Below are 72,089 nucleotides of genomic sequence, written 5' to 3'. Positions count from 1 at the left end.
TTTTCGGATTTCTGTGTGTTTCGTGAAAGATGACTTCAATAAACATTACGGAACTGGTGAAGATGGAAGTGGAAGCGGGTTCAGCTACTAAGGCACCAAAGATGCTGAAAGGAACCGATTTTGTAGCTTGGAAGGATCGGTTTGAACAGTATGTCAAATACCAAGATGCTAAGATGTGGGTGTGCATACAAGATGGTTACATTCCACCGACTGCTTTGTATGAGGGTCGTGAACAGATAAAGAAATACAACAAGATGGAAGAGGAAGAGAAGAAAATGTATGAGGCTGAAAGTAAAGCTCATGCAGCGATAACAATGGCTCTTCCACAAGAGATTCTTCACACCTTCAGGAAGTATAAAACTGTCAGAGAGCTTTGGGAAGCGCTTGAAAACCGGTTTGAGGGTAATGTGGGGATACGTGCATCGAAGATTAAACTACTCAAAACCCAATTCTCGGTCTTCAAGTATTTAAAGAATGAATCACTTGATGATATCATCACAAGATATTATCACCTGGTGACTGAACTTAGCAATTATTCCATTGCTTACAAAGAAGATGAGATCGTTGAAAAGCTTTTTGATGCTCTTCCACCGAAATAGGAGATGTACACTGTGTTGATGAGAGAAGACAAAGAGTTTGCCGACTATGACTTGGAAACAGCAGTCAACAAACTAAGAACTTTTGAACTTAACATGGTTCGTAAAGAGACACCAACTGATCAGGTTCAGGATCCAGGAATGTATGGTGCAAAAGTTAACTCAAGTTCAAGTTCGAAGTCTAAATCATTTGCTTACTACTCAAAGGGAGAGTCGGGCGCTAACTCAACACATGAAGGTCATGTATCTCTCAACATGAATGGTGATGTGTGCTTTGTAGCTGGTGGAACTAATGCTTCTAAACCTCAAGCAACCAAGAGTAGTTTCTCTTCAAGTGTTCCTAACAACAACTACTCTAAGATGCCCATGAGTGTTAAATCTGCTGAACAGCAGTTTGATCTCTATGCATCTTTCATTGCTTCGTATGAAAATTACATTCAAGGCAAGATTGTTGATCCTGCAACGTTAGACAAAGACTATGATCAGATCGATGCTGATGATCTGGAAGAGATGGATCTGCAGTGGCAGATGGCGATGATTGTGAGAAGAGTTAAACGGTTTATGAAGAAGACTGGTAGGAAGTTTGTTGGTGAAAGACCAGGGTTTGATAAGTCGAAGGTTAGGTGTTACAACTGTCAACAGAATGGCCATTTTGCGAAGGAGTGCACAAATGAACGTGTAGAACGCAGTCAAAACAGGTCTACACAACAGAGTGGGGGTGGTAATGATAATAGAGCCATGATATCCAGACAGAACGGGGAGTACAACTGGAACCTGCATGTTGAGGAAGTATTCGAACAGGCCAATTTGGCGAACATCGAAACTGCAGGAAGTGAGAAAGTGACTGGAGAAAATGAAGCTTATATGGCAGAAGTGACAGACCAGCTCTCCGAGGTAAGTACTAAACTCCCTTGTACTAAATGTGAAAATCTGTCTGAACAATTGACAACTATAACTGATCAGTTTGTTAGTTTGGATGCTCAATTTAAAACATTAAAAGAAGATCATCATTTCACTAAAGCTAGAGAAAACAGTTATAAGGTAAAAATAAAAGCTAGTGAGAAAGATATTAGAAGTCTTAAAGCAAGTCTAGCTGAAAAAATACAAGTAATTGATCTTAGCTATGAAGTGTTAGAAGAGAAAACCAAACTAATAGCTGAAAGGGATAAACAGATAGCTGATCACCAGGTGAAAGTGGTGGAACTTAACAGAAAACTTGAGCAATTCAGAAATTCCTCTGCTATACTTGATCACCTCGTTAGTGATCAAAGTTCCCCAGTTAAAAGGGGAGGAATTGGATATCATGAAGTTCCACCACCTTACAATCATAATTACACTTATGATCCTAGTAATCAGAAATCTGTTGATGTTGATTTTGGTCAGACAGTTCCGGTTAAGGTTACTATTAAAGATCCAGAAGTTAGTAAAGGCGAAACGAGTAAGCCTGTTTCTAATGTGAAGATTTCTGTTCCTAGTCCTGTCTCATCAAACTCGGACAAGTCATCCGAGTCGAGTGAGACAAAACAAGAGGCAGTGTTACCAAAGTGTGGAGAGAAAAATAAAACAACTGAAAAGAATTCTCCACTAAACCCGTATGTCCCACCATATGTGAGACAAACGGGCAGTAATGCAGCCTCAACATCTAAAACAACTATTGAAAAGAAAGTTGAACACAGGAGTTGTTTCAGATGTAATCAATTAGGACACCTGATTGCTGATTGCCCTCTGAAGCAGAGATTCAGAGGTGTGAGGACTTCAAAATCTGAGAAAAGAACTAACAGTAATCAATATAAATGGTAAAAATGAAAACCCATCAAAATTCAGAAATTGGACTAATCCAGGTTTTCAAAGAAATCGATCTCAGTTTTTCACTGCTAAAAACCAAACCATAAGTAATAATTCATTTAATTCACGAAGGTTTGGATGGCCCCATAGTCAATCTACAAGAAGGTATCCTTTTAGGATTTACAGAAATTATTCTGATACTAACTTTGGACAGCCAAAGTACTGGATGTATCGACCCAAGACCAATAGGTCTTGGGTCCCCAGATTTTAATCCTCTGCTTTAATCGTGCAGGAACAGTTGAACAGGGCTGCAAACAATCTATGGGTTGTGGATAGCGGCTGTTCCCGGCACATGACGGGTAACAAGAATTTGTTACACGAATGGAAACCTGTTCAGGGAGGAAGAGTGAGTTTTGTGGAGAGAGTGGTGGAAGAATTACAGGAATTGGGACGGTGACGAATGGAAAAGTAACTTTAGAGAAAGTGAATTTTGTTGAAGAACTGAAGCATAATCTGCTGAGTGTATCGCAGATCTGTGACAAAGAGTACACCGTGCACTTTACCAAGAATGAGGCGATCGTGCTGTATCCTGGTTTTAAGATGCCAGAGGATTGGATTGTTATGAAGGCTCCAAGAGAAAAGAATACGTATATTATGGACATGAGGTCGACTGAGATGGCCACAGAAGAATCGTGTCTTTTGTCAAAAGCAACTGAATCGGAGTCCGAGTTATGGCATAGAAGAATGGGGCATATTCATCTTCGGAAAATGAACTACATTGTCAAGAATGGGCTGGTGTTGGGTGTTCCCTTGAAGAATTTCAACTTTGAAGACCAATGCTTATCGTGCAAAAAGGGAAAGCAACACAAGAAATCCCATCACACCAAGAAGGTTAATTCTATAGTCAGTACCCTAGACCTACTTCACATGGATCTCTTCGGTCCCGTGAATGTAAAAAGCCTAGGAGGAACATCATACTGCTTGGTGATAACTGATGATTTCTCTCGATATTCTTGGGTATATTTCCTGAAGTCAAAGGATGAAACGGTTCAGATGGTAAAGAATTTGATTACCAAGGTTGAGAATATCATGGGGAAAAGGGTTAAATACATCAGGAGTGACAATGGGACAGAGTTCAAAAACTATGAGATGGAGATCTTCTGCTTACAGAAAGGGATAGAACACCAGTACAGCGCTCCGTATACTCCGCAACAAAATGGAGCGGCTGAGAGGAAGAACAGAACGTCAATTGAAGGAGCCAGAACCATGCTGGCTGTAGGTTCCCTGGACGGATCACACGAGATATCTCGGTCTACTCAGGTGCGGAATCCCTGCGTAGATCGTTACGAGCGTAGAAAGCAAACCAAACAAACACACACGAATAACCGAAACACGTTATATATTAATAACTGAAATCACGTGATATGAATCACTGATACAGACTCTCGTCCTCACGTTACAATGAACTCGATTAACCAAAACGACTTACTCTAAACCAAGCCGTAAGCTTGTATATAAATACACGACAACTTCGCCTGATATGTTCAGGCGAAGTTGTCCATAACTTCGCTTGTTCAACAAGTTCGCCTAGGCGAACTTGTTAACAACTTCGCTTAAACAAAAACATAAATAACATTACAGACTCGATTACAGACACTAGACTATGAACTACTGACATTTATGCACCAACAGACTCCCCCTTGGCAGTAGCTTCATATCTTGATCTTTAAGCACTTGTCTTGTAATCTTCACGCATGCACTCCTTCTCTAACACATACCGTGACTACTCGCTGATACTTCCTCGCTTCGTCTTTCCAAGCAGGAATATAGAATATCTTCTTTTCATTCAACACTTGCAGATCAGCTTTCGATAAGTTAACAAGATGCATCGGATCATACACCCTCAGCACTTCTTGTTCGTCTTCGTCTTCCATCACGGCTTCAGCAGTCTGGCAATCAACATACCACCATTTAAGATTCTTCAACACATCTTGAGGCATAATCTTCATTGGAACCTCCTTAATGCATCGAATCGGTTTGTACTTCATTACCATCCATGGCTTGCCGTCTGCTCTCATTCCCCTTTCTTTATCTTCCACTAGCTTTCCCTTCTGTGGCTTTAATAACTCAAACTTCTTCTCTTTTATGCTTTCTTTCCACACGATCTTCCCAATAACCCTTGCCATGTTGTCGTCGCTTCTATTGATCAGCCCCAATCTAGCCAAATCCTTCACCTCACATTCAGGCAATGTATTGAGAGATCTCAACGTTCTCTTAAAATACTGAATCCCATCAAAACGTTTCACCACAAACAACTTTATCTGTTCATCATATAGCCAACAAATAATTCCTTTCTTCGACTCAGCATAGCCTTTGATATTATAACTCTTTTTGAACATGGTTGGAACAGCAGGCTTCTTAGTTTAAATAAACCAATGAGCACAGCCTTCCTTCCACCTAGGCTGCTCCTCCCACTCAGTCTCATTATTTTCCATCTCAGTACCCATATCGGCTTTCTCAACATCTGGGATCTCGTGTTCAACATTTTCTTCAATTATTTCACCTTCTTCAATCTCATCTTCAATCACAATCTGTGCTCCAATCTTCTCAATCTCCTCAATTGGCAGCACATCATCATCAAACATCACATCATCCTCTAGCATATCATCATCCAATTCTTTCAACGCATCGATCACATCATCATCATCTTCAACCATCACCACCTCATCACCACCAACTGCACCTGCAGACTCCCCCTGAGCTGTGGAAGTCCCAAGAGCTTGAGTAGTTCTTGGCAACTCACCACCTGCACCTTTCGGTGCATTGGGATCATCGTCTCTGTCATTTCTCTTCTTCGTCCTTAACTCGTCGCCTCTACAGCCTGTCTCCCCCTGAGAGGCCAAGAACTCCTTCATAGCATCTATAATTCTCCCATGTTCAACCAGGAGGGACGACTGTAGTTGATTCTCTGCTACAATGCGCTGAATAGCCTGGGTCTGGATAAAGTTTATCCTCGATTGCTCAGCCACGACCCGTTCAAGTGCAGCTATTCTCTCCGAGTCTGACAGGGTTGCATCGAAATCAAACCTCATGTTAGATGTGTCTTGAGTATACTCAGCAGGGATCTCGAATGTAACCGGGACATCAAAAGCAGTTGTGGACGTAACCACAGGTGGTATCGTGACCGAAAACCCTGCAGTTGCAACGACGGTAGACTCTACAAATTGTGCCACCACCTCTGAAGGAGTAAGCGTTGGAGGTGGTAACGACACAATCTCCGGAGTCGTCGTCTGTAGTGTGATGGATGGGATGCCGACAGCTGATGTAGCCACCACGGGAACATCCGCGGCGCTTGTAACCTGTACAGAAGTAGAAACAATCGACATACCTGACAGTGCGGATGGAGCAAAACGTACAACTCTGGAAGTCTCTCCAGCTCCCATACCTGCACCTGTCCTTTCACGTCTTGAACGTCTAATCAACTTGTGGATATCTTCTTCTTCTTCTTCTGACTCACTATCATCCACCGTCCTCTTTCTCTTCCCTAACGTTCTCTCTCGTGTCACCAACATCCTTCTCGCCTCATCCATAACATCGTCAAGATCTGAGTCAGCCACCGTCGTAGCTGCTCTAGTAACACGCACTTCCCGAACCTGTGCAACAGAGACCTGCACCTCTTCTTGTGGATCAAAACGGTCCATGTCGAAGAATCCTTGGCCGCCAAATGCGGCATCAAGGTCTACATCCTCCTCAGCCGCCACCACAGGCACAGTAGGTACATCTTGAGTTGCTCCTGCCTGTTGTGGTTGAGGGTCTCTGAAATCATCTCCCCGAGCTGGCACATACCCCGGGTTTATTAAGAACCCAAAGAGTGGAGTATGCCTTGGACGAAGTTCAGGCTTGCTCCTCACACTCGAAATACGGCATTGAGCAAAGATACGTTTGCTCACACTCTCGACGTATCGTATTGGGCGTCGTTGAGGCAAATTTGGAGCCACATGGTTCAAGATCATCTGGATGAATCTTGGATACATTATGAACCGCTCATGAGCCATCGCCCTCCTCTGTCTGTCGATCTCATAAAAGACCATCTGACTAAAGCTATAACGTTTGTTATAAGTCAGAGCAGTCATTGCTGACTGCATGGTCGCACCCATTCCGTCAGTACCCGCCTTCCTCCCAGACATACAAACAATCATTACGAGCATGAGGAAGCGCCACTGATCTAGAAGGAAACCCTTCCTCCTCTGGGTATCACCTAATGGACCAGAGTAGCCCATTCGGAGAAACGCTCCATCACGGAACGGAGCCACAAACTCTGTAGAGTCATCCCTAGTCTCTTCACCGAATTGTAAAGCCACCCGTATCTGTTCAGATGAGAACTGAACCTCCTGATTGTTGACGGTTGCTCGCATAACCGGGGGCTCAACGCGGCAATCATACTCCACAGTCTGCCAGAAGTCCTCGATATTGGGTAAGGATATCGGCAGTGTCGTCGTGATAGCGTGGAATATCCTCGAGCGAATGAGGAATGTGATTATCTCGCGGTAGTCTTCAACTCCGCTCGCTTCCGGATCTAAGGTAATGTACATATTGTGACCCGGAAAAAATTGCCTCTGGTTATCTCCGTCATCGCCTCCAGCACCTCCAGCACCTGCTACTGCAGCCATATCTGCAACAAACGAACCAAGTTAGATGCATGTTAAGGTTTAACACAAGTTCGCTTATCACCATGAGCGAAGTTGTGATAACTTCTGTATAGGCGAAGTTAAAGTTGAGGCGAAGTTGGAAACAACTTTGCTTCATCTTTAAGTTCGTCTAATAATTTAAAAATTTAAAAGGTCCAGGCGAAGTTAATGACAACTTCGCCTCACCACAACATCGCCTCAGGCGAAGTTGAGCATCAGGCGAAGTTACGGATAACTTCGCCTAAACCTTAAGTTCGCCTGAATCTGAATCGGCGACAGTGAGATCGATTCAAACATCGAAAATCTGGTGTTTCGGCCAATTTAGACGATTAAGGACACTAAAACACATGATAGTAAAGTAATCCAGACGATCAGTTTGCTCATGAACACGTAAAACAAGTTTTGAAATCGGGTATAGGTTTCGAACGTCCGAGGTCGCTAACCGGGTGTCGAAACAACCTAGGATTAACAACATTGAACATTGAGTATAAGATATAGAACCCAAACACACCTTGAATACTGATTGAAATCGGAAACAGATAATCGGATGAAAAACGGATTAAGTTCGCTGTGATAATCGAGGATAAGTTCGCTGTGAAAATCGAGGATAAGTTCGCTGATATTTCAAATAATGAACTGATGACCTTTGATAATCCTTATATAGGGGCGAAGTTATACAGGCGAAGTTACGGTTAACTTCGCCTAGGCGAAGTTATTCACAAGTTCGCCCGTTTAACAACATCGCCTATATTTACAAAATCAACCCTTATAATTTGAACATTTTGCAATTAACTTTTAAAACTTCCCTTTAAGAATTAAATAACACGATCAAGTCCAAGTAACCAGTTATAAAATCATAAACTACCTAAGTACGAAAAACTTTTATTAAAAAACTAAAATACAAGGGATCAAATTTCAGTCTCGATAGGGACTGCTACGTTTTAGAAAAGATCCGAACAGGAATCATACTAATTACGTGACTGTCACATAGATCCGTGTTTAGCTGTATTATGACATATAGAGACAGGTTGTAAGCAGGAAAATAACTTAAGATGGTTTTCATCGTTTCTGTGACACGAGTTAGGTTCAATTAAGCCTCAAAATTTAAGTGGGCAGCAACTCAGAGATTATGATGCCTCATATCTATTCTCAAAGCGTATTTGGCTTTCCCCAAGTCACCCCGAATTGACTTCGACCCTTAGTGTCTGATTCAGTTTGTAATTACTCTTCTTCTGCTTCCCGTTCTCTTTCTTACTCCATGATTAAGAAGTCTTGATATTTTGAACTCTAGAATGTTTCAATAACTCAAAAGTTTTTTTTTTTTTTTTTTTTTTTTCAAACATTCATATCGACTTCAGAGTAGTAAACAACTGCAAGTCCCGAATCTGGATCACTGCAGTTTCTTGAAACGCTATCTTCACGGGAATCAGAACACTTACGGGCTCGTGTATGACTGGGTAATCGCTTTTCTGCCTATCATTCGGAAAGATATATATGAAGACATGCAAAACTCGTAAGGAGTTTCCACGTAAAATCAAGTAGATTTAGTTTGTATCACATCTACTTTTACGCACCATAAAAAGTTACCATGACATACAATGACTGTCCTAAAGCCTTTTAAGCCTAATAACTTCACTAGTTAAGCACACAGAATCAGTATATCTATCATTTTCCAAGGTTGGATCAATTTTCTGTTAAACATAGCTAACGAACTTCTTACGAAGTAGTAGACTTGAAAAATAATTTCATTTCCCTCAAAAAAAATTTAACATTAATCGCCCCGACCAAAACAAAGTCTTCAGGTAAACGGCTATCCCGAAGATCCAATGGATCAGCTGGACCGACCACATACTAGTATGTGTCCTTCTAACTAATTAATATGATTGACTAATTTTAAGCGAAAGAATGAAAACTCATCATAAACCGCCCCGGTCAATTTCAGTCATCTGGTTAATGGCTATCCTCAAAATCTACAAGTAGGAAATGAGGACCAAAACAAATCCGAAGACAAGTCCTTCAAACTGAGGTAACCGACATATTTTAAGCGATGGTGACGTTTTTTTTTTTTTTTTTTTTAAATATAATATGAAAAGCATGGTTACTCGGGATTGATCATCCCATTCAGCTCGATAAGGTATTGAAATCTTGTTTTGTCAAACGCTTTAGTATACAGATCAGCGAAATTATCAAGCGTATCCACCTTTTCAAGCACAATCAGTTTCTTCTCAGCACAATCCCGTATAAAATGATGACGTATGTCAATATGTTTAGTTTTACTATGCTTCACGGGATTGTTAGTTACTGAGATAGCAGCTGTGTTATCAATGCAAATAGGAGTAAGTAAGAAATTCAGACCATAGTCGCGCAACTGTTGTTGAATCCAAAGAACCTGGGAGCAGCAGTTGGATGCTGCCATGTATTCTGCTTCACAGGTTGAAATTGCGACTGAAGTCTGCTTCTTGCATTGCCACGACACCAATCTGCCACCAAGAAACTGACATCCTCCAGTTGTTGACTTCCGACTCTGATTGCATCCTCCATAATCAGAATCTGTGTAAGCGACTAGCTTCAAGTCTCCTCCTCTCGGGTACCACAACCCCAGCTTCGGTTTGCCCTTGAGATACCGCAAGATCCTCTTCACACCCTTCATGTGAGATTCCTTTGGGTTTGCCTGAAAACGAGCACAAAGACAAACAGCAAACATTATATCAGGCCTAGAAGCAGTTAAGTACATTAAAGAACCTATAATAGCCCGATACTGAGTTGGGTCCACATCTGCATCACCGTCTGACTCAGCACCCAATTTGTGATTGACGCAGATTGGAGCGTCGAATGGAGTGATGTCCTCCATCTTGAAGCGTTTGAGCACATCATGGACATACTTGGTCTGATGAATGAACATCCCATCCTTCTTCTGATCAACTTGCAATCCTAAAAAGAAAGTTAGTTCACCCATAGCACTCATTTCAAACCTTTTCTTCATGACGGCCTCAAACTCCTGACACATGGAGACTTTAGATGCAGCAAAGATAATGTCATCCACGTAGACTTGCACCAGCAGGAAGTCGCTACCTTCTCTCTTAACGAACAACGTGCTATCAATCTTCCCTCTTTCAAACCCATTTTCAAGCAAGTAATCTGATAAAGTTGAATACCAGGCACAAGGTGCCTGATGTAGTCCATACAATGCCTTGCTTAACTTGTACACGTGATCAGGAAAGTCTAGGTCAGGAAAACCCGGAGGTTGCTCAACATACACTACCTCATCAACTTTCCCATTCAGAAACGCACTCTTCACATCCAACTGAAATACCTTCATCTTCTTATAAGCAGCGAACGCCCAAAACAATCTAATGGCTTCCAACCTTGCGACAGGAGCGAACACTTCATTATAATCAAACCCCTCTTGTTGATTAAAACCTTTAACGACTAGCCTCGCCTTGTTTCTTATGATAATCCCTTTCTCATCTCTCTTGCACTTAAACACCCATTTTGTGCCTATCGCATGCACATTTTTCGGTTTTTCAACCAAATCCCATACTTCCATTTTCTTGAACTGAGCCAACTCTTCTTGCATGACTTCGACCCACGAGCTGTCCTTTAAAGCCATTTGATAATTCTTCGGCTCAATCTGGCTAATAAAGCAGGTGTACAAGCATTCGTTGATTATCCCTGTCTCCTTGATGCTTGTGTAAACACAGGTGTGCTCATTCAAGCTACGTCTTGTTTGTACACCGGAGGACACATCACCAATCACATTCTCCAAAGGGTGATCTTTATGAATTCTCGTGGTCGGAACAGAACCGACATGCAAATTGTCTTCCAAGTTAGAAGAGAGCTCGTCAATGGTTGTTTCATGCTGAGAGTGAAATGGATTGAAAAATTCTTCTTCAGTCGAGGTAGCAGGGGTATTGACGGCATTTGATGAGGAAGGTTGACATTTATAGATCAGCTGTCTTTGCAATAGGTTTTCTTCCTCATCAAGGATCATCTTCGTAGCAACTCTCTCTTCTTCTTCAGCAATATCCAAATACAGTATGTTAAAAGACTTAAAAAGTTTAACATAGTCGAAAAACTCAGCAGGTCCGTTGCTAGGTTTTGGCGGTTGGTAACTTGTGATATCGGTGTTACACACCACCTCAACCTTGCTGGTCGATGTATTGAAGACACGTCTGTTGGGAGTCCCAACAACATAACCGACTAAGATTCCTTCATCGGCTACTTCACCAAATTTAGAATTTGTCTTCAAAATCGAACAAGGGGACCCGAATGGTTCAAGACCACTCAAGTTGGGCTTTCTCCCATGCATAAGCTCATAACACGTTTTACCAAGTCTTTTAACAGTTAAGACTCTATTCAGTACATAACAGGCTGTAGCAACAGCTTCAGCCCAAAACACCACAGGAAGCTTTGAATCAGCCAGCATAGTTCTGGCTCCTTCAATTAATGTTCTATTCTTCCTTTCAGCCACTCCATTCTGTTGCGGTGTATACGGAGCGCTGTATTGGTGTTCAATCCCTCTCTGAAGGCAGAAGATCTCCATCTCAAAATTCTTGAACTCCGTTCCATTGTCACTCCTGATGAACTTAACCCTTTTATCCATAACGTTCTCAACTTTGGTAATCAAATTCTTCACCATCTGAGCCGTTTCGTCTTTTGATTTCAGGAAATACACCCACGAATATCGTGAGTAGTCATCAGTGATCACCAAGCAATAAGAAGTTCCTCCTAGACTTTTTGCATTCATGGGACCGAAGAGATCCATGTGAAGCAACTCCAGAGTACTGGCAATTGAATTGACTTTCTTGGTGAGATGGGATTTCTTGTGCTGCTTTCCCTTCTTGCACGCTATACATTTATCTTCAAAATTGAAATTTTTCAAGGGAACGCCCAGCACAAGTCCATTCCTGACAATGTGGTTCATCTTCCAAAGATGAATGTGCCCCATTCTCCTATGCCACAATTCGGACTCTGTTTCACTCGCTTTTGTCATAAGGCATGATTCTGTCGTGGCCATTTCAGTTGATCTCATATCCATAATATATGTATTTCTTTCACGTGGAGCCTTCATCACAATCCACTCCTCTGGTATCTGAAAACCAGGTTTCAACACAATCGCCTCATTCTTAGTAAAATGAACGGTATACTCCTTATCACAGATCTGCGACACACTCAGCAGATTGTGCTTCAATTCTTCTACAAAGTTAACCTTCTCCAAAGTCATCTTTCCGTTTGACACCGTTCCCATTCCAGTAATTTTGCCACCACTTTCACCGGCAAAGCTCACTCTCCCTCCTTGAACAGGTTTCAAATCGTGTAACAAGTATTTGTTACCCGTCATGTGCCGGGAACAGCCGCTATCTACAACCCAAAGATTGTTGGCAGCCCTGTTCAACTGTTCCTGCACAATAAAGCAAAAGATTAGAATTTAGGGACCCAAGACCAATTGGTCTTGGATCTATACATCCCAAACTTTGGCTTTCCAAAGTTAGTATCTCGAAAATTCCTGTAAGTCCTATTAGGAAACCTCCTTGAAGATTGATTGTGAGGCCTACCAAACCTTTGTGAATTGAAAGAATTATAACTTGTGGTTTGGTTATTAGCAGTGTAAAACTGAGATTTGTTTCTATGAAAACCTGAATTAGTCACATTTTTGAATTTTAAGTGGTTTTCATTTTTAGCAGCATGATAATTACTATTAGGTTTATTCTCAGCTTTAGTAGGCCTTACACCTCTGAATCGCTGTTTCAGAGGGCAATCTGCAACTAGGTGCCCTATTTGATTACACCTAAAACAACACCTATGTTCAACCTTTTTATCAACAGGTGTTTTAGATGTCGAGGCTATATAACCACCCGTTCGTCTCACATATGGTGGGACGTACGGGTTTAGTGGAGTACTCCTTTTATTTGTTTTACCTTTTTCTCCACTCTTGGGTAACACAACCTCCTCTTTTGCCTTACCAGACTCGGATGACTTATCCGAATCTGACGAGACTGGACTTTGATCAGAAATTTTAACACTTGAAACAGGCGAACTTGTTTCGCCTCTACTAACATTTGGTACTTTAACATTTACTTTAATTGGCACTGTCTGAGCAACCTCAAAGTCAACAGATTTCTGAACACTAGGGTTAAAAGTGTAATTGTGATTGTACGGTGGTGGAACCTCATGATAACCGATTCCTCCCCTCTTGACAGAGGAACCTTGATCACTAACAAGGTGATCAAGAATAGCAGAGGAATTTCTGAACTGCTCCAGTTTTCGATTCAGTTCCACCACTTTCACCTGGTGGTCAGCAATCTGTTTTTCTCTCTCAGCAATTAGTTTGGTCTTTTCTTCCAAAACTTCATAACTTAAATCAATCACTTCAATTTTTTCAGCAAGTTTTGTTTTTAAACTTTTAACATCTTTTTCACAAGCTTTTATTTTAATTTTATAATTATTTTCTCTTGATTTAATAAAGTGATGATCTTCTTTTAAAGTTTTAAATTCAGCATCCAACCTAACATACTGATCGGTTATAGTTGCTAATTGCTCAGACAAGTTTTCACATTTAGAGCATGTAAGTTTAGAACATACCTCGGAGAGCTGGTCATTAACGTCTGCCATAAGAGCTTTTTCCTCTCCGGTAACCTTCTCACTTTCTTCAGTTTCTACCTTTGCCAAATTTGCCTGCTCAAAAGTTTCTTTAGACAGCAGGTTCCAGTTGTATTCACCATCTTCTCTGGACATCATTGCACTATAATCTTTAGAACCTCCACTTTGCTGTGTAGACCTGCCCTGACTTCGTTCTACACGCTCATTCCTGCATTCCTTTGCAAAGTGACCGTTTTGTTGACAATTGTAGCATCTCACCTTTGCCTTGTCAAACCCCGGCTTTCCACCGACAAACTTCCTTCCCGTCTTTCTCATAAACCTTTTTACTCTTCTCACGATCATGGCCATTTGCCATTGTAAATCCATTTCTTCCATATCGTCAGCATCAATCTGATCGTAATCTTCATCCAACATAGCTGAATCAACAACCTTCCCTTGAATGCAGTTCTCATAGGAAGCAATAAAAGAAGCATAGAGACCAAACTGCTCTTCAGCAGACTTGACACTCATAGGCATCTTGGAGTAGTTGTTGCTGGGAATACTTGGAGAGCAACTACTCTTGCTTACCTGGGGTTGAGAACCACTCGATCCAGCTGCTACATAGCAAACATCCCCATTTGTGTTAACTGACACATGTCCCTCATGTGAGGAGTTGGGGCCCGACTCTCCCTTTGTGTAATAGGCAGCAGATTCAGTCTTCGATCCTGAGCTAGTGTTGACTTTAGCTCCATACATACCTGGATCTTGAACCTGATCCATAGGTGTCTCTTTTCTGACCATGTTAAGCTCAAAGGTTCTGAGCTTGTTGACTGTCGTTTCTAGATCATATGTGGGAAAGTCTTTGTCTTCCCTCATCAGCACAGTGTACATCTCCCATTTTGGTGGGAGAGCATCTAGAAGCTTCTCAACTATTTCTTCTTCTCGGTAGGAAATTGAATAGTTGCTCAATTCAGTCATCAGATGGTAGTATCGAGTGATAATATCATCTAAGGATTCATTCTTCAAATACTTGAAGACTGAGAACTGGGTTTTAAGCAATTTTATCTTTGAAGCACGGATTCCTACATTCCCTTCAAATCTGTTCTCAAGAGCTTCCCACAGCTCTCTTGCTAATGTGTACTTTCTAAACGTATGAAGGATCTCTTGTGGCAGAGCCATAGTAATAGCAGCATGAGCCTTGCTCTCGGCCTCATACATCTTTTTCTCTTCTTCTTCCATTTTACTATACTTTTTAATTTGATCACGTCCTTCATACTCCATAACTGGTGGAATATAACCATCCTGGATGCATACCCACATCTTCGCATCCTGGTATTTGACGTATTGTATGAACCGATCCTTCCATGCAACGAAATCGGTTCCCTTCAGCAATCTTGGGGCCTTGGTAGCTGACCCTGCTTCAACTTCCATCTTCACTAACTCAGAGATGTTGATCGACGACATCTTTCCCGAAAAGTAAGAAACCTGAAAAATTAAGAAATTTTTTTTTTTTTTATATAAAAGTACTGTAGGCGAAGTTACGGATAACTTCGCTTGAAGTGGGCGAAGTTGTAGAGAACTTCACTGAAGAACTTCGCTGATAACACTGCTGATTAACTTCGCTTGAGTTAACTTCGCTGATTCTTAACTTCGCTTGAGTTAAGCGAACTTAAGAGGTAGGCGAAGTTGTAGAGAACTTCGCTTGAGTAAGGCGAACTTGAGAAGGTAGGCGAAGTTGTGGATAACTTCGCTTAACCTTATATCTTCGCCGAAACCCTACGCACAGTGACGGCAACTTCGCCTGATGAACAAGGAAGATTTGCAGATCTGTAAATCGGATTTTAACGAGGTTTTTGACGGTGTAAAGGCTTGAACACGATGATAGGAGGTAAGAATGATCAAAAACACAGAAAACACGTCCCGCGAATAGTCGAAACGGGACGATTTCTACACCCGCGTGAATATCCCGAACCACACAATCGAGCAAATGCTCTGATACCAATTGTAGGTTCCCTGGACGGATCATACGAGATATCTCGGTCTACTAAGGTGCGGAATCCCTGCGTAGATCGTTACGAGGAGTAGAAAGCAAACCAAACAAACACACACGAATAACCGAAACACGTTATATATTAATAACTGAAATCACGTGATATGAATCACTGATACAGACTCTCGTCCTCACGTTACAATGAACTCGATTAACCAAAACGACTTACTCTAAACCAAGCCGTAAGCTTGTATATAAATACATGACAACTTCGCCTGATATGTTCAGGCGAAGTTGTCCATAACTTCGCTTGTTCAACAAGTTCGCCTAAGCGAACTTGTTAACAACTTCGCTTAAACAAAAACATAAATAACATTACAGACTCGATTACAGACACTAGACTCTGAACTACTGACATTTATGCACCATCACTGGCTGATTCGAAACTTCCTGTGGTGTTCTGGGCTGAAGCTGTTGCAACAGCCTGTTATATCCTTAATAGAGTGTTAACTGTTAAAAGATTGAATAAAACATGTTACGAACTTATGCATGGGAGAAAGCCCAACTTGAGTGGTCTAGAACCATTCGGGTCCCCGTGTTCGATATTAAAGACAAATTCTAAATTTGGTGAAATAGCCGACGAAGGTATTTTAGTCGGATATGTTGTTGGGACTCCCAACAGACGAGTCTTTAATACATCGACCAGCAAGGTTGAGGTGGTGTGTAACACTGATATCACAAGTTACAAACCACCAAAACCAAGCACGGGACCCGCCGGGGTTTTCGACTATGATAGACTTTTTAAATCTTTTAACATACCTTACTTGGATTGTGCAGAAGTTGATGAGAGAATTGCTACGAAGATGATATACTATGAGGAAGACACTTTGGTGCAACGACCGCAGTATGATGAATGTCAGCCTTCCTCGTCAAATGCTGTCGATACCCCTGCTGCCTCTACTGAAGAGGAATTCTTCAATCCGTTTCACTCTCAACAACAATCACCCATTGATGAGATACCTTCTAACCTGGAAGACAATCTACAAGTCAGTTCGGTTCCGACTACGAGAGTTCACAAAAATCACCCTTTGGAGAATGTGATAGGTGATCTGTCCGACGGTGTACAAACAAGACAAAGCTTAAATGTAACGATTCCGGCAAATTCAGGTATACCCTAGCCGGTATATACTATTTACGTGTTATTTAATACTGAATATATGAATTATAATGTGTATATACGAGTATGTATGATTCACGGTACGAATTATACTCGATTATATCGTTAATCGTATTGGAAGTACGGTTAACCGATTGACGGTTATTGAAACCCGAATGAATCGGAGATTACATTATAGACGAAATATATAATGTTTAGTGATGTTTACGAAGTATTAAAGCTTCGGGATAAGTGAATTAAAGCACAGAAAAGAGTTTTCGATTTAATGGTACGTCGGTACGTTAAACGAAACCTTAATACCAAACCAAGCAAGAGGCGATCGATCAAGCCGAAAAAGATGCATAATTACCGACAATATGATGTGTTAAGTCAATAAATGTCATGGTTTAAGTTTTTAAAGTTTTTAAATCGGTTTTATATAAATTTCATTTTTAAGCCGAAAAACGACCGCTTTAGCCTCGTTTTAAGTCGAATTAAACGTTTAACCGAAAAACGAACTGAACCAGATTATCCACAACGTTATCCGGATTACACAATCCGAATGTGTGGCCAAGATTGAAGGTGTGGGCCCCACCCCACACCCAATATGTTCCGATCGGATGAGGGTAACCCCCTCATCCCTTTCATTTTCTTTTTTCTAAAACCTAATCTCCCAAATTCTCTCCATCCTTCCAACATTCATCCAAACTCTCTTCAATTTATACCAAGAAACCGAGGTAAAGACCGGATTATAGTCGTGTTCATCTTCTTTTCTCGAGTCATTTACAAGAAAATGAGGTTTCAAATGAAAAATGGGTGAAAACCCGAGATGAAACCGATTCTTGCATGATCAAGTGATGTATACAAGTTATACAAGGGATCTTGGTCCAAGAAAGGAGTTAAAAGAGTCAAAAACGAATTTTTACGGTTAAAATCTTTGTTTTGATGTCTTAACCGAAACCATGAAAGAAATGGCTTGATTGTGGGTATAACTTGCTTGGTGTGGTGTTATTGTGCTTGTAGGTGTTATATCTAGTTGCTAGCAAAGGCTAGAAAGCAAGATCTTTGCGATCTAAAGCTAGAAACACAAGGTAGTTCGGTTTTTCGTATGATTTATATGATTTGGACAGATTGTGATAGACTTAGATTTGGGTCATGAAATTTCACAGAGATGATCTACACATGAAAATATGAGATCTGTGAAAATTTGGTAATTTTTTGGATAAAGGATGAATATTTGGTGAATTTAATGCTCGGGTTTTGGCTAAAAATGGTGAAAAATAGCTAAACATCATGAAAAATTCTGGACAATTCCAGATAAGCTTTTCATAATATGTAAAAGTCACACACAAAATTTTAGGTCCATTGGAGAAGTCTAAGTAGGCTTTTCGGTAAAACGAGTTCTAGGGTTTTCTAGCTCGGTTTTGGTGAAAATGGCATGAAAAATGAGATTTTGGTTCTGGAAAAATTACAGGGAACCATGTGGATGGCAGGGGTCATCCCAGAAAAATTTGGGATTTTTCTAAGGTCGTTTGGTATTTTCGACATATTTGGTGTTTAAATGACGTTTAAAAATAGATAAATAAATGTTAAATATAAAAATTAATTCTGGAAATATTTTTATAAAATTCCTTACTGTCAAAAAGTGGTTTGTTCAAAATTTCAAGATCCGAGACTAAACGGATAATTATTTGTGCTAAAAAGAAACATAAAAACAAACTTTTAAAGCTTAAAACGCGTAAACCGGCAAAGTTCGCCTAAGCGAGCTGACCGGTGTATAAAAACCTTAAAAATGGACTATTTTCATGAAACTAAGTTAATCAAGTAAAAATAAATCATCCGAAAATAATTCGGATGATTTGGGTATTTTTACCCGATTTAACAGTTTCCGGTATATTAAAGACGGAAACGGGCCCCGCGGCCAAACGGGGCGTCTAAACCGAGCTCTAATTTCACCACTTTAATTAAAATATCAGTAACAACTATTTTCGGGTCGTGTGTGACCAAACTCATTTTGAAACATAAAAAAAACGGATAACCGTGCTAGGCACGCAAAACGGGGAAAACATAATAATAATAATTTTGACGGATAAACTCTAAGAGATATCACAATCTGAGTCCTGAGAAGTGTCTCTGGGTTAACATTGTCCCCGGATCGAGTACAGTACTGGGTTAACAGTGTCCCCAGATGTACCGGTTGACACGGATTTAATTTATGGAAATTGTATAGTAACGACTTAGGTATCATATTACATATTCAGGCTCATAGCTGTACACTGTACTACATACTGACTCACGAGAAGGTGAGTTTCACGAGCCCCTTTTTACTGAACTGTTTTAAATATTTTCCCGGGGCGGAAAGCATGTTTCTATCAAAACGTTTAAGTACATGCTGATCGCATGGAAATGAATGTATTTATATAATGTTTGTTGTACGGGAATCGTACGGTAATGTATTAAGATGGTAATTGTCTGAGTTGCTAAAATTGTAAGGCCCGAAACAGTGTTCTGGGTTAACAGTGTCCCCAGAGGTTATTAAATGGGATTCTGGGTTAACAGTGTCCCCAGAGGGTATTAAATGCATTTCTGGGTTAACAGTGTCCCCAGAGGTTATTAGATGTGTTTCTGGGTTAACAGTGTCCCCAGAGGTTATTAAATGTGTTTCTGGGTTAACAGTGTCCCCAGGGGTTTTGGGTGTGCTTCTGGGTTAACAGAGGTTTTACTTGTGGGCTCAGAATAATTACATCGCTAATTTATGATTATTATAATGATTTGTCCTGGTTTACTTAAATTAGTGAAACTCACCAACTATTCGTAGTTGACCCGTTTTCTTTACATGCTTTCTAGGTACACCCAAATTGGAATGAGTGATACGTGCTTGATGATGTGTGCTATTTTGTGGAAGCTTAAGGATCTATATTTTGTATTAAATATGTTAATGTACTATCGGTAAAACTTATGTGATAACGCCTAGACGGTAACGAAACTCGGAACAATGTAATACGTTTAAATTAATGTAGTGGTGTTTTCTTTATAAGCAATGCTGTTGATATCAGACGTGTCTGTGGCATCCCGTTTACGTTTCCGCTGCGGTTACGGGGTGTTACATTAAATGAGCACACCTGTGTTTACACAAGCATTAAAGATACAGGCATAATCAACGAATGTTTGTACACCTGCTTCATCAGCCAGATTGAACCAAAGAACTATCAAATGGCTCTCAAGGACAGCTCGTGGGTCGAAGCCATGCAAGAAGAGTTAGCCCAGTTCAAGAAGATGGAGGTATGGAATTTGGTTGCAAAACCGAAGGATGTGCATGCGATTGGCACAAAATGGGTTTTCAAATGCAAGAGATATGAGAAAGGGATAATTATCAGGAACAAGGCGAGGCTGGTTGTAAAAGGTTTTAATCAGCAAGAGGGGATCGATTACAATGAGGTGTTTGCTCCTGTGGCGAGATTGGAAGCCATTCGATTGTTTTTGGCATTTGCTGCACACAAGGAGATGAAGGTTTTTCAGTTAGACGTCAAGAGTGCGTTCCTTAACGGTAAAGTCGATGAAGTTGTGTACGTTGAGCAACCTCCGGGTTTTCCTGACCCAGACTTTCCCGATCACGTGTACAAGCTAAGTAAAGCGCTGTATGGACTACATCAGGCACCTCGTGCCTGGTACTCAACACTATCCGATTACTTGCTTGAGAATGAGTTTGAAAGAGGTAAGATTGATAGCACATTGTTCTTTAAGAGAAAAGGGAGCGACTTTCTACTGGTGCAAGTCTACGTGGACGACATTATCTTTGCTGCATCAAAAGTCGCCATGTGTCAGGAGTTTGAGGCCGTCATGAAAAAGAGGTTTGAAATGAGTGCTATTGGTGAACTAACTTTCTTTTTAGGACTGCAGGTTGATCAGAAGAAAGATGGGATGTTCATTCATCAGACTAAGTATGTCCATGATGTTCTCAAACGCTTCAAGATGGAGGACAGCACTCCTTTTGATACTCCAGTCTGCGTCAATCATAAATTGGGTGCTGATTCAGACAACGATGCAGACGTGGACCCAACCCAATATCGGGCAATAATAGGTTCTTTAATGTACTTAACTGCTTCTAGACCTGATATAATGTTTGCAGTTTGTCTTTGTGCTCGCTTTCAGGCAAACTCAAAAGAATCTCACTTGAAGGGTGCGAAGAGGATATTGCGCTATCTCAAAGGCAAACCTAAGCTGGGGTTGTGGTACACGAAAGGAGGAGACTTGGAGTTGGTCGCCTACACGGATTCTGATTATGGAGGGTGCAATCAGAATCGGAAGTCAACAACAGGTGGATGTTAGTTTCTTGGACGCAGATTAGTGTCATGGCAATGCAAGAAGCAGACCTCAGTCGCCATTTCAACCTGTGAAGCAGAATACATGGCAGCATCCAACTGCTGCTCCCAGGTTCTTTGGATTCAACAGCAATTGCGCGATTATGGTCTGAATTTCACTCATACTCCTATTTGCATTGATAACACAGCTGCTATCTCAGTAACTAACAATCCCGTAAAGCACAGTAAAACTAAACACATTGACATCCGTCATCATTTTATACGGGATTGTGCTGAGAAGAAACTGATTGTGCTCGAAAAGGTTGATACGCTAGATAATTTCGCTGACTTGTTTACTAAAGCGTTTGACAAAACTCGTTTTCAAAACCTTGTTGAGCTGAATGGGATGATCAATCCCGAGTAACCGTGTTTTGTGTTTTTGTTTAAAAAAAAAAAAAAAAAAAAAAAAAAAAAAAAAAAAACGTCACTATCGCTTAGAATTATGTCGGTTGCCTCAGTTTGAAGGAAATATCTTCGGATATGTTTGGTCCTCATTTCTACTTGTAGAATATGAGGATAGCCATTAACCAGATGACTGAAAGTGATCGGGGCGGTTTATGATGTGTTTTTATTCTTTCGCTGAAAATTAGTCGTTCATACTTAGTTAGAAGGACACATACTCGTATGTGGTCGGTCCAGCTGATCCATTGGATCTTCAGGATAGCCGTTAACTGAAGACTTTGACTTAATCGGGGCGATAGAAGTTAAAAAAAAAAATATTTTTTTCGGGAGATGAAATTTTTTTTCATGTCTAATACTTCGTAAGAAGTTTCTTTACTATGTTTAACAGAAATTGATCCAACCTTGGAAAGTGATAGATATACTGATTCTGTGTGCTTAACTAGTGAAGTTATTAGGCCTAAAAGACTTTAGAACAGTCATTGTATGTCATGGTAGCTTTTTATGGTGCGTAAAAGTAGAAGTGATACTAACTAAATCTACTCGATTTTACGTGGAAACTCCTTAAGGGTTGTGCATGTCTCCATATATATCTTTCCGAATGATAGGCAGAAAAGCGATTACCCAGTCATACACGAGCCCGTGAGTGTTCTAATTCCCGTGAAGATAGCGTGTCAAGACACTGCAGTGATCCAGATTCGGGACTTGCAGTTGTTTACTACTCTGAAGTTGTGTAAATACTTAAAAAAAAATGTGAGTTATTGAGACATTCTAGAGTTCATAATGTTAATATTTCTCAATCAAGATGTACGAAAGAGAACGGGAAGAAGAGTCTAAGATCGAAGAGTACTTTCTAGTTAATCAGACACTACGGGTCGAGGTCAACTCGGGGTGGCTTGGGGAAAGCCAAATACGCTTTGAGAATAGATAGGAGGCATCATAATCTCTGAGTTGTTGCCCATTTAAGTTTTGAGCTTAATTGAACCTAACCCATATCACAGAAACGATGAAAACCATTTTAAGTTATTTACCTGCTTACAACCTGTTTCTTTATGTCATAATACAGCTGAACACGGATCTGTGTGACAGTCACGTAATTAGTATGATTCATGTTCGGATCTTTTCTAAAACATGGTAGTCCCTGTCGAGACTGAAATTTGATCCCGTGTACTTCAATTTTAAAATTTCTTTTTACTTATGTAGTTGTATGATTTTATACCTGGTTACTTGGTCTTGATCGTATCATTTAATTCTTTAAATGATGTTTTTAAAAACTTAATTGCAAATTGTTCAAATTATGGGGTTTGTTTTGTAAAGTTTAATACCGGCGAACTTATACATAACTTCGCCTGCAATAGGCGAAGTTACCCATAACTTCGCCTGTATAACTCTGACCCTATATAAAGGATTTTTAAGGTCAAACTGTTCATTATTTACAAAACCCAGCGAACTTGTCCCCTGTTAACCCTAAGCGAACTTATCGATCTTCATCATCTGTGTTAATTTTTTTCTTCGATTCTAATCCAATTCAAGGTGTGTAGGTTCGATATATCGTATATTCACTGTCAATTGATGTTAATCAAAGTGTGTTTCGACCCGTTTCGTGACGTCGGACTTTCGAAACCTTAACACCCGATTTTCAACCTTGTTATTACGTGGTCGTAATCATATTGATCGTCTAGAACTTCATAAAAACATGTTTTATGAAGTCCGTAATCTCCAAATTGACCCAATTCATGTCGATTCGAAAACCTATCTGTCGCCGATTCATATTCGGCGAAGTTACAGTTTAGGCGAAGTTGTTCTTAACTTCGCCTGAGGTTTAACTTCGCCTGATCATTAATTATGTAACAATATTTGAGGCGATGTTGTGGTTAGGCGAAGTTATCATTAACTTCGCCTGGCCCTTTTTACTTAACTGTTATCCGGCGAAGTTCAAGTTGAGGCGAAGTTGTTCCCAACTTCGTCCCACCTCTAACTTCGCCTTTACAGAATAAATCACAACTTCGCTAATGGTAACAGGCGAACTTGTGATTTGCCTCGACGATTCTCTAACTTAGCCTGTTTGTTGCAGAAGTGGCTGCTGTAGCTAGAGCAGGCGGTGCAGGTGGTGATGACGGAGGAGATAACCAGCGACAGTTTTTCCCGGGGCACAACATGCACATCACACTGGACCCGGATGCGAGCAGTGTTGATGATTTCCGCGAGATCATCACATTTCTACTTCGCTCGCGTATATTCCACGCGATTACCACAACTCTGCCGATATCTTTGCCGAACATTGAAGATTTCTGGCAGACCGTGGAATATGACTGTCGTGTCGAGCCCCCGATTATGCGTGCAACAGTCAATAATCAGATTGTTCAGTTCGTCTGAACAGATCTGGGTGGCTTTGCAGTTCGGAGATGAAACTAGAGATGATCCGACAGACTTTGTAGCTCCATTCCGAGATGGTGCGTTTTTGAGGATGGGAAATGCAACAAGATGTTATTGTTGCTGCCAAGCATGCGAACAACACTAACAAAAGTGTTGCAAAGGTACCACCGCCGCCTCCTAAGGAGCGCTAGTACTACAAATGCAACAAGATGGGACACTAGAAATGTAACTGTCCCGACTATCTTACTGAGTTGAAGAAACAGAGGACCAATTATGAAAGCTCCTCTAAGGACATTCCTATTTACGTTATTAAACTTTTCACTCTTTCTAGTAACACATGGGTATTTGATACCACATGCGCATACTACATTGTTAATGTCTTGCAGGAACCTAAAAAGTGGAAGAAGCTGAAACAAGGGAGCTTGGAACTCATCGTTGGTGATGGGAAGAGAGTCTAAGTTCTTGAAACTGGCACATATCATTTTGCATGTCCATATGGCCTTATAGTTGCTTTGAATAACTGTTTGTTTGCACCTGGTTTGAACAGAAACACTATTTTAGTTTCTTTACTTTTTGAACAATAATTCAAATACGCTTTTAATGGTATTGCTTTTTTTGCTTACTTGAATGATATATTTTTATTTTTAGGCTAAACCTCGAAATGGTATTTATGATATTGATGTTCAAATAAACAATAATGTATATAATCTTTCAAAATGTATCAGATCTGGCATCATTGATACAGGGCCGGACTCTTTTGACGACTTGGTCACGTAAGAAAGGCACGAGTTAAGAGACTCCAATCCAAAGGGATTCTTGAAACCACAGGATGGGACTCTTTTGACAACTAGGAGTCTTATTTAGCTGGAAAACTCGCCAAATACTTTTTCACCCATAAAAGTGAACGATCAAAGGATCTGCTAGGACTCATACATACAGATGTTTGCGGCCATTTCAGAACCATGTCTAGAAATCATGAAAGATACTTCATTTCTTTTATTGACGATTGTAGTCGATATTCTTATGTGTATCGTATGAAACACAAGCATGAAACTTTTGAAACATTCAAAGAGTTTCAAAACAAAGTGGAAAACCAACTCAGAAATTCAATTCAAATGATTCGATCAGATCGAGGTGGAGAGTATCTCAAGTCAAAGTTCATAAATCATCTAAAAGAGCGTGGAATTGTTTCACGGAAAACTTCACCCGGCACACCCCAACATAATGGCGTGAGTGAGAAGAGAAATCGAACCTTGCAAAACATGGTCCGATCGATCACTCATTTTGTAGTTATGCCCTTATGACTGCCGCCCGCATTGTTAATCAAGCTTCAACTAAAAAGGTAAACAAAACCCATATGAGATATCGCATGGGCGTAAACCCAATATTTCTTTCCTTAGAGAATGGGGATGCGATGCGTATATCACTAGTGATTCTGATGACAAGCTCGATCATCGCGGCGTAAAAGTTGTTTTCTTCGAATACTATAACCAAAGAGGATATTATTTCTTCCATCCTGTCACAAATTTGATTTCTATCGAAAGGAACGGTCACTTCCTCGAGAAGGAAATTCTCGATTGAGGGACTGGAAATAATATTGTCGATCTTGAAGAAATTCAAGAACCACAAACAATTGCTCAGTAAGTTGGAACGTCTGATCAACAAGATTTTTTGATGATAGATCAGACAAAAACACGAGAGTTCGCATAATTATTAAGAATCGCAAAGAACCAAATAGATACCTATGGCATCTAGATGGTTCTGAATTCCTATTAGTAGCTGAATCAAACGACGAGCCTACTAACTATAAATCTGGTGTCTTAGATCCAGAATATGAGAAATGGCAAGAAGCCATGAACGCTGAGATGAAATCTACGCATGAAAAACAAGTCTGGAACTTGGTTGAGCTCCCCTACCCCTCCCCTCCCAAAAAAAAGTCGGTCAGTCATGAGCAAATGGATTTTCAAAAGAAAAACTGACATGCATGGAAATGTGCAGACCTATAAAGCACGGCTAGTCGCAAAAGGTGTTACTCAAACTCAGGGTATTGACTATGATGAAACCTTCTCACCAGTTTCTATGACTAAATCAATAAGGATATTACTTGCCAAAGCCACATATTATGACTACGAGATCTGGCAGATGGATATCAAAACCATTTTTCTTAATGGGCACCTTTCTGAAGATGTCTATATGGTTCAGCCTGAAGGCTTTGCGGATCTCTAATATCCTAATAGGTGAAAACTAAACAAGTCCATTTATGGACTCAAACAAGTATCTCACAGCTGGAATCTTCATTTTGATGAGAAAATCAAAGAGTTTGGTTTTATCAAAAATGAATATGAGCCTTATGTTTACAGAAAGACTAGTGGGAGCACTATATCATTCATCATCTTGTATGTGGATGGTTAATTGATCACTAGAAACAACATTCCTATGCTTAAAAAGGTTAAGCACCGGTTGGAATCTTGTTTTGCAATGAAAGATCTTGGTGAAGCTGCTTATATTCTAGGGATCAAGATCTACCGGGATGGGTCTACGCGGCTTCTAGGGCTAAGTAAAAGTACATACATAGACAAGGTAATGGCATGCTTCTCAACGGATAACTCCAAGAAAAGAGGTGTTCCCATTGCTAAAGAAACCGTGTTAAACAAATGGCAATCTCCGGCAATGGACATTGAAACTAAGCACATGCAAGCAATTCCATATGCTTCAGCGACTGGTTCCATCATGTACTCTATGTTATGCACTAGACCTGGAGTCTCATATGCTTTAAGCATGACTAGTCGTTTTCAGCAGAGTCCTAATGTTGTCCATTGGACTGCGGTAAAGAATATTCTAAGGTACCTGAAAAGAACCAAGGGTATGTTCTTAGTGTGTTGGAGGAGTGGAGGAAGAACTCACTGTAAAGTGTTACACTGATGCTAGCTTCCAGGCTAACCGAGATGATTCTCACTTACATTCAGGGTTCGTATTCACTCTCAATGAAGGAGCTACTTACTGCTTGGATGAAGAATTTCATCACTAACCTCGATGTGGTTCCAAGTATTCATAAACCAATCGAGGTGTTCTGTGATAACACAAGTGCTATTGCTTAGGAAAGAGAGCCCAGATCTCAGCACATAGCTAAGCACATTCTAAGGAAGTTCCACCTTAAACGGGAAATACTGGAACGAGGAGACATCATAATAAGCAAAGTAGACATAGATCAAAACCTATCAGACCCGTTCACTAAGCCAATGACTCGGGACAAGCATGATCAACACAGAGATGCTATCGGTCTTACATTAGCTAGTCATTTGTTTTGATTTAGTATTTGGATGTATGAACATTTAAACAGTTATACTTTTGAGTTCAATTTTGATTTAATGGTTAAATGTACACGTTGAATATTATAGTTGTGTTCAATTTTAATACATTTAATCCATGAATATTGTATTCTAAATTATCCATGGTCAGTCAAACTCGTGGGAACAATTCTAAAATAAGACTATTCTGACTTTGGACTCAAGGAGTTGACTTCCAAACTCACATACCAGATTATGAACAACGTTGGATGTAAAGCATATCAAATCATCTTCATGGATCATAGTCATAATATGTTTTGATATTGGTATACTCATTTAGTATCCTTAGTCCTGAGATACATATTATAACCTTTTTTTTACTAAAGGCTATTTTTTAATCAGTGTCAACCGCTGTCGCGCATCTTCCAGCTATAAAGGCATTGGTTGTGTATAACAGTTAGACATTGTGGTGCCCTCGTTGATTCAAACTGGTGAGGTGATATGCATCACCCAAACTTACTGTGTGTTTGATTGAACCACTTTGATTTCGTATCGATAAAAATAATGATTGGACACCATGTGAGATTGAATTTGATCCATGTCTCATTGTTCAATTGATGTCTTATACAGAAAGGATAGATCACAACGATTACCATAAGCTCATTATCTTCCAATAGTGTATTCCAAGATGTTTTGGTTAATGACTTTAAAGTGTCATAACTTGTTGGGGCAGCCATGTGAAGCTAGAGAACCGCTGGCTGTCAGTGTTAAGGAACTTAACCAGAAACCGTCCAAGCGGGAGCCATATTGTGGACCGGTTCGTTAAGTCAATGTGGTCGATCGAGTTATGAACCGTGAGACTTACACCTTGGATAACGAACACAAAATCCGCTTAAGTTAGTTAACCGGTATTGACTAATAATAATAACGAGATGGATTGGGCTTTAGAGTTAGAGATGGGCTTGGTTATTCATTAACCGAGGTAAACTTAAATATTTTCTGTATTTTATTTGGTTGTTTGTTTTGCACTCGTATTATTTATTCTGTTGCGTTAATAATAAATGAGATTAATAATTATGAAACCTTTATTAAAACCGGATCCTGTGATGTTTGTTTGTACTCTAATTACTTGTTTGTAACATGATCCTATGAGGTTCGACTAAAGTGATGATTACTCTAATTATTTATTCCGTTGTGTTAATAATATATAATGAGATTAATAATTATGAAACCTTTATTAAAACTGAGTTTAATTGTTAAACCGTTGACTAAACACCACTTGAACCCAACAATGATGATGCGATCCAACTTCAAAAGCAACTCATGCTGATAACGTGTTGTTAAACTAGCGTAATAGCAAAACAATAAGAAGAGATAGACATGTAGGAGAAGGTAACATGATAAAAAAAACCTAATCTATATTAGGGTATTGATAACCACAGTAATATATATATATATATATATATATATATATATATATAACAGACCTAATAATTGCATATTTTACATGAATCTAATAACTTTCTGATTAGTATAATTGGACTCCGAATGGTAACCATAATCTTCGGTCACGACCTTTTATTTGTACAACTAGTTTTATCTGTCTGAGGTATGACACCTTTCCAATACTTTGGGAAGTTGTAGGAATCCATCTCCCTACTTAGGAGGAAATAAGACAATACAGAATGCATCAAAAAATTCATTGCGGCGTACCAATAAGTTTTTCGGCGAGGCACACAATCATCCTTTTGTTAACGAAAATGATATGCATTTTCTAACTACTTCAAGGGATCTTACATTTACACACAAAAAGGTGTTAGATGATTTGGCTAATATCAACATTGGTCCGGTGAAGGCTTTTAACATTATGCGTACCCTGTATGGTGGCTTCGATAAAGTTGGCGCAACAAAGTCTGATTGCAAAAACTACACAAGAAAGATTAACTTGTATATTGGCGACTACGATGCTGAGATGGTTGTTCAACGTCTTATGGCAAAAAAAGACTTTTGTCCTAAATTTTCATGTGACTATATTACCAGCAAAGAAGGCACATTGAAGGGTTTATTTTGGGCTGACGAGTGTGCAAAGAGAAATTTCTATGTCTTCGGGGACGTTGCCTCATTTGATGCTACATATCGTCATAACAAGTACAAAAATTTTCATTCCGTATTATACATTTTTTTCCTTTCAATAATACAAACAAAAGTAGTGTGTACTTATTTCATTTTATATTCATTTATAGGTATAACATGGTTTTTGTTGCATTTACTGTAATCGACAACCATAATAGGAATGTTACTCTTGGCGCGGCTCTACTTGGAGATGAAACAGTTGAAACTTATTCATGGTTATTGAGGTGTTTTAAGAGTGCTTTTGGGTACGAACCCCCAGTGGTTGTAACTGACCAAGACCCCGCCATGAAGCGTGCAATTGAAGACGTTTTCCCTAATTCTAGACATCGTTTGTGCATGTGGCATATCATGGATAAACTATCTGGGAAGTTACAAACTCCATTTTAATTATTTTCCCCCTTTTTCTTTATAACAATAATTATTATATTGTTTCTAATTCTCTGAAAAAACTTACATTCACAGGTCGGTGCCAATCCATGCAACACTACCGACTTTAAGACTCGGCTTTGTGATATTGTATGGACTGATTCCATAACACCCGAATTGTTTGAGAAGGAGTGGGATTCCATAATGATCGATTTTCAGTTAACGATCATGCCTGGCTGAAAGATATTTTCCAGATTAAAGAGTCGTGGATTCCAGCATACTATCGTGAAGAAAACATGTCTGGTTTAATGCGTACGTCATCAAGATCAGAGAGCGAGAACTACTTTTTTGGGAAATTTTTCAACGCAAGTTGCACTTTGGTCGAGTTCTTGGCACATTTTGAAACTGCATTGGAACATCAAAGGCATGAACGTCAGAAGAACGATCATGAATGTTGTTACACAAGTGCAAAAATAATGTGTAACTACACTCTTGAAAAACAAGCTCATGAAATATACACAAGAACCTGTTATGAACAATTATGATTTGATGACTATCCACATTCTAACCCCCACATTACCATTAAGTTGTATTAATATTATGACTCTATAAATAGAAGGTTTTTGTATTTGATCTTACATACTCAATAAGAAGACTTCTCTTATTCATTATTCTTTACTATCTCTCTCTATATTACATTCTTATATTTACCTACTATGAATGTTAGTTGCTAATAGGTCGTTGTTTCACAATACGTTATCAGCACGAATTGCTTTAAGAGTTGGATCGCATTTCATAAGGTAAGTTGCTATTATCTAATTAACATATGATCATCCTTTATTATCTCAAACATTAACCATGTTATAAGTCATACAAATTTTGAGCTACGTTAGAAAGTTGCCTTTATGTTATTTTTCATTAAATCTTTCAATATAGTCCATGTCGTAGTTTATAAAGTTTCTATATTTTATATTTTATTATTCATGTATTACTTAGTAAACAAAGAAACCAACCACCATCGGTTTCTGAAAACTTTTGGTTACTCTGACTCATTAGTTTACTTGCTATTTCTTATATTCTTTTATTATAATTCTTTTATAAGGATGATGGTGATTGGGTTTAACCAAATCTAGTTATTTCTAATTCTATTATAACAAAACGAAAAATAGATTTATAATATGGTATCATAAAAAAATAGTATCTTGTCAAAATTTAGTTATGCTATATACATATTCAATTAGAAATAGATATGTTGCTCTCTACAAGTACAATAATATATGAAATTATAATGATAAAAGAATTTAATATCCTGTGTTAAGATAATCTGATATGTTACTTTTAATATTCTGCCACAGATGGTAAAATCAAGTGTTATAAGATGTTGTATTTTTGTTTAATAACAATTATGATGATGTGAATGAAATATTATGCCATTTTAATCTAAGAAAAAGATTGGTATGCTAAGTAATATTTAATTTATAACTTTGTAAGTTAATTTTGATTGTTGAGAGAACCGAAATTTACATATATGGTGTTAAGAGGACACATTTTGATTCAATTTTTGTTTGGGTATAAGTTTTCTATCAAAATAGGTATTATCAGTTTTCTTATGATAGTTTAAAACTCTATTCTGACTTCACATTTAATATTTTGACTAATTATTAGAGGTTATCTTTATTTGATTTATGAATCAAAGATCAGTGATTGACGAGTCAATTTCACAAATAACGTTCAATCAAACCCAACTAAGTTTTGCTTAATTTTAATTATCCATCTACTTTTCATCCTATTATTCGGTTTTGACAAAGGGATAATTTTTAATGGGTTTCATGTTATGACAATGAAATAAATATAATTGAATTACATATATACATGAAAGTTCACTTTGACAAATGGATTATTTACACGCATGAAGATTATGCAAATTTATAGTCTATTGTGAATGTCATTAAGAACATTTTTTTATTTTATGGCTTGATACATATTACCAACGTGAATTTGTGGATCATCATTGTTTTTGGTGCTATTATATTTGTTTAACTGTTATTTATATGTTTGGTGAATTATCGTATAGAGTGCATGATTCACTCTAATAATGGATAAAGTTGCTACTAATATGAATTATATGGCTACCGCATGATAACATGACACATAAGAAATTTAAAGGAAAGTTGTATGTTTTTGTTTATCAAAATTTTATTTGATTTTGCAAACATTTATCATTGTTCCTTTTGCATTTAAAGTTTACATTTATTGTATGGCTACAAATGTTTAAATTGCAAGACATTATTTCTTCAGTATATATGAATTATTAGTTAGCATTTGTCATGCACTAAGTATTTTGCAAATGATGTTTAATGCTTTTAAATTTCATTATTTTACTTCGTGGTATATGCCTTCTCGATGCTGTAAAGTATTTATATAATTGTTCTTAACTAAAACAACTAAAAGATCAAATTTGTGCATTGTTATCATACTCATCGAAAGATTATAAACACATTTGAGTTGCTATAAAGTCCATTTATAATATGACACTTGTTGTGTCAAACTCTATAAATCTTATAGCCGTTTGTAAAATGAGCATTACTCAATCATAATTACTTCTCAATTGATATTTATGTGATGAGAAGATTATTTATAAGAATATGTTGAATAAAATAGTTATTCATTTGCCACGCTTCATATATACTCATGAAGTAACAATATTATTACAAGTGTATCAAAGGTTTGAAATGACCACCATGAAAGTTGTGTGATTCAATTCCACCCATTCCCTGTAGTGAATGAGATGTGGTGATATAATGATCGATGTAAAAGATCGTGATCATAACTAAAGAAATTGTAATGATGTCATCATGAAATTTGTCTTGTTATTAATCCATTCCTTGAAGTGAATGTGACGTAATATAACGATTAGTGTAAAGTTCATGATCATGATAATTGAAGAAGCTGTTATGATTTGAATAATGAGAATAACTATGTTATTGAGGTTATGATTATACAATGATCATTATAAAGGTCACGATCATAGTAAATAAGGAATTGTAATAACCCTCATATTGATAATGAGACAAACCATGTTAATATTATAATTGACCACAAGTGGCACTCTAAGGGAGTGATTATGCGAGAATAAAATACGGGAAACGTGTTTTAACATGGACGTTTGGAATGACAATACATTATTCTCTCGTATTTATTGTCGTGTAATAAACAAACACGAGTGAAACTAAAACATGTATGATCATAAATCGGAAATTTATGGATCATGATTGTTAAATATATTGGTTTGACCGGTTAGACCATTCCGAGTCATTGATGATGTGAAATTATTGAAGAACCAGAAAATTCTTCATGGTAATTACACATGCAACATGTGCTCTCAAGGGGAAGTTAATTATTAACCAACTAAGTTGGGTATAAATTTCAAATATACTATGAAAATGACAAAAGGATATGTATATCATGACATGATACCATTTAGTGTTTTTAAAATCGATGCATCGTCTAAATGGTTATCAAACTCGCAACCTGAAGTTTGCGTGAGTTGTGACTTAGCTGATAGCGAGCACATTATTCTAGACTATTTTGATAAATGTGGTGATCTTGACTCCCATTTTAGTAATGATTATGGGAATACGTGTTAAATTGCATGTGACGAATTTTGTTACAAAAAAAAACAGTTGCTTTTGTCAATGACGATGATCAAACATCTATGATTGATTGCAAAACCAATCATCATGAGAGCAAGAGCTCATATTTGTATATTGCAGCATATGTTTTTACGTGACGTATTATTAATTCACATATGGCCAATAAGTTATTACTTTATTCCCATTACAATTGGCTTTAGGTCAGGAACCAGATATTTCCCATTTATAGTTTTTAAAAATGCATAACACATTGCAATTACTCCACCATAGTGCACAAATATGAGACATCAAGTAAGGTTGGGAATATATTTTTGATATGGATAAGTATTGATAATTATGTATTTTGAGTTATCAACGTTGGATTCGTTTACGACTCAATATTTATTTTTACTTAGAAAAAATAATATTTCCAACATGAGGGGGAAACAAGAAGCAGTTGGAAAATTAAAAAAGTTGTAATGAATTATCATTATGTTGATCCTCAAGTTAAAAAGTGCAAACAAGAAGTTAAAAAGATAATTTATTTACAATAATTAGCGAATTAACTACCGGATGCATTCACTGACCTAAATAGAGTGACTAGCTAAGTCACATATAACAATTTCCATTGCTCAATTGAATGTTATTAAAAGGATAACCATACACTGGTAATGAGTCTATGGCACGCCTGAAGTGTGTTAAACTATTTGGTTCAAGAATAAAAAATCCTCGAAAATGGAGCAAGTAATGAAAATGGTCAAGTTGAGGTATAATGAAAGAATATCTTTAAGAGACGATAGACATGATGCTCTAGAAGAGAACCTCAGGTACCTGAAAATAAAAGAGATCTCAACAAACTATATCATGTCTAGAAATATTTGGAATCGAAACAAATCGACGTAGATGATATATATTATTATAGCGCTTGAATGATAAAATGATAAGGATCAAGAACTAACTTCTGCCGATAAGTGAGATATTAAAATGATTGGCCAAAATGAACAAATGTAAATAATGCAGGATTGAATTCTCTTACAAATCTGCTAGTTTTTGGACAAATGGTCCATACAACTAATTGTTGTAATATATATTAGATATAAAAGAATTTTTTTTGCGAAAGCGTGATAAGAAAAATAAAATTATGCAAGGTAAGGCATAATTAATTGCACAACGATGAGGAGATATATTCTCTAGTGGTGGATGCAACACAATTTAATCTGGTAATACAAGAGAGAAATGATATGCATCTGATAAATATTATGATAATGAAATTTATCTTGAATTCACGAGAACGATATGATTGTATTATATAAATTTGGATCTGAGTACATCTTATTCTTGTATACATCGATGAATGGAATATATATGGAACTCTTGGTGAGTTTCCTAACACGATTTATTGGTTAAAAGTAAGCATTTTAAGGGTAATTCCTATGCATTAATAAGCATATGGTGATATTGAATAAACTATGTACAAGAATGGTGCAATATGGAATGAAATTAAAATAATTCTTGATGATATCTTTAAATATGACATAGAAAAGAATGTGCTAACCAGATGAAGTTTATGTGCCAAACTCTTGAAAAGTAAATTTGTATATATGATTGGTTAACATGGAAGGAAGTCCATGATGAATTGCAAAACCTTTTGAGTCGTATTTTGTATACATAATTGGTTAACATAGAAGGAAGTTCATGACAAATTATACGTGCATGAAACATTTAAGCTAAAAGCTCAAGAAATTTATTATATGAAATTAGCAAGTTCTATACGTGAACTATAAAAGCCGAGTCAGAAATGATATAATCAACTCGGTGACTATCTCTTGGAAAAGAGATATGAATATGATATATTGATCCATGTATGGAATATTTTAATATTAAATCAATAATATCATGTTGATGATTGCATTGTATCTTATAAAGAGATGGTATGCTTGTAGAGCATTTCTATAATGATATTTTTATAAATCAAACTTCATATATAAAATGTTAGAGAATTTTAATATGAATGAAGATCATCTCATATAAAACAAATTACCCTAATTCTAAATCCAACCTCTTGGTCAAGAAGTACTATAGTTTATTGCAATTTGTGCAATATTTCTTGTTAGTTATACATAACTAGATATATTATTTATTTATATTTTTTGATAAGATATACCTTGTTTCAAGTGAAGAGGCTTCAAAATGAGCTACACATAAATATATTTTTATACATTCAAGGTATGAAATATATGAGTTTATATTTACTAACCCGTAAAAAAAAGTTTGGTTGGTTATGTCGATGCAGGGAATGTAATCTAGCAAAGTCATAGATGTTGTGGTACTTATTTACAAGATGGGCACTACAAGTCACTTATTTACAAGATGATGTACTATTAGTCATACACGAAGATTTATCCAAATAATGAAGTGTAAGCTACAAGATCAAGCGGCGGATTTTTAACTATAAAAGGCTCAAACAAACTTTCCAAGAAGACCGAAACCCATAACTTACGGATGTATAAGTGAGGAGGAGTATTATACGTGTAGCACTCTTTTTCCCTTAGCTATGGTTTTGTCCTAATGGGTTTTACTAGCAATGTTTTTTACGAGGCAACATCAAAAGCGTATATTTGCTTTATCACATTGATAGTCAAGGGGGAGTGTTATGAACAATTATGATTTAATGACTATCCACATTCTAACCCCCACATTACCATTAAGTTGTATTAATATTATGACTCTATAAATAGAAAGTTTTTGTATTTGATCTTACATACTCAATAAGAAGACTTCTCTTATTCATTATTCTTTACTATCTTTCTCTATATTACGTTCTTATATTTATCTACTATGAATGTTAGTTGCTAATAGGACGTTGTTTCACAACAGAACCATCTTTTTTGATGTCCAAATGGAAATTCAGCAAGCACTTCACAACTACACTTCTCAAAGCTATGAACATGTCGGTGATTTTATAAAGTTTAGTATTCGAGACTTTGAGCATCTACCTGCTTCTTTTCACGAGGTAAATATTATACGGGCTTACATTTTTATCTGATATTTATTGTTTTATACATATAAATAGTTTAGTAATCATCATAGGTAATGATTCGCTCGGAAGACGTGACTGTGTATTGCAGCTGTATTTAGTTTCAATAAATAACACTTTACTTTTAATTAAAAACACAATCTACTAAAATTATACAATAACAATTAGTTAATTTTTATAAAGAAACTTACTTTTAAAAAAGTCCTCAACCAAATTCGTCTCCCAGCGTGAAGAACTTCCTTCAATTTCATTTTTTGCATTTTCTACACGGACACACCAACATTAAGTACGTAACGACTACAACTATAAGAATATGAATCTGAATACCTTTGAAGTTAATCTCTTTCTTCACCTCATTCCGGGAGCCTATACCTTTGAAAGTGGTATTGTATGCTATCCATGGGCTTCTCCTAACTAACAAACCGAAAACCAACGTGTTACTTACAACCCAACATCACATCAAACAAACACACATACATCTTCTAATAGCAAATAACGAATTAAAAAACACAAACATTAGTGTTATATGCTATCCGTGGGCTTCTCCTAACTAACAAACCGAAAACCAACGTGTTACTTACAACCCAGCATCACATCAAACAAACACACATACATTCTTCTAATAGCAAATAACGAATTAAAAAACACAAACATTAGTGTTATATGCTATTCGTGGGCTTCTCCTAACTAACAAACCAAAAACCAACGTGTTACTAACAACCCAACATCACAACAAACAAACACACATACATCTTCTAATAGCAAATAAGGACTTAAAAAAACACAAACAAACTAAACGAACAGTTCAAACACACAAACCTGATCAAACAGACTACATACACACAACCTCAAAACACTTAAAAACACACAAACCTTTTTAACCAGACGAACACAAGTTGTTTGTTGACTCACACAAATCTTAAAAACACAAACAGAAAAAACAGATCGGAAGTTGTTTGGTATCACACCACACGAACTTAACACTTAAAACAGACAATTCTTTGTAGCAGTTTCCTAAATCAGAACACGTCTTCTAAAAACACACTTCTCTACCACCAACAAAGAACACACTGTAAAAACCGACAACATGCGGCAGCCCTAGAAATTCGTCATCTCAACAAAAAAACAATCGAGGTTTTCGAAAACACAAAACACACTTTGACTCAACACACACCTTAATGTATAGAAAAAAAATTCTAATAAAATAATTAAACAATAAACCCGATAATGTACTGAAACCCTAGAAATTGGGGGTTTCAACAAAAAAATGTTAAATCACTAAAAACACACCTGGATTCTTTTTTAACAGGGTTCGTGCCTTCAATGAAGTGTTCTTCTTCTCCATTATTCTTCAACTGCAACTTCAATTAAACACACCCAGTAAGAATTGGAGGTGAACCAACAGTAAAACCCACTGACGATCACAAAAAAACAAACCAGACCAGGACGACTAAAAGAACAGAATCCCGAAAAAAATCAAACCTTCGTCTGCTTTCGTAATTGTTGACGGTGGATAGAGAGAGAAGCAATTGATGGTGGTTATAAATTGTTGACGATAAATGAAAAAGGTTTTGAATAATATAAGAAGATTTTATTGTTGAGTGTATTTTGGAAGATCCATAAACTGATTGCATAAAACTATGAGCTTCCTCGATTAACAAGTTGACAATCTGCATGTTGTAATACCTAATATGTCTAAAATACCCTTTAACACACCACTTTCAAGATATAAAATTAGACACTCCGTAATTTTTCCCATCTTCTCATCTTGACCATTAATTAACAAGATCTAACCACCCAGATTGCTTCTTACACTTTTTAGAAACACTCCTCTTTTTACAATAACCCCTCCCTATATATATATATATATATATAAAAGACTAAATAAAATATTAAAATGCATTCAACATTTACATATGGCCAATTTCCGGTATAAACTGTGAACCGAACCATTTGCTATAGTTTGAGAGTTTTGAAGCGACTAAAAACCAACCGTGAAACCAAACAAATGATTGGTTTCAATGGTTTCAAATTTTTAATCTATAGGTCCTGTACGGATCCGAATACACGATTAGATTCAACGTTTTCACCATAAACATGCGGAAAGGTGTTTACGATGATAATCGACGAGAGAAAATGACCGAGTCCGTACACGAGTTGTGTCTGTAAAAGTGTTGAAGCTTGATTATAAATTTCAACAGGATAACAGTACAATCGGTGTGGCTGTAAAAGTGTTCGCTCTTAAATGCCTAACACATGCACTATTCATACTATTCCTAGCCATATGCTTACCTTTCAAGTCCATACGCATCACTTGTAACTCATTCGCTGAGTTTGCATGAGTTAAGCGGTACGGAACCATATTCAAGCATATGACCACGCACACTTATCCATATGTACCATTTTAACCCCTAAACAATATTCGAATTTCATATTGAACTAAATACAAAGACGAAGTGACTCGTCGATTTAACTCTCAGCACTTGTCACACTAAAGTGTACTAGCATAAAATGAACCATGAACACGTATAACAGTTACGTAATTAACATGGTCTGCGTTCAAACACATGACGCATCACGCGGCACCCGTCTAGTGTTTGTTATAGTAGTAAAACAATCTTTAGACGCGGGTGAGTTTTCTTTTTTGATGCGCTCCACAAAAAAAACCGTGTCTAAAAAGGTTTCCAAATACACATAAGAATTTGTTGAGTAAAAAGACGCGTCTAAAGCTACAAAACCACGTCAAATAATTTGGAGCTCTTTTTTAGTTGCGGGTTTGATAAAAATTGTGTCTAAAGCTCTAGTTTTTAAAAAGATATTTTATAAAAAATCAAATAACAGGATAAGTATGTGAAATAAAGAGGTGGTAAGTAGTTAAAAGAATAAATAAAAATAAAGAGGCATAAAGTAAACATATTCACTCCAAAACCCTATAGGATCTGATTGAGCAGTTTTCAAGATCTTCGTCTCCCTCTATTCAAACCTCAAGTAACCAACCAAATCACAATGCTCGGAGCTAAATTTTACAGCGATTTTGAAGAACATCGATCATCTGGTATTCTTATTACGCTCAAAAAAAGTATCAATTTGCTCATTCCGATTATTAATTCGTTTTCTAAGTTTATTCAAAATTGTTGACGGCTTAACTCAATTCGGTTAAATGGAATCTCTGTAAAATGGCAATATGCCTCTAGATCCAAGGCCGCTACGGTGGGGATGGTAAGTTTTTCATTGCTTAACAACTCTTCAATCACCGTTGCTAAACCACTATTAATCATTAAACCTATCTCGAGAAACCGAGAGTGTTTAGATAGGCTACAGTTTGCATTGGGTAAATTTTTGGATTTGGTAATTTTATATGGAACTCCAAATAACTTTGCAGGGTCAATGTACAAAGAACAATTGGGCATGTTAGAGATCTTGGAGACCAATGGGTTCGTGTAATCTGTGCCGGGTTTCATGAGTTTTCACAGGTAACTAGAAATTGTACCCGCACGTTGCTGCGGGCAGATGATTGTTGATATCCAATGAAAAAACAAAGCGTACATAGTAATCAATACGAAACACGTTTGAATGCTCAGAATGTTATAGATGACAGGCTTTTTAACAAAAACACAATAAGACCATATGTACTGCTAGCGTTGTGGCTAGCGTTTTGGGTGAAAACGCGGGGGGTACACCCCCCCCCCCCTACGTTATGATAATTTTTTTTGGTGCGTTGTACACAAAACGCGCATGGTGGCACAGAAATCAAAAAAACTAGCCGTTGGGGTGGGTGGGTCTTGGAGCCGTTGAGATTTAAATATATATATATATATATATATATATATTAATTATATTTATACTATATAAACAAACCAAACTCATTTTTTTAACACACTCCTTCTACTTCTATACCAATTTATATCTTTTACACAAATATTTCTACCAAAATGTTTCCAAACAACAACCAAAATATTCTCGGTTTATGCCAATATGCCCGTCAAGGCAACCAAAATCCACAACCGAACCAATCTACCGCCCCGACGGCAACCGTACCCGTCCCTCAAATGTATGACCCGCAAATGGCCGCGTACATTGCACTTCTACAAAGCTCTATGCCAAGTGCGGTGCCCGGTTTCCAAAACCCAATGACAAACATTTTTGCGGGTTCGGGTTCCCAACCCGCCCCGGAGACCCAACCCGAGGTCGAGTTCGTGCCGGAGACACAACCCGATGGCGGTTCGAGCCAACGCGGATGTTCGAAAAAACACGCAAAGAAGCCTGCCGGTGAACCTCGGGTTAAAAAGACGGTGATAGCGTGGAGTATCGACGAGTGCGTACTATGTGCTCGTGCTTGGTGCCAAATATCGGAAGATGCCAAATGCGGTAGGTTTTTAAAATGCATATATATTTTTTTAAATTTCTTATAACAAACATTAAACTTGTAATGTTTTTATTTTTTTAGCGAACTATCAAAAAATGAGGGTATTTTGGCACAAAATTATAGAGAGGTTTCACAACCTTGGCGGGGACTCGCGTCGAGAAAAACATTCGTTACTGTCGAAATGGGGCGACATAAACACCAAATGCATGGCTTTCCATACGGTTTTCTCTCGGATGAATCGAACTAGGAGTAGTGGTGTCTCGGACGCGAAATCATGGATAACGCGTTGGTTGAGTTTCAACATAAGGTCGGCGGGACCTTCAACTAATTTGGAATTTGGAAAGACCTATTGAGGCATCACCCAAAATGGGGCATGGTGTTGGATGCCGAAGCCGAAGACGAAGACGAAGGTGGTCCGCATAAAAAAAAGTCTAAAACATCATCTTCGGTTGATCCAGACACGCCCCGTTCCGACGCTCGAAACTTCAACTTAAGCGATAATGACCCCGTGAATACTACCGACATGCCTCGGCCGGGGGGTAGAAGAACCAAAGGCAAAGGAAAGGGAAAGGGGCCGGTTCGTCGTCGGCAACGGGTTCGAATCCCGAATTGGAAAGCCAATTCCAATTAATGAACTCTCGACTCCAAGATTTACACCAACGTGGAACCCAACGACTTCAAGTAAATTTGGACGCCGTCGACCTACTTTGAAGGAATGAGATGGACAAAGACATCGAGATTTTATCAAACGAGCTATCCGAAGACGACCCGATAGTCCAATCTCTAAAAGCCAATCGACGAGCGAAAATTTTAGAAAAATATAAATGAGTTTTAGTTTTATTAGTATTGTTTATGTTTTTTATTTTAATTTGATGTATTTTTTTATTTGGAAGTTTAATGTAATTTTTAATTTTATGTTAATTTATTAAAATGATTTAGTATTTAAAAAAACAAATAAAATTAATAATGACTGGACGTCACGTGGCGCATAACCCCTGGTAGTGGAGAGTTATGACTACAGCCTGTTTTTGTACAAAATCATAACTCTGACTGGGCGCCACGTGGCGCATAACCCCTGATAGTGGAGCTTTATGACTACACATGGTCTAAGGTGACCTATAAGCATCTAGTTAAGAGTGTCTCCAAAGACAACACACACCTCTTCAAACGTCTTTTATGCTTCAATACCAAAAGGGCCTGCATAAAGTAGTGCCTATATTGTGGAGTGACAATAGATTTATTTCATACAGTAATATTACAATGCAATAAATAAATTCATAGACATGATAAAACTTACCAATTTTCCTCTTGCTGTGGAGTGCAATTGCTTAAGGCTTTGATTGAAATGTTGCTACCATCCCCTTTGTTGTCACGTAATCTGAGCTTGATAACACTCTGAAACAACACTGTCATGAGTTGATGTACATTTGACACTTGTAACTAATCCAATTCTTAATTCAATAGTAAAACTTCAAATATATATATATATATATATATATATATATATATATATATAAATGTAATTTTTGATCATTACCTACTAAAAGAGCCTCCATTGACATCTCATAATCCACATGGGCCATCAAACAACATAAATAAACACGAAAGGTACATAGTACACTCCTAAATATGTGGGACTAAAAGTAAACTAATTATAACAAATTAATACAATAGAAGATAAGGCAAACAACCTAATGTGTAGACTGTAGTCCTAATTATGTGTACAAAAATAAAATAAAAAGAGCAAACCTCAAGTGACATATTCTTCACGACAAAAAAGGAAAAAAAGGTTGAATTCGTTGTTATCCAACCTTGCAGCATAATCTTTTAGAAATACCAAGTTAGCCTTGTAATATGTTCAACTGTTCAAGTACCTGTTAGTAGTTGATCATGTTAGCGTGTGCTGCCAAGTCTTCATAGCTGCATGAGTTAAAGTACCATGAAGGAAAATCATGAGTTGTTGTGGCCAAAAAATAGGATACAAATTATAAAAATTAAACTCACCTCATAAAAACGTAATAAATAGATTAATAATATGTTAAACAAAGTGAAGGTTCATTTGTCAAAGACAACAAAGGACAATTTTCCGGAAAAAAAAAGACCCAGAAGTTGGTTCATAGGATACATGGCCCGATAACGAAAATCCTTGCAAGCCTCTATCACCAAAACGACCTTGTTCACTGATTTGGAAAGGCTGTATAGCTGCTTTAGGCTACCCAAGTAGTCAAGGGGTCCTTCAAAGAACTGCAAATATGATTATAAATTTGTTTAGTTTACAAATTGTTAATGTTAATTAAAACAGCTACTTAAACAATAAATCTAAAAATCCATAAACCAAAATACTCACTGAATTGATCAATCATCAACATGTAATCAGTCATAGACATGATTTACTTAATTGAGAAATCATTGATGTTTGCCAAAGAGATTGAGTGCCTAAGATATCTCACAAAATGATCAATAAGAGTAGCCTTGACCACTGCAAATACAAAAATTAGGGTTTTGGATAGTAACTAAAAGCAACATATGTTGATGGAAACTTAGAGTTTTGAACTATGTCCTATCTAATTAACAACGAATTGCTAAAATAAAAATCAAGATTCGATGAACAATTTGCACATATTAAGGAAAGAACATTTTACCAGGCCGAGGTAGGGGTTGCCGTCGTCGATCTACTCTTCATCTACAACTGCCGCCATCTGAGAAGATGAAACACTACCGCCACTTGACCGACTCGGAACCCTAATCGTATATGAAGAAACGTGGATCGACTTGCTAGTAGACGATCAACTTTCCTCGGGTATGAGTATGCTATATCACCGATGGTTTTCCGGGGTATGAATTCTTCCACCTACAAAACGAACAGCACCGTGAACTTACCCCTCAGAAAGGGACAGAGGGGTCCTCTTTGGGGTAACCCTCCGGTGTGAGAATAAGAGATTGTAGGAGAAGATAATAATAATCTGAAAGTGAGTAAGGATTTAGAATGTATTTTCTTGCTTACCTCCCCTTGTGGAGGTGGTGTGGTATTTATAGTGTTAGGGCTTCCAATGATTGGGCTCAGACCCAATTAGGGCCTTTTTGGCCTCCTCCTATTGCTTCGCGCCACGTGTCCTTAGGACACCTGGTGCTTTTTCATTGATTATTCTCTGACCAAGGTATTTCACCTGACCCATGTGCAATCACGTGGTAGCACATGGGTTTTGCTGAGTTGTCTACCTTTCATTGGCAGTTGTCAACATCAGCATATTCTTTATTCCTTAAAGGATACCTTCTGGAAGGTTGTCTGATGAGCACAATCATGGTTGTCCTTATCCTGATTTGGATAAGGACGTGGTTGATTATGTGCATGTGTGATATGCGCCTATCCTGGGGATGCGCGAGGTCTTCTCTTTATTCTCACGCGCAGATGTTTCATGCGCAGATGTGATATGCGCAAGCATATGTAATATGCGTGAGCATATGTGATATGCGCCACGCGCAGATGTGATGCGTGAGCATATGATGCGTGAGCATATGTGATACGCGCCACACGCAGATGCGCCACGCGCAGATGTGGTATGCGTGAGCATATATGATGCGTGAGCGTATGTGATACGCGCCACACGCAGATGCGCCACGCGCAGATGTGATAAGCGTGAGCATATATGATGCGTGAGCGTATGTGATACGCGTGAGCATATGTGATGCGTGAACATATGTGATATGCGTGAGCATATGTGATATGCGTCACGCGCATAGGTTTTGGCTTTGTGTCTTCATGACATCCTGATTTCAAGCCTCATGTCTATATCTTGTGGGTTGACCCGCCCCGCTCGATGTTAAGGCGGGTGCATACCTCTTCAAGCCCCCCCAGTCTAATGTGTGTCTTGTCTCGCGCGAGCGAGGTAAGATAGATATTAGACTTAATAGTTTGCTCTTTTAATAGGGTTTGTCTTTTCTTTTTTATTTCTCATATGTGCGTTGCGCGAAATTCTATCCTTTTGGTTGAAATGAATCGTTCATGTACGTGGTTGGTTGGTGCTGACATGCGTCAGAGATGGAGACGTTGTGTCAGACTTTTCGTGTGCTCGAGGTGCTACAGGGACCTTTCATGTCTCCTCATACAGTGTCAGGAACACGTGTCGCGCTCATGTTGGCCTGCACCTGCGAGTGGGGGCGCGTGAGCGTGACTCTGATCAGTACCTGTTTCTTTCTCTCTCCTGGGCCTATAAAAGCAAGCCTTTTGAGTGGTTTTTCTTCATCTTCATTGTTATTTCAGAGCTCTTTCTCCTTCAATTTTCATTCCGATTAAGAGCCTGTCTTTTGCTTCCAGATTTCCGTGCTTAAAGTAACCGCTGTTTGATTCACCATTGTATGTCTGATAACCCAGACACCACAATTTCCCCCAGCAAACACCGTGTAAAATCATTAGTTATGTCCACTTTGAAGAAGACCGGCAAGGGTAAACGGGCTGCCGAGGCCTCGTCGGAGGAGGTGGGGAAGAACAAAACAGTGAAGAGATGGGATGAGATTCCCTGCAAACTGAAACAGTCTGATTTCGACAATCTCATCGCCTCTCAGGGTTTTCTCCCTGAGTACAGCTGTCTGCTCCCGGCGGCCGGGCAAACGGCGGCAGATCCGCCCACCGGCTATATCTCTTTATACTCTCACTTTTTCACTCACTGTAACCTTCGTCTTCCGATGACAAGGTTTATGGGTGCGCTCCTTCAGTTTTATGGGATTCACATATCCCAAGTCCATCCTTGTGGACTAGTGCGCATGACTCATTTTGAGTTCATGTGCAAAGCTCAGCGCGAGGAGCCCACCCCTCGGCGCTTTCAATATTTTTACAAGCCAACAATCCAAGATTCTTGGTTCTCTTTCATACCGCGCAGTCAGAAGGTTAAGTGCTGCACTGTTTCCTTCAAAAGCCTTCATGACTGGTCTGAAAAAATTTTTTATATTAAGGCTGGTGTGATTCCCATCCGCATGACCTTGCGCGCGATCACTTCTGCGCCCGCGGATGAGAATGTTCTTAAGAACCCAACGGGCGCATGGGTTAACAAGTTAACTGCTGAACCATCCCCCGCCAAGAATATTTGCGAGGAGGCGCTGGTGGGGGTTGGTATGAGCAAGAGGTGGACCGACAGCGCGACTGAGCCTGTCATCCAAGTTGATGGCTTATGTGAGTTATTTAGCTCATTGCATTATTTCTGCGCGGATATAATTCGTTTTGCTGATATCAGTTGTCTTGTTTTATGCAGTAAGCAAGGAATACGTCCACGCCGCCTATGACGAGCATATGGAGGGTGGCTCTGTCGCGCTGAGCGCTGGGGAAGTTGCTTTCCCCGATCGCTTCGATGATATGTTCATCCCTGTCGATTTAGAGTTTTGCTTTGATAGCGATGCGCCTGGTAAGCCTTTGTACTTATGCTTATGCCTTTAGAATATCAAATTTGGTTAACATTTCTGTTGCACGTATTGTAGATGCGCTCGAGAATTATGAGTTGGAGCTTGCGGAAGAGGAGGTGGAGGAAGAAGCTGAGGCGCCACAACTCAAGCGCAAAGCTAAAGGCAAAACTGGCGCGGGGGCCAGTAAAAAACAGAAGAAAAATGATGCCCCTGTTGCCCAGGATCCTCCTACTCAAGCGAAGGGACTTGAGAAAACCAAGGGATTTACCTCCAAGTTTTCCTCGTCTTCTTTGCCTCGAGGTGTGGGCAATCCTCCCGTCCACACGAGGTATGGTGCTGCCACCACATCTCTTCGCGCGGCGGACAAGGGAAGCGGCGCTGCGCCTGCTGTTTCATCTTCTCCCACAGGTATACTTTGTTTATATTTTGTGGTTTTATGAGCGTGATTCCGATAGAGTTATTAATGAAGCTTTGCTCACTCAAATGTTTGTAGAGCCGGCGACTTTGGTGGCTCAACCTCAGGCGCAGCAAGGTACCGAGGCTGCGCCGAAGGTTGCTTTGAAGTCCCCTGTTTTACCCTCGAAAAGGGGGAAGATGGACTTCATGGCGATGCTCAATTTGCGGACGGCGGTGCGCCAAGGTATTTATTGCGCTTTGATTTTCTGATTTTTTTTCCTTTAGATCAAGTTATGAATCATTTCTCCTTGTTGGTTTTTTCATAGGAATTATTGCTGGCACACAAGCTGCTGGTGGCGCTGCTGTCGCCGGCGCCGGCGCCGTTAGTTCTGCTCCTGCTCCAGCAAGCACTGAATCTCCTCTCATTGGGATTACTAAGGAGCAGGAGACTATTTTACGCGCTGATCTAACGGCGTCAAGACCTCCCTCACCTCCTCCTGCGCGCAGTCCTCCTCGTGAGACTGTTTTTGATTTTTCCAAGTCGCAGGAGAAAAGACCTGTTACAGAGGATGAGGATGTCAATTTTGAAGATTCCGATGGTGGCCGCGCAAGCCCTGTAGCGCCACGAGATTTCGTGGCGCAGCCTTCTTCTCGTGGGGCTGGCGCTGACTTTTCTGCTGGCTCTCCGCAGGTATAAGTTTGTTTTTCTCCGCTGTGCGGACTTCCAAATTAGTGTCTAGATAACTAAAACGTTTCTTTTGCGCTGCTTTGTGTTTGCAGGAAGCCAATCACATATACCGCCTGAGCTGGAATATTACTGAAGATAGCTCATTTCAATCCATGGGCGTGTGTGAAGACTTCTGGGCTCACTCTGTGTCTCCGGCTGAAAGGAGGTTTCAGGAGGACCGCGCTCGCGTGGACTTGCTCAACGACCACCTTTTTGCTGGGTCTGCGTTCTTTGCTGCCTCCCAAGAGCTTCGCAATGATTATATAAAAGTGCGTGATGCCCTTGCGGAGGCCAAGCAAGAGGCTAAGATTTCTGCTTGGAATCTTTCTGACGCTCGAGAGAGAGCTGAGAAACTCCAAGCAGAACTTAGCGAGAACCGAGCAAGTGCCAACGCTGCCTTTGTGAAGCGCGTGCATGAGCTGCAGGCTGCGCGGGAGAAGCTGCAGGCGGCAGAAGCGGATGCGGCCAGGTACGCGCGCCGAGCGCGTGACTTGGAGTTGGAGGCAGAGGCGCGTGATCAAACTCTTGTGCAGGCTAACACTGACAAATCTTTATTAGAGAGTGAGGTTGCGCGCCTGAAGAAAGAGCTCGAAGCTGCGCGAGCAGAAAAGGATGAAGCCTTGGCGGCAGCAGCGTCTGGCCGAGAAGAGCTCGATGCTGCGCGAGCGGAAAAGAATGAAGCCTTGGCGGCAGCAGCGTCTGACAGAGAAGAGCTAAAACAAACCAAGGAAACTGTTGAGTTGTTAAACTCTCAGATTCCTGCTCTTGAGACGTCTGTTTCTTCCCTCGCGCAGGATCGTCAATGGCTAGTTTCACAGGGTGTGACTCGTTGTGCTTACGCGATGAAATACTCAGACGAGTTTCAGACCCTTGTGATGGATTGCAATGCTGCGTCGCGCTTGGTGGGTCGAGCTGAAGGGTTTAAGGATGGCTATGAATATGGCATGCTGAAAAAGAATCCATCCGACTACCCTTATCAGCTCGACGTTGTCTGCGCTGACATGGCCGAGGTGGGGGAGAAGTATTTGAATACTCCCATTCCCATCCTTGAGCAGGTATTTTAACCTTAATGAGTTTATCTTGACTTATTTTCCTAATCTTTTGTACTCATACTTTTCCTTGTGACTTGCAGATAGCCGCGCTTGCTGACCAGCCCGATCTTGGCGCGCTAAAGAAATTACTTGACGAATGTGAAGGGACTGGTGGCAGCGATGATGGCGCGGGCAATGCTGCCTCTGCTAGCGGCTCTGGCGTGGCCAAAAGACCTACTCCTGACACTATCGTGATAGAAGATGACTCCATTCAAGACGAACAGCTTGATTATGGTAAGTTTGGAGATGACGAGGAGCGGGCTGCGCCAGATGCTGAGGGAGGAGGTAATGATGAGGACGATGAAGAGGCCGATGTTGATATAGAGACTTGAAAAGCCCTTCATGTTTTTTTTTTGTTTGTAGTTTTTATCTCATCATTTTGTAAATTTGTAAACTTCTATGTTTTGGAATGAAATTTTGTTTTTCCCTTATTCGCATCTTGCGCATTCCCAATTCATCTCTTTATATTGCATGTGTTTGCTTGTTGAATATAAGATATGCTTGCACATTGAAACTTGAACAAGGTTGTAAGGAAATTATTTTACTTAATCCTTATCATATTTCAAGTTATTTTGTAATATTCTGAATATGCTGACACGTGCCTTGGCATTTCATTATTCCTCTTTTGCGCGACGTTATCGCGCATTTATTATAGGGAATTATGAATGAGTTTTTTAGCCTTTACGTGTCAGTATGTGTTACTCTGATATCCATTACAATCCCATGCGCGACCTCGACCTGAGACCTTAACAACTATGTTTTGGCATGTGCTTTGCCTTAGCTGTGCTAAGGTATTTTTATGGTTTAGCTGCGCAGCATGTAGGATGGATGTTAAGTATTTTGAGCTAAGGCTCATATTATTGGGCTAAGGCCCTGAGCTAAGGCTCATATTATTGGGCTAAGGCCCTGACGTTTTAGAGTTAAAACTCGTTAACGCGTTTGAGCTTGAAGCTCGCGCATGTATGTTTTACTTCGTTTTATTTTTAGTTTGATGTCAATATAATGTTGTCATATTGCTCAAAATTAATAAAGGGAAGTGTGAAACATGTATGCATAATAGAACACACATTAAGAGAAAATAGCGCGCATCATTATTCATAATGGCTTAAAGGGCCTTTATTACAAACTTGACAACTTTTACATGAAACATTTTCTAAGCTGTGCTGCGTTCCATGTGCGCGGGATCTTCTTTCCATTCAAATCTTTTAGAGCGTATGCGCCTTTTCCCAATTCTTCCGAGACTTGATAAGGTCCCTCCCAGTTGGGAGACATCTTTCCCGGGGGTATTGCGCGACTAGCTTCATTGTTCCGAAGGACAAAATCATTCTTCTTGAAGTGGCATTCTTTCACGCGCTGATTGTAATATTTTTCTAGTTTTTTCTTGTATTTGGCTTCACTGATGATAGCCGCCTCTCTGCGCCCCTCAAGTAAGTTGAGATCCAACCTCCTTTCGCGCTCGTTATCCGTCTTACTCGTCATGAGCACTCTATAGGATGGGCATCCAATCTCTGCTGGAATCATAGCCTCCGTTCCATAGGTTAGGCTGAACGGGGACTCGCCATTGCTGGTTTTGCTTAATGTCCTGTGCGCCCACAGGACATTAGGTAACTCCTCGACCCATGCATGGGATTCTCCCTCCAACCTTTTCTTCAGCCCATTCAGCAAGCTTTGGTTCGCGTGCTCCACTTGGCCATTCCCTTGAGGGTGGTATACTGAAGTGAAGACTTGGTTGATGCGCAATTCCTTGAGCCAACTGGATATCTTCCTGTCAGTGAATTGTTTGCCATTGTCGCTCATAATTTCCATTGGAAGGCCAAAACGGCATATGATGTGGCTCCAAATAAATTGCTTCATTGCCTCGGCTGTGATTTTTGCTAGTGGCTTGGCTTCAACCCATTTTGTGAAATAGTCTACTGCCACTACCAAAAACTTTACTCACCCTTGCGCTTGTGGTAAGGGACCCACAATATCGATTGCCCATTTGTGGAAAGGCCATGCGGAGGTCACCGGAATCAAGTTGTTCTTTGGCCGCATGGTGTTTGGCGCATAGCTCTGACACGCTTTGCATTTTTGGATCTCTTTTAACGCGTCCAAGTACATGCCTGGCCAATAGTAACCTGCGTTCATTGCCTTGGCAACCACCATGCGCGGGCCAGTATGTATTCCACAGATTCCTTCGTGTATCTCTCTGATCACATAGCTTGCTTCCTCGGCATCCAGGCATTTCATGAGCGGTCCAAGATAAGAGCGTCGATATAACGTACCATCAAGCAGTTCGTAGTTCTACGACTTGTGTCTTATCTTCCTCGCCTGTGCGCGATCGTCCGGTACCTTTCCCTCCTTCAAGAATTCCATTAATGGAGTTATCCATAATGAAGGTGTTGTATGAATTACAAGGACAGACTTCGCTCCCACCGACGGGTTGCTCATTACTTCCACCCTGACATCTTTGCCAAAGTGATCGAAGCTGGTTGATGCCATCTTGCTCAGCGCGTCGGCAGACTTGTTTTCACTGCGCGGAATATGTATGATTCTGAAGAAGTCAAATTGCTCGGTGAGTTTCTTCGCCTGCTCTAAATACAGAGGCATAGTGTTCTCCTTGGCATCATAAAGGCCATTGACCTGTGCTGCTACCAAGTATGAATCGACATGAGCCTCTAGCTTTTTAACTCCGAACTTGTGCGCGATGCGCAGACCAGCCAGCAGGGCTTCATACTCAGCTTCATTGTTGGTGCTCTTGAAATCCAACCTGATTGCGTAAGTATACTCACGACTTTCTGGATCCACCAGTTTGAGGCCTGCGCCGGACCCTTCGTTGTTTGAAGCTCCATTAGTGAATAATCTCCAAACATTTTCTTCATTATTGGCTTGCGGAGGGTCTACTTCGCGCTGAGCCTCTTCGACTTTTCCTTCAGGGATTTCTGCAATGAAATCAGCTAAGACTTGTCCCTTGATTGCTGGACGAGGTTTGTAGGTGATCGTGTGCTCCCCTAATTCCAGCGCCCATTTTGTCAGCCTTCCTGAGAGCGCGGGACGTCGCAAGACTTGCTGGATGTTGTAATCAGTCAGGACTTCAATGGGATGACCATTGAAATATCTATGAAGCTTGCGCGACGCATGTGTTAGTGATAAAACTAACTTTTCTATGATGGTGTAGCGCGTCTCAGGATCTGTCAGCACCCGACTTACATAATAGATTGGTGTTTGGATTCCCTTGCGATCCACCAACAACACTGCGCCAATGGCGCACTCTCCTGCTGACAGGTACAACGTTAGAGTTTCGCCAAGTAGTGGAGCTGTGAGCGCAGGCAGATTTATCAGACATTCTTTTATCTCACTGAGAGCTTGCTCGGCCTCAGGCGTCCACTTGAATTGGCTTTTCTTTAAGCAATTTCTCAATGTGTTAACGAATGGGGTAGATTTGCTTGCATGGTTCGCTAGGAACCTGTTAATTGATACCAATCTACCATTCAACTTTTGAACTTCCTTCATGGTGGATGGTGAGGGCATGTCAAGGATAGCCTCCACCTTCTCTGGGTTCACCTTGAAACCATCCTTGGTGACCATTACACCGAGAAATTTCCCTTTTTCTACGCCGAATGTGCATTTGCTCGAATTGAGCTTCATGTTTACTTCCTTTAGGCGCCAAAGGGTTTCTTCGATGTCTTTGAGCATTTGTTTTTCCTCCCTGCTTTTAATCACCAAATCATCCACGTAGACTTCTAGGTTTCTTCCAATTTGCTCGTTGAAAACCGCATCCATGAGTCTTTGGTAAGTGGCTCCTGCATTCTTCAAACAAAAGGGCATTTTTGTGTAACAGAAAACACCCTTGTCAGTTCTGAAGGCAGTATTGTCCTCATCTTGTGGTGCCATTTGAATTTGGTGATAGCCCTTATAGGCATCCAGGAAACATTTGAGCTTAAATGGCGCCACAGAGTCCACCTTCGCGTCAATGTTTGGGAGGGGGTAACAATCTTTTGGACACGCTTTGTTGAGGTCCTTGAAATCAATGCACATTCTCCATGACCCATTGCTCTTCTTTACCATCACAGGATTGGCTACCCATGTTTGGTATCGTATTGGGCGGATGATATTTGCGCGCAGTAGATCTTCTACTTGCTCATTCATGGCCTTTGCCTTCTCATCCCCCATGACTCTTTTCTTTTGAGCAATTGGCTCTACAGACTTGAATGTGTTGAGAGAATGCTGCGCCAGGTCTCGCGGAACCCCAGTCATATCAGAATGTTGCCACGCGAAGACCGATATATACGTTGTGAGCAATCTTTTCATTCTCACCCTTGTGTCATCTGATATCGTAGCTCCAATTGTGATTGTTTGTTCTGGGAATTTTGGGTTGAAAATCCATTCCTCTGGCGCGTTGTTTGCCATTGGAAGCTTCATTCTCCCTTCACGCGGTATACTTGTTACTGCGCACAAATGATCTCGGTATACAAATGTTACTCCTGTTGGTGTTGGGAACCCCAACGCGCCGTGCGCTGGTGACGATATGGCGTTGAATTGGGCAATCGTTCCTCTACCCAAGATCATATTATGGCATGAAGTGGTGGGCAAGACCAAGAAGTTGACAATTTCAGCTCGCTTGTGTTTCTCATCCCCCATAGTTAGTTCGAATTGTATCTGACCTAGGGGGTGAATAATTTCGTTTGAGACACCCGAGATTGGTGCATTCACAATTTCGAGCCTTGCTTGGTCTGCTGGATCCAACTTCCTGAAACATTACTCATACATGATGTCTGATTCACTGCCGGTGTCCACCAGGACTTTTGACACCTCATAATGAGCGATGTGTGCAGTGATGACTAGAGGACTGCTGATAGACGGGCCTCCTCTGATTCTTGGGAAGATTACTTGTTGCTCGCGCCAATCCCCTTGGACTTGCGCGCTTCTCTTCCTCGATATTTGCCCTTGCCTTCCTCCTTCAGCTACACAGATTCTTTTGAATTTTTTACTGGCTGAGGCTCCATCTGGTTGTTCATTCTCTGGTCTTGGGTTTTTCACCAGGTGAGCCAACTTGCCTGATTTCACATCTCTTTCAATCGCATCCTTCAAATGGTGGCATACATCGGTGTTGTGCCCTGTGGACTTGTGAAACTCACAATACTTGCCACTGTTTGGTGGTCCCTTATGGAGTAATGGCTTGGGGCTTTTAAACTGGACATTTTCTGTGTTTAACACTTGCGAAGGCGTTTTGGTGAGGGGAGTCCATATTCTTGGTAGAGGTCTGTTAGGCTCTCTGCCGCCTTCCCTCTTGAGACCTTCTCCGCGATTACGAATGTCTTTTTGGGGCTGGGGTGAACTTGGTTGCGCTTGCTTTTCTGCGGGAGAATAACTAGTTTGTTGCAACCTGGACCATACGGAGTTTTGTTTGCCCCTCCTTTCATTGTTGCGTGGTGCTTCTGTTTGATGCCCTCTATCTCTTGCTCTGTCTTGGGCAATTTGTTTTTCATTTCGCGCGAAGACTCGCGATGCTTCCATAAGCTTAGCCCAAGTGGTTGGCATGCCATCTCTGCTCACGAGAGCTCTGCGGAGTTGATCACTGCGCGCACCTTGTATAAAGGCCACGCGCAGGAGTTGTTCAGTGATACCTCCAATTGCAAGAGATTCCTGGTTGAAACGAGTTATGTAGTCTTCAATGGTTTCATCATTCCTGCGCACGCAGTGCATGATGTCATCGGGGTCGCGCGTGTGTCTGCGCTGCTGTACAAAGTGAGCCTGGAACTTCTCCAATAGCTCTTCGAACCCATCAATTTGTCCTGTCGGCAAGCTTTCGAACCAGACACGCGCTGCGCCCGTGAGGCAGCGAGCAAACATGTGACACCATGTTGGCATCGTCCAGCTTTCTAGGTTTCCAGTGTTGTAAAAACCTTGTAAGAAATCATCTGGATCTGTTGTACCATCGTACTTGCCTAGACCACTTGGCATCTTGGTTTTGTGTTGAATGGGAGCCTTCGTAATGCGCTCAGTGAATTTTGAATGCTTCACCAAGATGGCTGGCCTATATGGTGTGGTTACGTCCACTTGCCCTCTCGCTTGTGGGTTGTACGGTGTGTATAGATCCATATCAACTTTGGCTCCAGGCGCTATGTTCATGTGCGCGCGAAGCTGTGAACCTCCTGCATGAGTATCTCGCGTCTTCCTCATGCTGTGCACTTCTTCATCACTAAAATCAGCGTGTTCGGTGTGAACAGAGTGACCATCTTCCGGCGCGCGCGCCCTTTTTGTTGTTCCCTGAATGGTTTGTTTATCAAATGCGAGCCTTTGTGTTAAGTCGGCTAACTTTTTGTGTTTGACCAGCTCATTGTATTTGTCCATTAAACGCCGTTGTTCGTTTATGAGCCATTCTTTAGGGTCATTGGTTTCAACTTCCGGACCCATTGGTCCTTTTTGTTTTGCACCAGTCAGATTTTGGAACGTGAGATCGTCTGGAGGAGTTTCAGTCTGGCTATGAGGTGTTGTGATGAAAGGATGGTTACTGGTGGTGCGCGCAGTATCACGCGGCGCCCTCAGAAATTGCTGTCCCTCATTAACATCCTCAAGCTCATTATCCTCCAGAACTTGATCGCTGTTTCGAACACCGGAAACCATGGTGAAGATTTTCAGAGAGAACTGATGAGATAGTGGTTTTGTTGCCATTGTAACAGGTGATGGCGCCAATGAAGAAACGTGGATCGACTTGCTAGTAGACGATCAACTTTCCTCGGGTATGAGTATGCTATATCACCGATGGTTTTCCGGGGTATGAATTCTTCCACCTACAAAACGAGCAGCACCGTGAACTTACCCCTCAGAAAGGGACAGAGGGGTCCTCTTTAGGGTAACCCTCCTGTGTGAGAATAAGAGATTGTAGGAGAAGATAATAATAATCTGAAAGTGAGTAAGGATTTAGAATGTATTTTCTTGCTTACCTCCCCTTGTGGAGGTGGTGTGGTATTTATAGTGTTAGGGTTTCCAATGATTGGGCTCAGACCCAATTAGGGCCTTTTTGGCCTCCTCCTATTGCTTCGCGCCACGTGTCCTTAGGACACCTGGTGCTTTTTCATTAATTATTCCCTGACCAAGGTATTTCACCTGACCCATGTGCAATCACGTGGTAGCACATGGGTTTTGCTGAGTTGTCTACCTTTCATTGGCAGCTGTCAACATCAGCATATTCTTTATTCCTTAAAGAATACCTTCTGGAAGGTTGTCTGATGAGCACAATCATGGTTGTCTTTATCCTGATTTGGATAAGGACGTGGTTGATTATGTGCATGTGTGATATGCGCCTATCCTGGGGATGCGCGAGGTCTTCTCTTTATTCTCACGCGCAGATGTTTCATGCGCAGATGTGATATGCGCAAGCATATGTAATATGCGTGAGCATATGTGATATGCGCCACGCGCAGATGCGCCACGCGCAGATGTGATGCGTGAGCATATGTGATACGCGCCACACGCAGATGCGCCACGCGCAGATGTGGTATGCGTGAGCATATATGATGCGTGAGCGTATGTGATACGCGCCACACGCAGATGCGCCACGCGCAGATGTGATAAGCGTGAGCATATATGATGCGTGAGCGTATGTGATACGCGTGAGCATATGTGATGCGTGAACATATGTGATATGCGTGAGCATATGTGATATGCGCCACGCGCATAGGTTTTGGCTTTGTGTCTTCATGACATCCTGATTTCAAGCCTCTTGTCTATATCTTGTGGGTTTACCCGCCCCGCTCGATGTTAAGGCGGGTGCATACCTCTTCAGTATAAACCACAAACTGAAAGAATTAACCAACTGCATAACCCAATGACGCCAGGTATAGAAATCAGACAAAAAGAGAGATGATCTGATGGAAAGTTGAATCCGATCGATCTTGTATGACGTTGCTCCGGTGGTGAAAACCCTTGAAACAAAAAGAGAGAGAACAGACAGAGAAAGGTGTGATAGTGACGGGACGTGTGGGTTAACTTGTAATTGTCCACGTGAAAAACACATGACTTTGGACACGTGCAAAGCGGTAATTGGGTCAGCCAATGAACAGTACTTGTAGGGGTATGGTACTAAACCCGGTTTTACGACCCTAATATTATTATGTTTGGCTTATTTTATTATATGGACTAATACAATGTTATTGGGCTGAGGGGGTTTTGTGGAGGTAACCCTAACTGGGCTAGGCCCATTAGGGTACCATGATGGTGGCCATGAGGCTCTCTATATAAGGAGGGGTCATGCTCAATAAGAGCCACCACCACTTTTTTGTGTCTGTAAACAAGAGATCTTTGAGATTTCTTAGCAGTCACCTCCACACCCCCGAAAAAACATTGCAGGTCTCAAGCAACCGGAGAAGAAGATCAAGACGTGGTTCGTTTCATCTCGAAAATCCGTGGAAACATCGTCATGGATCAGGTCAGATTCATTTCATGCTTCGACATTGGCGCCATCCGTGGGACGGCAACGAACTACCCTTCGATCTTCATCTCGGCTGTCAGATCTCTCCCAGGAAAAACCCAGATCTGGAAGTTTACAGAAAAAGGCTTCAAGGCTTGTTCTATTAAAGCTCAAAAAGATCCATAGATCTAAAAGAGGCTTCCAGATCTGTGCAAAAAGAAACTGCCTGACTCGAATGATCAAGTCTCCGGATCTGTGATGGTTTTAAATCTGCTCCGAGCTTCAGATCTATCTAGATCTGATTTACAGATCTAGATCTAGATTACAGACCTGGATTTTAGGTTTAAAATTGCAGATCTAACTCTTAAATAGCAGATCCAAAAATTACCAGACTTCCGCCGCCATGTACGCGCGCCCGCGGATTCTCACTCCGCAGCCATGCATGTGCCGCCGCGGGAACCACCATGTGGGTTTCGCGCAAAAGACCTTCACCATGTGGGTTTTGCGCAGAAGACTGCCACCACGCATGCTCGCCAGCGGGTCACCATTCCGCCGACATGCGTGAGCGCCCGTGGAAACCACCGCGGAAACCACCATGTGGGTTTTGCGCAAGAGACCTCCGCCACGCACGCGCGCTCGCGAGTCACCACTCCATCGCCGTGCATGCGCGCATCAGGCCACGCGCCAAACTTAAAGGTTGGGAATCCTCATAATATCCCATATGGCTACGCGCCATACTTAAAGGTCGGGAATCCTCATAATATCCCATATGGCTACGCGCCATACTTAAAGGTCGGGAATCCTCATAATATCCCATATGGCTACGCGCCATGCTTAAAGGTTGGGAATCCTCATAATATCCCATATGGCTACACGCCATACTTAAAGGTTGGGAATCCTCATAATATCCCATATGGCTACACGCCATACTTAAAGGTTGGGAATCCTCATAATATCCCATATGGCTACACGCCATACTTAAAGGTCGGGAATCCTCATAATATCCCATATGGCTACGCGCCATGCTTAAAGGTCGGGAATCCTCATAATATCCCATATGGCTACACGCCATACTTAAAGGTTGGGAATCCTCATAATATCCCATATGGCTACACGCCATACTTAAAGGTTGGGAATCCTCATAATATCCCATATGGCTACACGCCATACTTAAAGGTTGGGAATCCTCATAATATCCCATATGGCTACACGCCAAACTTAAAGGTTGGGAATCCTCATAATATCCCATATGGCTACACGCCATACTTAAAGGTTGGGAATCCTCATAATATCCCATATGGCTACGCGCCATACTTAAAGGGTGGGAATCCTCATAAACCCATCAGGCCACGCGCCAAACTTAAAGGTTGGGAATCCTCATAAACCCATCAGGCCAAGCGCCAAACTTAAAGGTTGGGAATCCTCATAAACCCATACCGCTTCGCGCCGAATACAAGACCGAACGCGGCTCCGCTCCGTTCAACAGGCACACCACCATGATGCTTGAGCGCAGTCGCATATCACATGCTCATGCACCACATATGCTCACGCATCACATATGCTCACGCATATTACATATGCTTACGCATCACATGCTCACACATGTCACACAGTCTACGCGCACGCGCACGCAACATCTGCACATGGCGCATGACACAAAGTCTACGCGCACGCGCATGCAACATCTGCGCGTGGCGCGGGACATAAAGTCTACGCGCACGCGCATGCAACATCTGAGCGTGGCGCATAACACAAAGCCAGAGCCTATGCGCACGCGCATGCAATATCTGCGCGTGGCGCATAGCACAAAGCCAGAACCTATGCGCAAGCGACATAACAAATGAGTAGTCTAATCCCAAATCAGGATAAGGACAACCTCATTTAGCAGCAATGAATTAGGGGACTGTCGTGGTATACCACCACCACGTTATCGCAATAGAAGACATCCGAATCTAAGGGCGGGAGCCTAATAATATCCCACATGGCCACGCGCCAGCTTTATTATTCTTATAGCTCGTAAGTCGCCTCACGCGCAAGCTTTATTATTATTATAGCTCATAAGTCGCCTCGCGCGCAAGCTTTATTATTCTTATAGCTCATAAGTCGCCTCACGCGCAAGCTTTATTATTCTTATAGCTCATAAGTCGCCTCACGCGCAGGCTTTATTATTCTTATAGCTCGTAAGTCGCCATGCGCGCAGGCTTTATTATTCTTATAGCTCGTAAGTCGCCTCACGCGCAAGCTTTATTATTCTTATAGCTCGTAAGTCGCCTCACGCGCAAGCTTTATTATTATTATAGCTCATAAGCCGCAACTCGCGCAAGCTTCATTATTATTATAGCTCGTAAGCCGCAACTCGCGCAAGCTCCATTATTATTATAGCTCGTAAGTCGCCCCACGCGCAAGCTTTATTATTATTATAGCTCGTAAGCCGCAACTCGCGCAAGCTCAATTATTATTATAGCTCGTAAGTCGCCTCACGCGCAAGCTTTATTATTATTATAGCTCGTAAGTCGCCTCGCGCGCTAGCTTTATTATTCTTATAGCTCCTAAGTCGCCTCGCGCGCAAGCTTTATTATTCTTATAGCTCGTAAGTCGCCTCACGCGCAGGCTTTATTATTCTTATAGCTCATAAGTCGCCATGCGCGCAGGCTTTATTATTCTTATAGCTCGTAAGTCGCCTCGCGCGCAGTTTTTATTATTCTTATAGATCCGTAAGTCGCCTCGCGCGCAGGCTTTATTATTCTCAGATCCGTAAGTCGCCTCGCGCGCAGGCTTTATTATTCTCATAACTCGTAAGCTGCCTCGCGCGCAAGTTATGTTACATTATTATCAAGATGCGCGCTCTACCTTTTATCAGGCCTCGCGCCACTATTGTTATGATGCGTGCTATATCTTATTCATGCCAGGGCACCATCATTATCATAAAGACCACAACATGTCACCATCATGAAGAAAACCTCCCAAAACTCAAAGACAATAAACATAAGGCCGAAGAAAAGGGAAAAAACCGCCCCATGGCCTAACACACCTCATAAAGTCCAGCGCTCCACCTAGACGCTTGCGCGCCCAGGAGCAACGCTGGACGTGGGGGGCTTGTAGGGGTATGGTACTAAACCCGGTTTTACGACCCTAAATTTATTATGTTTGGCTTATTTTATTATATGGACTAGTACAATGTTATTGGGCTGAGGGGGTTTTGTGGAGGTAACCCTAACTGGGCTAGGCCCATTAGGGTACCATGATGGTGGCCATGAGGCTCTCTATATAAGGAGGTCTCCACCTCCTTATTAAGGGGTCATGCTCAATAAGAGCCACCACCACTTTTTTGTGTCTGTAAATAGGAGATCTTTGAGATTTCTTAGCAGTCACCTCCACACCCCCGAAAAACCATTGCAGGTCTCAAGCAACCGGAGAAGAAGATCAAGACGTGGTTCGTTTCATCTCGAAAATCCGTGGAAACATCGTCATGGATCAGGTCAGATTCATTTCATGCTTCGACACCCAGGTTTTCAACAACCCTGGATTTATAAAATATATGAAATAGACATGCAAATACATCAAGTGTAAACGTGAAAAGATGAAATGCGGGTGCGAAACATAAATTACACAGGAGGCAGGTGGTTCACAGATTAAATAACTTCAAATACCAAAAAATATATATATATATTCTAATGGGACCCTCGTCATCCAAAGTATGTATGCATTTGTTCTTTACCTGCATTTAAGGTTCTAACACTATTATAGTTGCAACTAAAGGGTCCACATTTCAGTAAAGGTTAACGGTAAAAAAATGTCCCACCTTATATGAATTCCTTTTCATTTTTGTTTACAATAATTTGTATACTTTTTATTTGTTACAGAAGACGGTCACTTTCGGCTGCCGCTCTACGTGTGGTGCTTCGTGTTTAAGGTATACAATCACTTGATTTACTTTTGCAACGTTTGTCTATTACAGTTTTGTTAACCTGCTTATTGATGTTTGTTTCGTATGCTCTGGTTATAACGTTTATATGCTTTTGCTTTTATTTACTTTAGTTTAGGCCTTGCCTCTGTTATATTTTGTTTGTTTGGTTTTCTTTCGCATTCGCCTTATGCCACCTACACGAACGCCTTCAAGGCGTACGCCTTTCGCTCCATACGATTATAGAAATCAACCATCAAATAGTACGTCAGACGTCCGCCTATCTACAAGACATCATTGTCCTACTCGGTTCGAGCGTTTGATGTCCAGTGTTGCTGCTGGATCTTCCGGTAGTGTTACACACTTACCATACAATTCTGAGACAAACGCTATTGATCAGTCAGCTGCTTCTTCGTCACTATACGTCGACCTTGGAGATTGCGAGAATGTTTGTGAGTTTTGTGGCGCGCTCTTCTGGTTTGAAGAAAGAGTAAAGTCTTCACCACTATGCAGGAGACTAAGGTATAGCATATGTTGCAGGGGTGGAGCTGTTTGTTTACCAATTCCTCTTTCGCCTTCGGCTGCGTTAAAGGAACTGTTTTGTGACTCTGACTTTATGCATAACGTTCGCGCTTACAATTCAATGTTTTCAATGACCTCATTTGGTGCAGAGATAGACGAGTGCATTAACTATAGTTGTGGACCATACGTGTTCAAAGTCTCTGGACAAGTTTCTCACTAGTTGGGATCTTTATGTCCCCCACCTAATGAGAAACCACGTTATCTACAAATGTATATATATAATACTCATAATGAAACTGCAAACCGAATGCGTTTCTTTTCTAATTCTAATCAGCCATGCCTTTTACCTGAGGTTGTCGATCTTATTAGTAGGACTCTGGCGTCATCTAACGAATATGTGAGGCTATTTAAAAGCACAGCCGATCTTTGTGCCAATGCAAATATTGATGATTTCAAAATAAGGCTGTACAACGGATGTAGGCAACAAACTTACGAGCCTCCAGCACCAGGAACATTGGGTGCAATTGTGTGTGAGAATGACTCTAATGCAAATAACTATGATATCATCATTCACTCCAAAAATGGTGTCCCTCAAAGGGTTAGCAAACTACATTCGTCATATATGCCACTACAATACCCATTGCTATTCCCGTTTGCAGAACAAAGATGGTCCACTGACCTTAGACTTAGATTGAGCTCTTCGTCAGTCAATAGGAAGTTGACAATGAATATGTATTATAGTTACCTCATACATGACCACGAAGGTATATATACACATTTGTTAAAAGGAGGTAGACTGTATAAGCAGTTTTTAGTAGACACATACGTTTGCATCGAACACTGTCGGCTTGAATATATAAACGCCAATCAAAATTTATTTCGATGTGAATTCCTAAGTGGCGTACATGATGCCATATCTAGAGGTGACACGGAAGCTCGCCATGTCGGGAAACGTATATTCTTGCCGTCATCGTTCACTGGGGGCCCACGGTATATGTATAAGCATTATCAAGATGCATTGGCCCTATGTAGAGTGCATGGTAACCCTCAATACTTTATAACATTCACCTGCAACGCTAAATGGCCTGAAATAATGCGACACCTTGATAAGATAGGCTGCGAACATGCGGAAGACAGACCTGATATAATTGCAAGAGTCTTTGAACTTAAGGTCAAGTCTTTTATAAAATTTCTGAGATCAGACAAAACGTTCGGTGTCGTCACCGCCGGTAAGACTTACAATTCAGCTTTCAGTTTTATTTTATCAACGTAAGATGTCAACCATCATGATGACATTGTTGGTTAAATTCCTTGCATAGATCTATACACCATTGAGTTTCAGAAAAGGGGGCTACCTCATTGTCATACTTTATTATGGGTTGCCCCACCTTTCAAGATAAGAACCCCTGCAGATGTTGACAGGTACATCACAGCAGAGATACCAAACCCATTGATTAACCCAACACTCTACAAAATTGTTACTGAATGCATGCTTCATGGCCCATGTGGTTTGCTAAATCCAAATGCTTCATGTATGCGTGATGGCAAGTGCTCCAAATATTTTCCAAAAAACTTGGAAATAACCACACGGTTTGACAAAGATGGTAATGTCCATTACCAAAGGTCAGCCAATGGCCTACGTGTTGTTAAGCATAATATACCATTCGATAATGGTTATGTTGTACCATTTAATAAGACTCTTTGCATGCGCTTTAACGCTCATATTAATGTTGAATGTTGCGGGTGAAGCATGATGATTAAGTACCTGTTTAAGTACATATCTAAAGGTGCAGATCGAATTAAATTTTCCATTAGCAAGGAAAATGATACCTCACCCAACACATCAATTGACACATCATCTGTGGTGAATGAGATAAAGAATTTTGTTGATGGTCGCTACATATGTCCGCATGAATCGGCATGGAGGATTCTGAATTTTCCAATTCACAATAGAAATCCGTCTGTGCAGATTCTAGCAGTGCATTTAGAAGATATGCAAAACGTTACATATAGAGAACATATGCAGTTACAAACCGTAGTTTGTAATCCATCATTTGGGAAAACCACATTGACTGAATGGTTAAGAAACAATCAAACCCATACCGATGGCTTAGACCTTCGATATATCAACTACGTCTCTCGATACTGGTTGCATGGGTCTGGTAAAGGATGGATTCGCAGGTTGGACAAGAAGGATCCTGCAATAGGACGGCTCATATATGTACACCCAACATCTGGAGAATTATTCTACCTACGATTGTTGCTATGCCACCAAAAAGGTTGCAAGTCATTTGCTGAAATACGTACTGTCTCAGGAGTTACACATACAACTTATCGTGCAGCCTGTGAAACCCTTGGTTTGATTGGCAACGACTTAGAGTGGCTTTCAACATTCACCGAAGCATCAGTTTGGGCAACATCAACAGAATTCAGATCTTTGTTTGCAACTATGCTTTTATTTTGTGACATCACCAACCCATCCGTTTTCTGGCAAGAACATTGGGAAAAAATGTCTGACGACATACGTTTATGGATAAACAAAGAGGGACCGCAACATCGTGGCTATATAAATGACTGCGATCTACAGCAGTACGTTTTATATGAGATTGAATTACTACTGAACTCAAGCACTCCTTCGAAAACACTGCGAGACTTTGGCCTCCCAATGCCTTCGAATTCGGTACTCTCTTCACTTAGAAATAGGCTACTAATGGAAGAAAAGTCATACGATAGAGTTGCCTTAAGCGCTCAACATTCAGAATTAAGATCCCAGCTGAATAGTGACCAACTTCAGGTTTATGAAAAAGTCATGCATTCGCAAAATACAAATTCACAACTTTTGCTATTTGTTTACGGTCATGGTGGCACAGGCAAATCCTTTTTACGGACAACGATTATTTCAGCGCTAAGGTCGATGGGAAAGGTTGTATTAGCAGTTGTGGCGTCTGGAATCGCCTCACTTCTGTTACCAGCTGGCCGCACAGCTCACTCACGTTTTAAGATACCCATAGAGTTAACGGAACGATCAATATGTGATATCAAAAAGAAGACACAATTGTCTGTCCTTTTAGCGGAAACGTCTCTTATAATCTGGGACGAAGCGCCTATGAGTGATCGAAAATGCTTTGAATCATTAGATAGATCACTTCGAGATTTGTTTGACAAGGAGAAAACTTTTGGCGGGAAATCTATATTATTAGGTGGCGACTTCAGACAAAACACTTCCCGTAATTGTAAAAGCCTCATGGTCAGAAATCATTAACTCTACACTACCAAGATCGCATTTCTGGCAGAAATTCCAAGTAAATATATTAAACCATAATATGCGAATTACAGCTAATATTCAGAATGAGGATGACATAAATGGTATTCGTGATTTCGCATCATGGCTACTAAACATTGGAAACGGTTTCGCCAAAAAAACAAGACCCCCAAAATACGAAAATAATCGAAATACCAGCTCAGTTCTTCTTACATCCTGATGAAAACAACCTGGATTCGTTGATTCGATTCATTTACGACGACGCCACTTTAAACAACCCATGTGCACAAAAGTTATCCGAGACAGCATTCGTTTGCCCTAAAAATGCATGTGCAAACCAAATCAATGAGTTGATTCTAGAATCATGCCCTTTACTTACTTATTAGTTAACGCTTTTTTCTCTTTATATATCTATTATAGTGGCTAACATATTGATATTTAGGCTCCAGTACATTTAAAACCATTTAAACGAAAAAGGTTTCGTTTGTTGTTACGCTATGAGTTTAAACGCAATCGTTAACATCAAAACAAGCATTGTAGCATCCGTTAAGCCAAAAAAGATTTATAAAACACTTATATGACATGTTCTAAGCAATCCGTCAAAATATTTTGGATTTTTACAACGAGTCAGTACGTTTTTCTTATTTTTACAAAAATAAGCTGAAAAACGCTCGTTTTCGCGTTATTTCTCATACCCGAATTAATTTTTCGCATCAAAAACTGAACCGGAACTAAATTTGGACTCGGGACTTCGCATTGGCATGCAAAAAGAGGCAAATAGTGGCCAAAGGAAGGGCCATGGGACCCCCCTCAATATGACGGCAAAAAAATAAATAAAAGCATTTAATATATGGACTTTCTAAGGCTTCTCAAAGAAGCTAAACATGATATATTATATATTATAACCAATGGCTCTGATATTTAAAACGTTTTCGCGTTATCATAAAATAGTATCAGTGTCCCTTAGTATATTAACAGTGTTAATACCCTAGCTGCATTGGAGGTTGATGCTTGTGCTTGGTTCTGCCTTCTCACTGCACCCTGATTCTGCTTGGGGCAGTGTCTCCGAAAATGATCCGTACTACCACATTCATAGCAGGTACGGAGGTTCATGGTGGGTGGGGTTTGTTGATTGAGTTGTGGTCGGGTTGGTTGAGGTCGAGGTAGTTGGGTTGGTTGAAATTGTTTATAGTACGTATGTTTAAACCGAGTACGAACAAAGTCAATATACGAGTTCGTAAAGTTTATAGTACGTATGTTTAAACCGAAAGTCGTATTGTGACAAACTTTCAAAACAAGTCTGTTATTTCCAGTTAAACCCTAAGTAAATATATTGATCGTTTATGCGTTTCGGGATTGGTATCAGAGCCAATTTTAAACATACGTACTATAAACAATTTCAACCAACCCAACTACCTCAACCTCAACCAACCCGACCACAACTCAATCAACAAACCCCACCCACCATGAACCTCCGTACCTGCTACGAATGTGGTAGTACGGATCATTTTCGGAGACACTGCCCCAAGCTGAATCAGGGTGCAGTGAGAAGGCAGAACCAAGCACAAGTATCAACCTTCAATGCAGCTAGGGGACGCGGGTTTGTAATAGGATCGGGTGCAGCGCGTCATGATCCGAACGTGGTGACAGGTACATTCTTAGTTTCTGGTCAGTATGCTTCAGTTTTGTTTGATACGGGCGCCGATAGAAGTTTCGTATCTATTAACTTTTTACCCTTAGAAAATATGCCGGTTAGTGAGCTAACGAAACCATACACTATAGAACTCGCTAACGGTAAGTCTATACTCGTTAACCGAATAATCCGAAACTGTTCCATTATCCTAAATGACCAACCGTTCCTTATTGATTTACTTCCAGTGGAATAAGGGAGTTTTGATGTTATAGTCGGTATGGACTGGCTGTCTAAGTATAAAGCTGAAATTGTTTGTAAGGATAAGACTGTTAGGATACCTCTTTCGAATGATGAGGCAATGATTGTTCAATGTGAGAAATCTGGTACTATATTGCCTCTCGTATCCCAACTTAAGGCATTAAAGTATCTGCGCCAAGGTTGTACATTATACTTGGTGAGCGTAACAGTCAAAGACCCCAATGAAAGCGAATAGAAGACATCCCAGTGGTACACGAGTATTCAGATGAATTTCCCAATGAGTTGCCTGGTTTACCACCGACTCGACAAGTTGAATTCCGTATTGACTTGATACCGGGAGCAACACCCATTGCTAAGGCACCGTATCGACTTGCACCTTCTGAAATGCAAGAACTGTCCAACCAGTTACAAGAGTTACTAGACAGGGGTTTTATCCGACCTAGTTATTCGTCGTGGGGAGCACCAGTGTTATTTGTGAAAAAGAAAGATGGAAGTTTTCGGATGTGTATTGATTACCGGGAATTGAATAAAGTAACTATAAAGAATAGATACCCCTTACCTCGAATTGATAACTTGTTTGATCAGCTCCAGGGTGCGAAGTATTTTTCGAAAATTGATCTCTGATCGGGTTATCATCACGTAAGAATTCAGGAAGAAGACGTACCAAAAACAGCTCTTCGAACCCGGTATGGTCACTATGAATTTTTGGTTATGCCATTTGGGTTGACAAATGCACCTGCAGTGTTTATGGACCTCATGAATCGAGTTTGCAAACCTTACATTGATAAATTCGTGATAGTATTTATCGACGACATTTTGATATACTCGAAAAGTAAAGAAGAACACGAACAGCATCTGCGGGTAATCTTGGAGTTATTGAGACAAAAGAAGTTATACGCAAAGTTGTCCAAATGTGAATTCTGGTTACGAGAAGTACAGTTCTTAAGACACATTGTGAATCAACAAGGAATCCAAGTAGACCCAGGTAAAATTGAGGCCATTAAAAATTGGCAAGTACCTAAGTCACCGAAAGAAATTCGTCAATTTTTGGGATTAGCCGGGTATTACCGTCGATTTATTGAAAACTTTTCAAGCATTGCCCAACCTTTAACCCTCCTAACTCAGAAAGATTGAACGTATGATTGGGGAGAAGAACAGGAAATGGCCTTCCAACCGTTAAAACAAAAGTTATGTGAAGCTCTAATATTAAGTCTCCCAGATGGAACTGATGAATTGGTCGTCTATTGTGACGCGTCTCGTAAAGGTTTGGGATGCGTACTTATGCAACGAAAGAAAGTAATAGCGTATGCCTCCCGACAATTAAAGATACACGAGAAGAATTATACAACCCACGACTTGGAATTGGGAGCAGTTATTTTTGCATTGAAGATCTGGAGACATTATTTGTACGGCACCAAATGTAACATCTATACTGATCACAAAAGCCTACAACACATATTTGATTAGAAGGAGCTGAACATGAGACAAAGAAGATGGGTAGAACTGTTAAACGATTATGATTGTGAAATTAAATACCATCCGGGTAAGGCCAATATAGTAGCTGATGCTTTAAGTCGAAAGGACAGAGTTAAACCGTTAAGGGTACGAGCACTCGAAATGATTGTCCAAAGTAGCCTAATCGAACAAGTTCGTGTTGCACAAGACGAAGCCTTAAAAGCAGATCAATTAGAAAAGGAAGAACTACACGGGAATGAAAAGAATTTTGAGAAGAAAATTGATGAAATATATTACTACAAAAGCCTAGTCTGGATACCAACACTTCATAAACTTCGTGAACTGATTCTTGATGAAGCACACAAATCCAAATATTCTGTTCATCCAGGTACTGATAAGATGTATAAAGATGTTAAGGAATTTTACTGGTGGCCTGGCATGAAAAAGGATATAGTCGTGTATGTAAGTAAATGTGCAACGTGCACAAGGGTTAAGGCTGAATACCAAAAACCTTCGGGAATGTTGCAACAACCCGAAATACCTCAATAAAAATGGGAACAAATCACCATGGATTTTGTAACACATCTTCCCAAAACCTCCCGAGGACATAATGCAATTTGGGTAATTGTGGACCGATTAACCAAATCCGCACACTTAATCCCAATCCGTAACAATTACTCTACCAAAAAACTAGCCCAAATTTACATCAATGAAATTGTATCTCGACATGGAGTACCTCTTTAGATTATTTCCGATCGAGACAGTCACTTTACTTCACATTTCTGGCAAGCAGTTCAAGAAGCTCTGGGAACCCGAATAGACCTGAGTACCGCTTACCATCCCCAAACAGATGGTCAATCCGAACGAACTATCCAAACCTTAGAATATTTACTTCGTGCTTGTGTACTGGACTTCAAAGGGAATTGGGATCAACACCTCCCGCTCATTGAATTCTCTTACAATAACAGTTATCACAGTAGTATACAAGCAGCACCTTATGAAGCCTTATACGGGCGAAAATGTAGATCACCACTTTGTTGGACAGAAGTGGGTGATACTCAAATATCAAGATCCGATTTGATTCAAGAAACAACCGATAAAATCCACAAGATTAAACGAAAGTTGAAAGCCGCCCGGGACCGACAGAAGAGTTATGCCGATATTCGTAGAAAACCGTTATTTTTTGAAATAGGCGACAAGGTGTTTTTGAAAGTATCACCGTGGAAAGATGTTATAAGGTTTGGAAAGACCGGTAAATTAGCCCCGAGATACATTGGACCTTTTGATATTGTTGCAAAAATTGGTCTCGTAGCCTACCGATTAAAACTACCCTTAGAACTGAGCACTATTCACGATGTGTTTCATGTATCGAATCTGAAAAAGTGTTTGACTGATGAAACGGCAATAGTACCACTGGTATATGTTCAGATTAATGAAAAGCTCAACTTCGTAGAGGAACCGGTAAAAATTGTGGACGGGAAAACCAAACAGTTACGACACAACAAAACCTCATTGGTAAAAGTTCGGTGGAATTCAAAACAAGGACCCGAATATACTTGGGATCCCAGTTAGTAGTGATGATACGGTCAACCAACCCAAACGACATCTATTTCCGCTCTCAGGAACCGCCATGGCGATTCTGCACTCGAACCACATCGTTGTCGGCTATTCTTCGGAACCATGCTAACGTCGTGGTACAGTTCGGTAATGGTGACAGTGGCATCGATGCTAATAGACGAACAGCGACGGCGAAGCGGTGGTGAAAAATTACTTAAAGTTCTGCTCTTCTTTTGGTGGGTTAATTAATGTTATAAAAAAAAGATTAATTGATATTATTTTATAAGAAGGGTTGAAACAACCAATAAAAAAAGTTTTGATAAAAAAAAAGATGTTAAAAACCAAATAAAATCCATAGCTTTGTTTTATGATTATGTGAAAGTGCCTTAGGGTGTATTGTTAATCTATGTTTAAGGAATAACCGAGCGCTTTTATATTTGCATTTGGATGTTTGAGTGCGTGAGTCTATGATGAAATTCTCAAAATCCCCTGAGCTAAAACCATGTTACAACCTTGCTCTTATGTGTGTAAAAGTACAAACTGCAACGTTTTTTTTACGATTTAGTGCCGACAACGTCGATTTCGACCAAAATCGTGTCAATTTTCGAATGCGCAACACGTGATTTTTTACCATGTTTTTTAGTCTGTTGATTTTGGAATCAAAGAAATCATATTAGTTCGCAACAGCAACGCACGTGTTTTTTTGTTTCTAGTATTTTTTTATATCTTAAATGTGTAGTTGTATTTAGGTGTGGATAACTTTATGTTTCGCTTTACTTTTGGCGCCATAACAAGATACCAACCAAAGTGCTATCGATTCGCCAACACAACACGTGGTTTTTGTTATGTTAATTTGTTGTATTTGGGCATTATCAAAGTTTTTTAGGTTTATTTCCCGTTTCGTAACCCGGCATCGATTGAATTCATCTCAATTCGCAGCCGCAAACACAGTTTAATAAGTCGTACGACTATTAATAACAATAACCCGGCGCAACGCGCCGGGAATCTACCTAATAAACCGACCAAATCATTGTTTATAAAAAGTCAGACTTGGTGTGCCCCCAATTTCGGAAATCAATATATTTACTATTTTGTACGGAAATAGTAAATATATTGGAGGAAACCACTAAATAATAAACATTTATTATGGGTTTCTAACAGTGTTGAAATCAAACTGGGTTAACATGTTCCGGCATACCCCACCGGCCCTGTCAGTTGGGTTTGTCAAACCAATAGTACTATCCACGTGTCACCGGCACGAAGTTAATCACTTGTGTTTGTGGGGACTTTCAAGTGCGAGTACTTAGATAAATCACATCATCACAATCTATTTAAACCCAATATAACCTTAGAAAGTCCATGTGTTTTTCTCTCATGTTCAAAATCTATGTTTAGAAAGTCGTATTACGCTTCCACAACTACCTATCAATATATTTATGTTAGCCACTGTGATGTTCATAACAATCGTAATTGATATGTTCAAAATCAGACTTGGTGGCTTTTTCTCTCATGTTTATTTAAATAAAAACTTTTTATATCTTTATAATTACAGTGGTCTCTCTGCTCTACTCATAACCAACTAAACTAATATTAAAAAAATAAGGGCCAACAAAGTTTCCCCAAATTTATAGAAAAACACTATATTTTCTCTCTCCACCTTATAATTTGTACTCAGAATCACTCAAAATCCACCCTATAACTTACAAATTCTACTCACATAATTTGAGAGGATGAGTGTTGAGAATGCTCTAAAGCCCAAAATTCCAAAATGGATCATATAATAATAAAATATGTTATCATTCATGTTAATATGTTATCATAATGTTTTTCTTATTTCACTGTTAATTTATAAGGTTAATTAATTATTACTACCTATTAATTAATATGTTATCATAATGTTTTTCTTACTATTAATTATTAATTAATAGTAATAATTAATTAATTAGTATTAGTATCAGTGGTAAGCGTATCAGTGTCTCCAATGCAGCAAACAGTGTTATCATTAAATAGTATCAGTATCACTGTTAATATGTTATCATAATGCAGCTAGGGTATTAACACTGTTAATATACTAAGGGACTTTCTAAACCAGTATCACTGTTAATATGTTATCATAATGTTTTTCTTATTTCACAGTGGCTTCCAGTCTACCATCGCAGCCCGATTTGGTTTCAACACAGTTAGAAGCCACCCGTATTTGCATCATACTTGTGATTGTAAATCAATATATTTACTATTTTTTACGGAAACTATTTTGTTCTTGGCTATATATTTACTACCTATTATAGTTTATTATGTGAAACAATCGTAATTGATATGTTCAAAATCAATATATTTACTTAGGGTTTGTACATGAGAGAAAGTCGTATTGTTTATAAAACTTTCTCTCACTATAATAGGTAGTTGCGGAAGCGTAATACGGGAATGTAACAGATAACACTAGTATCAACCACATTGTTTATAAAGAAATTCAACAAACTAATTTACATCATAATACATGGTTCGGTACTAAGTTTACAAACTAGATGAAAATCACATAACCAGTTCACGGGCTTCTTATTCATTACTACGTATTTGCATCTCTTCACAGCTATTCAACTTTGCTTCTAACACCAAGCACGTAAGCATATCATTCCAACTTCGGCTTACCTGAAAAGCATGTTAAAACGGGTCAACTACGTCTAGTTGGTGAGTTTCAAGTTTCACGAGTACGAACAAAGTCAATATACGAGTTCGTAAAGTTTATA

General features: G+C 40.0%; 1 long non-coding RNA gene across 2 annotated transcripts; it reads right to left on the bottom strand.

Moving 5' to 3' along the window:
- Positions 1-41,864: 41,864 nt before the first annotated feature.
- LOC143623382 (uncharacterized) lies at positions 41,865-56,171 on the bottom strand. Of its 2 annotated transcripts, XR_013151881.1 has the most exons (6): positions 56,142-56,171; positions 43,394-43,522; positions 42,877-42,995; positions 42,626-42,671; positions 42,289-42,313; positions 41,865-42,157 (listed from the first exon to the last, which is right to left on the bottom strand). It is a non-coding gene; the product is annotated as an uncharacterized LOC143623382 (long non-coding RNA). The 2 variants fall into 2 exon arrangements; XR_013151882.1 differs by lacking the exon at positions 42,289-42,313 and having other exon boundaries at positions 41,865-42,134.
- Between the last annotated feature and the right edge of the window lie 15,918 nt (positions 56,172-72,089).

Source organism: Bidens hawaiensis, unplaced genomic scaffold, assembly GCF_021521415.1.
Source record: "Bidens hawaiensis isolate Kalapana, Puna unplaced genomic scaffold, B.hawaiensis_p1.1 tig00003430_1, whole genome shotgun sequence".
In the NCBI taxonomy this organism is placed as follows: domain Eukaryota; kingdom Viridiplantae; phylum Streptophyta; class Magnoliopsida; order Asterales; family Asteraceae; genus Bidens; species Bidens hawaiensis.
The sequence above is the reverse complement of the archived record's forward strand: the minus strand, read 5'-3'. Positions and strand labels throughout refer to the sequence as shown.